Source organism: Balaenoptera ricei, chromosome 16, assembly GCF_028023285.1.
Source record: "Balaenoptera ricei isolate mBalRic1 chromosome 16, mBalRic1.hap2, whole genome shotgun sequence".
Classification (NCBI taxonomy): Eukaryota; Metazoa; Chordata; class Mammalia; order Artiodactyla; family Balaenopteridae; genus Balaenoptera; species Balaenoptera ricei.
Genome location: NC_082654.1, coordinates 9,385,197 through 9,455,808, shown reverse-complemented (window position 1 = coordinate 9,455,808; position 70,612 = coordinate 9,385,197). Strand labels below are relative to the sequence as shown.

At 48.7% G+C, this 70,612-nt stretch overlaps 1 protein-coding gene across 1 annotated transcript; it reads left to right on the top strand.

The window, feature by feature from the left end:
* The first annotated feature begins 15,248 nt into the window (after positions 1-15,248).
* HTRA1 (HtrA serine peptidase 1) lies at positions 15,249-69,462 on the top strand. Its single transcript, XM_059899227.1, has 9 exons — positions 15,249-15,829; positions 44,638-44,737; positions 45,151-45,355; positions 62,487-62,681; positions 63,715-63,747; positions 65,124-65,238; positions 65,853-65,910; positions 67,331-67,426; positions 68,746-69,462. The coding sequence occupies exons 1-9, from the start codon at positions 15,262-15,264 to the stop codon at positions 68,912-68,914; spliced, it is 1,539 nt and encodes a 512-aa protein (XP_059755210.1). The 5' UTR covers positions 15,249-15,261; the 3' UTR covers positions 68,915-69,462.
* The last annotated feature ends 1,150 nt before the right edge of the window (positions 69,463-70,612 follow it).

The window sequence follows — 70,612 nt, the reverse complement described above, 5'->3', positions numbered from 1 at the left end:
ATTTGACAGCTTCCTCATGTCCTCTATGAAAATTGATGAGCTTAGGTTTTCTATCTTTTCTGGAATCAGTTTTTTTTTTTAATTTTTAAAAATTATTTACTTATTTACGTATGTATATATTTATTTATTCATTTATTTATTTTTGACTGCGTTGGGTCTTCGTTGCTGCGCGCGGGCTTTCTCTCTAGTTGCAGTGAGTGGGGGCTACTCTTCGTTGCGGTGCATGGGCTTCTCATTGCGGTGGCTTCTCTTGTTGCAGAGCACGGGCTCTAGGTGCATGGGCTTCAGTAGTTGTGGCGTGTGGTCTCAGTAGTTGTGGCGCATGGCCTTAGTTACTCCACGGCATGTGGGATCTTCCCGGACCAGGGCTTGAACCTGTGTCCCGTGCATTGGCAGGAGAATTCTTAACCACTGTGCCACTAGGGAAGTCCCTGGAATCAGTTTTAATAAATTATGTTCCTAGAAAAGTATACATTCTAAGTTTTCAAATGTATTTGCATGGAGCTGAGAAAAACACACAGTGTGAGAACTCACTTTGTCTTCAACTCGAACTAACATGAACACTTTGTTTATATGGCAAGTTGTGATATCATCTGATTTTTACTTGGCACCAAGGTGATTACAAATGCAAACATGGGCACCAGAATAAAGTGGTGCTACTCAGGTATAAGGAGGCCATCTAAATCAAATGTATGGGTCGTCTAAAAATTAAAATTCAAGTGTGACATATGTAATTTCTCATAAAGAATCAGTGATCCCAGGAGAACAAGTCTGGGTTTCCCATTTGAGAAACAGTCTCCTTATGGAAAGTGTTTAAACTTCTTAGCTTCAGGCGCTTACATTTCCACCTTCTCACACAGTGCTTCTTGTATATCCTACACGCCAGTTGACGGAACCATTCTTTGTTTCCTGATTTTCCTACCTCCCTGTCATTATTCGCGCTGGTCCTTCTGCCAGAATGCCACTTTCCTGATCCATTGTGCTGTTTAATCCCACTCATCCTTCCATTTCCGCTAAGATGCAACTTCCTCCTTGAGATGTTGGACTTGCTTTCTCAGCTTCCCCACAGCACAAGCCACGATGGCCCCAAAATACCTGATTCCCTCTCCCTTCCTGTGCCAACATTCAACTCAGTTAATTGGAACTGGAATGCATTTTAAGATTTTGTGCTTGAACTCTGGGCTGACTGTATAGCTTTTTCTCTCACCGCTGCAGTCTTTTCAAAAAGCCAATGACTTCAAAATTTGGAAGAGATTAGAAAGTGGAAACAGCCTCCGTCTAGCGGTTTGTGGATTAGATTGGCCCAAAAGAGAAGAACATAAGACAGAAAACAAAATTTAAACAGATCCTGGTAGTGTTGGCGGCTCTGTGAAAGTGCTGCGAGAATGCGTGGTTTCAGCAGTCACTCACAGCTGTCGGAGGTCCAGGGTCCCTTTCATGCTCATCACATTCGATTTTACATTGAAGTTTGGAGCACCCATAACCGCCCCATTGCTCTTCTGAGCCTGCAGTGGGAGAAAGTGAATTCTAATTCCCGAAAGCAGTGGCTCTCAAAGTGTGGTCCGCAGACCAACAGTGTCACTGTCATCCGAGAACTTGTTAGACGTGCAAGTTATCGGCCCCTCCCCAGTGCTAGTGAATCAGAGCCTCTGGGGATGGGACCAGCAATCTGTTTTAACGCCTCGCCTCGTAAGTGATTCCGGTGCCCATGAAGTCTGAGACCCGCTGCCCTAAAGCATCCATTGCGTGTCGTGAATTCTCTCCTAGGCATCTCCTTAGGAGAGCTGAGAAAATGGTCACCCATATCACCATCTGTGTTCTGGGGTTCAGTAGAGGAACCCCACTGAGAAAGGCTGCCTGCGTCCACCTGCTTTGAGAGATTACACTCAGATGAGAATTAAAAGTTTTCTTTATTTGGTATCTTTTATAGAGACAGAATTTTATCAGGAATCTAGGAAAGGTGCTTATACCATTTAACTCTGAGCCTCCTGGCAATGGAAGAAGCAGATGTTGAGTTCTGTAAGTCTGTTGTTTGATGCACAGAAACATGTCACCTTTACTCAGCCAGAGAACCCTTTTTTTTTAAAATTAATTAATTAATTTATATTTTATTTTTGGCTGTGTTGGGTCTTTGTTTCTGTGCGAGGGCTTCCTCCAGTTGCGGCGAGCGGGGGCCACTCTTCATCGCAATGCGCGGGCCTCTCACTATCACGGCCTCTCTTGTTGCAGAGCACAGGCTCCAGACGCGCAGGCTCAGCAGTTGTGGCTCACGGGCCCATTTGCTCCGTGGCATGTGGGATCTTCCCAGACCAGGGCTCGAACCCGTGTCCCCTGCATTGGCAGGCAGACTCCCAACCACTGCGCCACCAGGGAAACCCCCAGAGAACCTTTTTGGCATTGAATATTCAGAAGCTTCTGTTGTATGGATGTGTTACAAGGGACAGTGAGTAAGATGGGATCAATGTCCTGAACACTATCACAGGAGTCTGTCCAGTTTTCTCTAAGCTGTTAGTATTAAAAATCTATTTCTTCCCACTGACTTGAAATAAGACTTTTATCAGTGTCTTAGTCAGCTTGGGCTGCTACAACAGAATACCTTAGGCTGAGTGGCTTATAAACAACAGAAATTTCTTTCTCACCATTCTGGAGGCTGAGAAGTCCAAGATCAAGCTGTTTTGGTGTCTAGTGAGAACCCTTTTCCTGGTTCATAGGCAGCTGTCTTCTCGTTCTGTCCTCATGTGGCGGAGGGGCAAGGGGGCTCTCGGGAGTCTCTGATGGGGTGAGAGTGGAGCCCTCATGGTCTTATCACCTTGCAAAGCCCCCACCTCCCAGTACAATCACCTTGAGGGTTAGGTTTCAAGATATGAACCTGGGGGGGACGCAGACATTCAGGTTATAGCACTCAGGCAGTAATCACTCAGAGTGGAGTCCATTTCTGAACTTCCTATAACATGAATATGGATATTTCTCTGCCAGAATCATACAATATGAGTAATTGTAGTTAACAATATATTTTAATAGCATAGAAATGTTTTTCTATTCAATTTTTGAAACTCTGAATCTTTATCTTGGAGTTCCAAAATAGCTTACTTTTTAAAAATTGGAATTACGTCAAGTTTGTAGTTTTGTGAGGTGCCCCTGTTACAACTGAGATGTGATAGTAGCTGTGTTGGGTGACTCTGTGGGCAGGGGGTCTCCCCACCGGGGATCTTCCTGGTAGCTGTTTGCATTTGGGGGAAGGAGGTTTGCGGAGAGGAGGCCATGTGCGTGCAGGGAGAGGAAGGCTGGGTGGAGGCTCTGGACACAGAGAAGCCTGTGAGTAACACGTGCCTTTGGAGACAGGATGATAAGAAGTGGCCCTGCTTCAGGACCAGGTGGCAGAGTGGGCACAGAGAAGGGTGTTCCCCCCGGTTCTGTGGAACCCGGTGTGGACACGAGCCGCAAAACTGACATCTGCCAGGCCATTGGTCACTTCAGTCGGTGAGGTGCTGGGGGCTGGCTCAGGAGAGCCAACTGTTGAATTTTGGGGAATTATGCAAGCTGGTTGTCAAACAGCCATTATTGAAAATTAGACATAAACTTACAATTACAGAAATTACATTAGGAACAAAGGTAATAAAAAAAACTAAAAACTCATCACTTCCTGGTTGTTTTACTGCATCTAACTATTACCCATGCTCTAGGGGTTATTTACATCTACTGGACCTGGGTGGCTGATGGACTGTGTGATGCTTTGCACCCTGCCTCTCCTTCCAATTCCGTGTTCAGTGATGTTACATTGGCAGTGTGACGTGCCCACAGGGGGAGCATTTACACCACAGAAGCTGGCAAATTGCAAGTTACAAATTAAGGCTTGATTTATTCTTTTACTGATTGTCTAAATGAGGGGTTGGCAACTTTTTCTGTAAAGGGCCAGATAGGAAACGTTCTAGGCTCTGCAGGCCATAGGGTCCCTGGACTCTTTATTTTTACTTTTCAAATTTAGGTCTATGATCCACTTTGAATTAATTACATTTGATGTCTGTATGGGACCTATGTTCATTTTTTCCCCCCATATGAATAGCCAATTCATCCAGCACCATTTATTGAAAAGACCCTATTTAATTGCAGTTATGCCTTTGTGAAATCAGGTGACTATTTGTCTGTATGAGTCTGATTTGGGCTCCTTCCTGTTCCATTGATCTATACTTTCATCCATATGCCAATACCCAGCTGTCCTGATTATTGTTAAATTATGTTCTGATTCCCAAACACCATCTCCAAGGGTATCCTGGGAGTTGCCACCTCTGTAGAGTTTGCAAGGCCATTTCCTTGTGCCAGGACACAGAGAACTGGCCCCTAGGGATGGGGACAGTGAAACAGGGAAAACAGAAAGGGAGTGGATAAGCCACGTCCAGATACCAAAAGAGCTTATCTAAAGACTTCAAGGTTCTTTGTTTTTTAAAGATGTATAGATATCTTGGTGGACTAAAAAACATAGAAAAGCATCCTCATTTTAAAATGTCAGAAAATATAGATTTGGAACAATCTGTAATCTTTTTGTACTCATTCAGTGCTAAGCACTTGGTACACACTCTACCATGTGCCCAATGAGTAGAAGGCAGTCATGGATGGAGCAGACGCTGAGCTCAGAGGAGGGAAAAGGTGGGTTTGAAGTGCCTAAGGGACTAGGAGTGACCCCGGGAAGGAGCACAGCCCAGGGTTGAGGGGCCCTAGGAGAGGGGGCCTCGGCTTTAAGGAGAGCACGACTGGGGAGGTTGCCCCCTAACAGGGCTTTGGCTTTCTTGACCTTTCCTTCCTTCATTTTAATACTCTCTCCCCTAGTATTAATGGTTAGTGCGAAAAATAAAAAGAAGCAGAAACTATCATCCATCACCCCTCTACACAGAATGAACCACTGTTAACACTCAGGTTTTGTTCCTTCCAGGTTTAAGTCTGATGGTTATTTTTTTAAACAATCAGGAGCAAACAGCATGCACAGTTTTATATCCTGCATTTCTTGTTCAGTGTATAAGTAACCCCCTGGGTCTTTCTTCTGTTTCCTCCCGAATCTCAAGCCAGGGAAATTGGGCCATTAGTGGAGGATTTCCTGAAATCTCTTTGAATGATCACAAGGGTTGGGCTCGGTCTTCCTGAAATTGAGGGTTCTGGTTTTTTTCTCCCTCCACTCCTATCAAGCTGCAGGTCTTCACGTCAGGAAGCCTAGTGTAAACGCAAGAGACTGAGTTTTCAGTCTGATTTCTAAAAGTGGTGGTTCTTCTTTTTTTCTTTTTTTAAAGGAATAGAGAGTCAATTTAATAACTGGGTGCTAGGCACTGGGATAGGCTTGAGCGCCCAGAAACTGTCCCTAAGAAGTGGAGTCCAGCAGGAGAGAGAGAGGCAAGTGTCCATGGTGTGAGGTGATTCTATGGAAGGATGGAGAAGGGCTGTGGCTGTGAGCCCAGTGGAAAAGTACCTCGGCCATGACTCATCACGGATAACGTGCTGCTGGTGCCCCGCCGCCACCATCTGGGAGTACCGACAGTGACAGCGGAGGTCCTATCAAAAACGGACCCAAGCTGAAGGGAAGAGTGTAAATGAAAATCAAGATGAAAATGTACTACTTCAATGCAATACCTGGCTTCTGCTGCAAGCGAGCACCTCTAACTCAGCCAGTGTGCGACTTGTGTCTGCTCTGTGGCTGGCGCCGTCTCGCCCAATGGGCAGGCCAGGTGGCTGGTCCAGGCAGCTCCCAGCCTGCTGAAGTTGTAGGGGGGTGGCATGGGGTGACCCATCCAAGCACAGTTTGGTTGACTAAATAAGGGCTGTGGATTAGACAAATGGAATTCCCAGTGCCACCGAAATTTGGATCTCTAAGGACATTACCCTGGTTATAGAATAACTGGACGGTTTAAACATGTGTTCACATAGCATCACTACATAGGAACAGCCTGTGGTTCTCAGCCCGGCTGCTCATTGGAGTCCCTGGAGGGCCCTGAAAACTAGACACCAGGGATGCTCAATCACACCCCCTAGAGGGGTTTTTAAAAACAGTTTTATTGAGTAATCAAATAGCATACAATTCACCATAGAAAAGTGTAGAGTTCAGTGGGTTTTAGTATGTTCACAGACATGTGCCACCATCACCACAGTCAATTTTTAAATATCTTCAAAATGAAGCCCTGCATGCTTTAGCCATTACCTGTCTATCCCCTCATCCTCCCCACAGCCCTAAGCAACAACGAATCTACTGTCTGTCTCTGTATATTTCCCTGTTCTAGACCTTTCATATGAACGGAAGCCTATAATACGTAGTCTTTTGTGACCGGCTTCCTTCACTCTGGGCAATCCATCATCAGGTAATCCCAAGAAAGATCTTGTGAATCTTTCACAAGGATAATCGATGTTGTAGCATGTATCAGTACTTCATTCTTTTAATGGCTGGATAATATTCTATTATATGGACATGGCACATCAATTGGACATTTGGGTTATTTCCATCTTTTGGCTATTATGAATAAAGCTGCTTTGAACATTCATGTACAAGTTTCTGTGTGGATATATGCTTTTGTTTCTCTTGGGTGTATACCTAGGAGTGGAACTGCTGGTCACTCTGTTTAATTATTTGAGCGACAGCCACTCTTTTTCAAAGCGGCTGCACCAACTTCCATTCCCACCAGCAGTGTATGAGGGTTCCCATCTCTCCACATCCTTGCCTTCTCTTGGTCTCACCTGGCTTTTTGATTCTAGCCACCCTAGTGAATGTGAAGTGGCATCTCATTATGGTGTTGATTTGTTGATGACTAACAATGTTGAGAATTTTTCATGGGCTTGCTGGTGTTTATTGTTTTTCCTTAAAAAAAATTTTTTTTTGGAAATAATTTTAGGTTTAGAGAAAAATTGCAAAAATAGGACAAAGCTCTTATTTACCCTTAGCCCAGATTCCCCAGGTGTTAACCACATGTGCTTAATCATTCTCTATCTCTGAAACATTTAAGACTAAGTTGCAGACATGAAGGCTCTTTACTTCTAAATATTTCAGTGTGTATTTTCTTAAAACAAAACAAAACAAAAACAAAAAACAACTTTCCCTTTTGCAACCACAGTAAAATGATCAAAACCAAAAAATCAACACAATACTGTCGGTTACTGAATTTATCCAAGTTTTGCCAAATTCCTGGGTACCAGCATTTTTTTTTTTTAAAGCTCCCCAGGTGATTCTATTGGACACCAGGGATCTCTGTCACCTCCTCTCGCCGAGGAGGACCATTAAAGCCAGGGAGGAGAACGTCCTCCCTCAGGTCATTAACGATTTAGGAAAGAGTTTTCAGGGCACCCATCCTCTGGGGCACCTTCGTGTGACTTGGGAAAAGACGCCTCTCCCAGAGCTGACCCAGGTGGGCAGCCGGCTTGCGAGCAGACAGTACCTTTGTCGTTGCATCATACCCCCTGCACCTAGCGCAGGGCGCGTTCTCCATCCAGGACTGGCTGTAGCCAAGGAGGAGGGGGTCAGGGGAGAGGCCGGCCTCCTGAGGGCCTGGGACAGCCAGTCTGTTCTGCTTAGTTGGTTGTGTGCCCTTCATTTCCGCCCTTGGAGAGTCTGCGTTTGACATCTGAGTGGGGAGGGGAGGGAGCTGGCTGCAGGCAGAGCGGCAGACTCTTTCTTTGTTGCACAATGTGAGCCCAGCTGCTAAAATCCTAGCTGAACTCGATTTACCTACCGTTCGCTCTTCTCTCCTGCCAGAATCCTCCCTCTACTTCCCTATCCCTCAGGCCCGCTTCCACTCTGGTCCTGGTGGTCTTTCTAACACACAGATCTGACCACATCCCATTCCTGATTAAAACCCCATCCCTAGATGAAGCCCGAGTTCCTCCATCCTCAATAAATGGGAGCAGTGGCCGTCTCTGCTCTGCTCTTCCCTACCTTTGTTTAAGGTCTACAAAACAGAATCTCCCGGGGGCTGGAGCTCAGCTATCTGAGTTTTTACCAGCCGTCCAGGAGCTTCTGATGCACGCTCAGGTTTGAGACCCCCTGGCCTAGTAGCTATGGTCACAGGGAGGTCCAGGCAGGACCAGCCCTTCTCTGGTTCAAGTTATTCAAAGCACACGTTCTTTACAGCTGGTGAATCAAGAATATCGACAAATATTTCCAATGAACCTATTCTGTGCCAGACAGAGGAAACAGGAAGATGGCCTGGGTGGGAGAATGTGACTGGGTGACGGGAATCCCAAAGCCCGTGGAAGGCCATCTGGGTGGCCCCTTGAGCTGGTGGCAGGGCTTGGGGTTATACTGATGGGAGCAGAGACCTCAGCTGTCAGTGACTTCTGGCCCAGGTTTTTAGAGTAGACATGGAGAAAGCTGCATAATTCTTTTATATTCTCACAGCTTTACACATCTCATGGTTCCCATTGGTTTAAGGATTTAAAAAAAAAAACTAAAAGAAAAAAACACTTGGCCATATATGTAAGAAAACAATTCAAGTTTGTAGAAGAAGAATCTGGGCCTTCTAGGTCAAGTTGGTTTAAACTTTGATTTCCAAGCACCTTAGAGATCCTATTGATAAATAAACAGTGAATGCTTTTTAACGCTTATACAACTTTGGCACTTTGAGGATAATTTAGTGTCTATATAACTAGATGGTGGGATAACTCAAAGGTTGAAGCCCCCCTCCCTTTTAAAAAGTCTTTTTACGAGTACCTTTAAAATTCTGGCTCGTAATTTCCTTGAGTCAAAGTTGAACAATCTTTCCTAAAAGACAGCATGTTCTATATGTGAACTTTTTCCCATATAGGTGAAGGGGTCACATATGGTTCCTATATGGGTGAAAGGGGTCAAAATGTACAAACTTCCAGCTATAAGAAGATAAATAAGTCCTGGGGATGTAATGTACAGCACGGTGTCTACAGTTAATAGTATTGTATTACATATTTGAAAGTTGCTAAGAGAATAAATCTTAAAAGTTCTTATCACAGAAAAACATTTTTGTAACTCTCCATGAGGATGGACAGATGTTAACTGGACTTACTGTGGCCATCAGTTCACAACATATACAAATACCGAATCATGATGTTATACACCTGAAACTAATATAATGTTATATGTCAATAGCACCTCAGTAAAAATGCATGCATCCAAACCAATACCTGTTTGCACTAATACGTGCAAATAAACAGATACACAATGAACCATCAGAATGATTGAGAGTGGGATGGATGTGGAGAGATGGATATGTGGATAAAAGAGAATAAATAAATACATAAAACAAGAGAGGGGCCTTGAATAGAAAAATATAAAAAGTATGATTTACTCAATCCTGTGCACCTGAGGTCCAAAATAAATATATCAATAAAAATATGAAATACCCTTAAAAAGACTACACGTTCTAAAAAAACCTCTTAAATGTTAAAAAATATTTTCTTAAAAAAACAAACAAACAAAAAACCCTTTTCTGAAGGCAGGTTTTGTTTTGTTTTGTTTTTTCCAATAAGTGCTTTTTCCAACTGATTTCTGAATGATATTTTCCAGGGTTCATTTTGTGACTAACCCAAGGGGGTAGCAGGATACTCCCTTCTCTACCTAAAGATGACATCATCAAACCACCACCGACGGGGTTTGCATTTCTGTTTGTTTTCTGTGACGTGGTGCTGGTTTGTGTTGACTCATCCAAACTCCTTAGTAAGGCATATGAACTTTCACAGTCTTGCCCCAAGCTCCCTTCCCATGCTTATTTCCTACCTGTCTAGACAAAATGGGCTCCTCGTTGCTCTTTAAACAGCCTTGTCTTAGTTCTGTGCCTTTAGACACACTTCTTGTGCCTACTTTCAAATGTCACTTCCTCCATGAAGCCTTTTCCAATGTGGCTAGGAAGAGTTAATCACACACAACTGGGAGGAGACAGAGTGACCTGGGTACCAAATCTCACCTCTAACACTCATGACCTCGATAATTTACTGGATTTTTCCAAGTCTCAGTTTCCTTGCTTATTTCAAAAGCAAGGTTGTGATAACAATACCTACATTACAGGGTTGTTGTCAAGCTTGCATATTTAAACTGCTGGGAATCTGCCGATGCTCAATAAATGCTTGTTCCCTTCCTCTCCTCAAAAAGAAAAAACGCGAACAATCTTGCCTAAAAGGCGGCATGCTGTACATGTGACCTTGTTCAGCATTTCATGTAGCTCCTGAATAACAGAAAATCGACAAGCTGTCATTCATTACAATTTGGTGCCTGCCTGTGGGTCTATTTGAAATTGTGTCTGTCTGATATTTGGTCATTGAGAGTGGAAAAAATTGGCCACGCACCTTGCACTTTTAGTTTTCTAAAGCAAATATACTGGAAAGAGCTAATTAGTGCAAATGTGGACCGTTGGTCTTCTGCAGTTGATTTAGGCGACAGGTTAGTCTAAATTAATGAAAGGTCTGAATTAGATATCTTGAGGGCTTGAAAGGAAACAGAGCAATAGCCAGGTCTGGGATTGTTTTCTAGGGGGGGGGGGTCCTTCTTTAATTAATAGCCGTGAATGTTTTGTGACTTGATATTAGAAATCCTAATATTCCTAAAGTGCTTCAGAAGTTCTCCAGAATATTTTAGACATCCATACTGTTTGCACTATTTCTGAAGGAGGGGTTTGCACTGAAGAAGTCATGGCTGAAATGAATTAACTATTACACAGCTAATGGAATCTCTTTGCTTCTTATCCTATTGGGTTATGCTAACTGCATCTTCAATATAATTCAGATACTGCAGCAGGGTGATTTTGCCAAAACACAGCTCCTTAAAAGCCTAGTGGAACTTATCAGCATCAGTGTAAGCCCAGCTTCCTTAGGAGGACAGCTGGAGCCCTTCCCAACCTGGCCCCCTACTCCAGCTGCCTCTCCTGCCCACGGGGACCCCTTTCCTGCCTGTAGCCACACTAGAATTTTCCCAACTAGGCGCACTCGTGATATCACGCCCCCTTCCCCACCCCTGTGGACGATGTGCTTCCTGCTCCTCCCCATCCCTCAAGATGGAGCTCTCTTAGCACCTTTCTAACGCCCCAATTTGCCCCTCACGGAAGTCCTTCAACCCCCCTGCATTTGTTTTCTTGTCCCTCTCTCTCCTGAGTAACAGGCACTAGTTTCATGCACCTCACGGAGTGCGTTCACGTGGCTGTTTACACTTAAATGAATTAAAATGAAAGACAAGGGCTTCCCTGGTGGCGCAGTGGTTGAGAGTCTGCCTGCCAATGCAGGGGACACGGGTTCGAGCCCTGGTCTGGGAAGATCCCACATGCCGCGGAGCAGCTGGGCCCGTGAGCCACAGCTACTGAGCCTGCGCGTCTGGAGCCTGTGCTCCGCAACAAGAGTGGCTGCGATAGTGAGAGGCCCGCGCACTGCGATGAAGAGTGGCCCCCGCTTGCCACAACTAAAGAAAGCCCTCGCACAGAAACGAAGACCCAACACAGCCAAAAATAAATAAATAAATAAATAAATTAAAATGAATAATGCTTAAAAAAATAAAAATATAAAAAATAAAAAATTTAGTTGGCGGTGACCATCTGGGACAGCAAAAGTAGAGAGAGCCTTTCCATCACGGCAGGAAATTCTAGACTTTGAGCTCCTGCGGGGCAGGGGCTCCATCATTCAACACCACATCTCTGGTGGGCAGTACAGTGGCCACCACATGGCAGACGCTCAAGAAGTTTCTCCTGAACCAAACCAAACCGATCGGACGTGAGACTGTCTTCAGAGAAGCAGGACCAGGGTGTGCCTGTTGTCAGGAGGTCACCGCCTTCTGACTGTGGGGTGGCGGGAGGTGATGGGAGCGTGCCTGGTACTGGGAAGGGAGCCCAAACCAGCTCAGAGGTCATCTTTTATCTGGGTGGCATGTGCCAGCCAGGGTTCTGTTACTACAGAGAGAGTGAGAATGGGCGCTATGGGGGAACTCAGGATACCTGCCGCCCTGGGACCGGAGGGCAGCCTGATTTGAGGGCATTTTCGGGGAGAGCATGGGGCATGAAGTCTGGACTTCATTTGACTGTGATTGAGAGACCGGGAAATTAGGGGGTAGGGGACTGACAAGACTTTAGGAAGAGCCAAAAGTATTACCACTCCTCCTTAGCTTCTGGTCCTGCGGATGAGGAAAGGCAGCAGGGTCCTTATCACTCTGGGTCCTTCATGCACTTGGGTGGCCCCGTCGGAGATCCTTCTCCTTCTGGGAAGCGCAGCCATGGTTCCACTTCAGAAGCCGCATTTCCAAACCCAGGCTTTGGCAGCCGTGGTGTTTCATTGTTCATTCTCCATGAATAGATTTGACTTTGTTCAAAATGAAAGCTTACATGTTGCAAATCTGGCCTGCAGAGGGGATGGCAGGGAACTCGCCTGTGTGGCTTCAGAACTGTCCCCTTTTCTCTGGAAAAGTCCTCTCTAGGAATCTGTGCCAAGACCTGGCGAGTGAGAAATGACTTTTCATGATGTATTCAAAAAATGCATCTTTTAAGAAACTGTCTTTATAAATGGCAGCTGAGGAGGAAGAAATAAAAGAGAGAAAGAGTAACCCTTTCAGTTCAAAAGCATTATTTCTAGATATGGAGATGCTGGGACAAAGGGAAGGTCAATGCTGGGCCCCTGAGGCCAGGTTTCACCTGATTTATTCTGTGTTCTTCCACACGTGCCCTCTTGTGGACACACATGGCACACACACAACACCCTCCCACGTGGCCGGTTTAGGGCCCCCATAATCCTTTCAGTGGGACTTTAATTTTCTAACTCAGAGTCCATGGACTTGTTGGGGCCCCTGGATCAAGCTGTCTCCTTGGCAATCTGCGTTATCCTCAGAGCAGGGGGGTGATCGTGATGCGATCATGGTCTTTCTGAAACCTTGGGCATTTCCAATTCCGCTTCTCAGCTTCTGCTCGGTCTTCCTTTCCTCCCTCGGTTGACTCCTCCTGATGAAACCACCAGCATGGCTTCCAACAGCAGGGAGGTGCTATCTTCCTTCCCTAGGAGTACAGCCCTGTGGCCTATGTGGCTTGCATTTCTGACCATCACAGTCACAAACACCTCTTCTAGGTTGTGAACCATCACAGGAGTGGTTCCATTGCCAAAAACGCTCTTAGGTTAGTTACTCCAGGGAGACCCGTTGTCACGGCCATTTTCCTGGTGAAGGTCCCTGAGGTCCTTAAGCAACTTACAGAAAGCACAGAATTAAGGGCCAGAAGCGGGATTTTGAATCCAAGCCCATCAGATGACATGGGTCCTGCCTGCTTCACTAGGTCACACTAACTCACACTGGAGGGGAGGAAGGGCGCTTCAGGTAGAGAGGAGAGCGTGAGCAAAGGCAGAGAAACCTTCAACAGGAAGGTATGTTCCAGAAAATGCAAGTTATTCAACTCTGGGGGAGCAAAGTGTGTGTGGTGGGGGGATGGAGTGGAGAACGGGGTGCGAGCGTGATGGGGACTCAGTGGGACCCTCAGGGACTTATTCTCTGACAAGCAGGAAGCTCGGATAAGTTGTGGTCATGTTTTGTTCTGAATCCTCTAGTTCACTCTGCGGTCTGGTCACTTGGCTGGAGGGCAGGAGGACGGGAACTTGCAGGCACAGACCGTTTAGAAGGTGCTCTGGCTCCATCACTCTTAACTTGTGGTGTGACCTGGGGAGTCACTTACCTTTCCTGGCCTTCAGTTTTCTCATCTGTAAAATACAAGTATTGGATGAAAAGGAGTTTTCACCAATTTATCCACCACCGCAGGCCCTGTTTACCTCGTCTGCTCACTGGCCTGCAGTGGGGAGAGTCTTTTTATTTCCTGATGGACTTTGCTAATTATTCCTCTCCTGCACCCCGCCCAGCCCCTTTTTGGGTAACCACAGCCAGTCAGGCCCTCAGGGCCTCTAATCAGCAGAGGTATCACCCTCCTTTGGTATCCAGGGCTGAGTGAATTCTGAGTGAAGGCCTCCCTTCCCACAAGAAGGAGGTTCTGGCTTTAGGAAACACTGCCGTGGGGTCTAGGGACACAGGCTGGGGACCAAGACATCTTTGTCATGACCCGGGTTCCTGGACCTCCTGCTTCCGGGCTCTTGGTCCCAGGGACCCCTCTGGACCCTGGACGCTAACATGCCTCACATTTGGGAGGTGCTTTGAGCGGGGGTTACACATATTTGGATTTTACGTTTAAACTATTTTTGTTGGAAAAGTACCGCGTGCCCAAGGGAACAACCCAAACACAGAAGAATAGTGAAAAGTCGCTAAGCCCCCCTAAGGCCGGTCATCTCAGGCCCGTGCCCACCCGCCCTTGGGAGCCTCTGCCCGGCTGGCCGGGCCCAGGGCTGCGTGAGCCCGCCTCTTACAGGGTCCTCGGGCTCAAGCTCTGCCCACCTGCCGGCCTGGCACCGCCAGGGCACGGGGACCCACCTCAGGGTCGCCCCTGCTCCTCCTGACGACGCCTAGACTGGCGTCTGTCCCAAATGATGCACCGAAGACTCTCAAGTGGGAGATCAAAGGCGAGCTCTTTTATTCAATAACAACGTTTTGAGAGAATCACGCATGTGGTGAAAAATTCAAACAGTACAACGCCCCTCTCCCACCCAAGACTCCCCCCACCCCGCGCGTTAGCAGCTTCTCGCTTCTCCTTCAGGAGCTATTCTGCGCATGTACAAGCACGCATCCTGCCCATAACAACTTTTTAAAAAGAATCTGACTCGAACGATTATATTCTAATTACTTAGGCTCTTTGCTTTTTTCACTTAACGGTGGATCTGGGCGCTGGCTTTCTGCCAGCCCCGCGGGCCCCGCCTTCTTCGCAGAGCTGCACAGGGTCTGCGGTCCCGGTCGCGCGTGCCGAGCACGGGGGTCAGTTCCAGAGAGATGCTCGTCCTCCTCCTCTAGAGCGCGTGACCGGGGCCGGCGGTGCCACCGCCCGGGGTCTGGGCAACGGCCCCTCCCGCGGCCGGGGCGGGTCCCCAACTCGGCAATTTGCGGGAACTTTCCCGGGCGCTCGCGCGCCGGGCCACCGCAGGTTGCTCCGTGCAGAGCCTCTTTTTAGTTTTAAGGTCGCGAATCGCGGCGAGGGAAGCCGCGAGAGGCGGATATGTGGGAAGCGGAGACCGGGAAACGGGGCCCCGCGGGCCGGCGGGCCCACCCGCGAGCCGCCCCGCCCGCGCCCACGAGCCCCGCCGTGCCCCGGCGCGCCCGCCCTGCCCCCGCCGCGGGCGCTCCCCGGTCCAGCCGCCCGCCCGCCATCCGGCCGGCCCCCCTCCCGGGCGCAGTGCCCGTCCCCAAGGCGGCTCGTCACCGCCGCGAGGCCAATGGGCTGGGCCGCGCGGCCGCGCGCGCTCGCGCCCGCTGGCCCCGAGTCCCTCCCGCGCTCTCCCCGGCGCCGCTCTCCTGCCCTCGCCCAACCCGCCGCCGCCGCCGTCGGAGCCGCCATGCAGCCCCTGCGCGCCCCGTTCCTCCCGCCGCCGCCGCCGCTGCTGCTGCTGCTGCTGCTCGCGGCGCCAGGCGCGGCCGGGTGTCCCGAGCGCTGCGAGCCCGCGCGCTGCGCTCCGCCGCCGGGACACTGCGAGGGCGGCCGCGTCCGCGACGCGTGCGGCTGCTGCGAGGTGTGCGGCGCGCCCGAGGGGGCCGAGTGCGGCCTGCAGGAGGGCCCGTGCGGCGAAGGGCTGCAGTGCGTGGTGCCGTTCGGCGTGCCCGCCTCGGCCACGGTGCGGCGGCGCGCGCAGGCCGGCCTCTGCGTGTGCGCCAGCAGCGAGCCGGTGTGCGGCAGCGACGCCACTACCTACGCCAACCTGTGCCGGCTGCGCGCCGCCAGCCGCCGCTCTGAGAGTCTGCACCGGCCGCCGGTCATCGTCCTGCAGCGCGGCGCCTGCGGCCAAGGTACCTGCACTCCGGGGAGCTCCCCGCTCTCCGCCTCCCGGCCCCGACCTGCCCCCGCGGGACGGACGGGCCGGCAGAGGGGCAGCGAAGCTGGGCGGGGTATTCCGGGCGCCCACTGGCCGGGAGAGGCGGGCACCCGCCCCCGCGGTGGCAGCGTTGCGCGGGCTCCGTCGGAACCGAGCTTTGCGCCTAGCCCAGGGTCTGTTCCGCGCGCGGCGGGTCCTGGACGTGCCCTGTCCAGAAGCCCGGAGCCAGGGTGACGGGGCATCCCGCCCGCTGGCCGGCTGCTGGGTGCCCCGCGGGGAACCACACCGCGCCAGGGCCTGGGGGACAAACAAGACGGGAATGCGGGCATAAAGAGAGTTGAGAAGTTCGGGGCTGAAAAAGGTGCCTTGTGCTGCGTGAATCTGAGGCTTTGGGACCACAGGGTCTAATTTCTGTGGCTTTCCCTTCTTTCTCTGCATCTGCCCCCCTTCCCCTTTAAAATTAACCATGCATTCATTTTTATTTCGGATACTGTCGTTAAAAACATTGACTTTTTATTTGAAAGGGACGGTGTTGCCCGTCAGGCTCCCCAGTTTCCCCAGATGACCTCCCCGCCCCCCCCGCCGCCCCCCCCCCGCCGCCCTGGCCATGCACCAGTTTAGGCGGTGCAGCGGCGTTGCTGCCGCCTTGCTTCCCGTGTTTTGAGCCAACCCCACAAAAATGAAACTGGTTCTTTTTGAACAAGCTGAATGTGGTTTTGGATCACAAAAAATGCAGACGCACGGGTGAGGCGAGAGGGTTAGGGATGAGGAAAAAGTGTACCCCTCTCCCTCCTTAAGCATCTTTTCTCTATCAACAAGACCCATCCTGGCAGGGGAGGTGGTGGTGATGGGGCAAAGGGTGGAGCAATCGTCTAACTCTCTCGCGGGACCTTCCAGAGGGATGCTTCTCCTCTCCAGTCAGAGAGACCATGTGGAAAAACAATACCGAGTTCAGCTACGGCCAATCCAGCGGTGTGGGGATGGGCCAGCCCTGCTTGGCAGTACACTTGGTTGCAGCCACACGGTGCCTGTTCACCGCGGGCAGTGCGTGGAAAGGGAAAGAGGGGAGCCCAGCGCAAGGGGCTGCTCTAGGTTTTCTCTGTAGGAAAACGGTCCAGCACTAGGGCCTGGCACAGGTTGGCCGACACAGAGAGGAAGGTGCCAGAGCACTGTAGGTGAAACGGAGACTGTGTATTCCGCCAGCACAGGAGCAGGGAGCCAGCCTCCACGCTCAGGAAACAGCCTAATTAGAGGGTGGAGGAGAGATATTCCAGAGAGAAGTGAACCTGCAGAGTCTGAGATATGGGCATGACAACGCGTGCGTATTGGGTGCCCACTCTGTGCCCCAGTCCGTGTGCCTGGTGTGTTACACGTGTGACTGCACTCGGCCTTCACAGCCTCGAGAGGAGGGAGCCTTTGCTGTCATTCCCATTTTACAGGTGGGGGAACTGAGGTTGAACTACTTGCCCAAGGCCACTCAGCTGGAATTTGAACCCGGACAGCCTTACTCAGAAGCAACCCAGTGTTTAACTCCAAGCCTGGGGAAGGGAGGTCAGGCTGGGTAAAGGAAGTTTGGGGAGGGCCCGAAGTGCATCCCACGTGGAGTGCGGGGGTCAGGCTGAGCCAAGTCTTGTTTGGTGAATAGATTGGTGTGACTGGGGATGCTTGGGGTGGGGGGCATCAGGGGTGACCCAGCTGGTGGTGCAGAGCCCCAGGGCCAAAGTGTTCTCAGATGTTCTTGAGCCAGGGCAGCTCAAAACAAAAAAACCAAACAATAACCAAAAAAACCTGGGTAGGACGAAGCTAGCAGTAGAATGCAGAACACGCCAGGGCACGGAGTTCGGGCTAGTGCAGTAGTTTGGGTGTGAGGTGATGACTATACAAAAAGCACATTGTGTGTTTTTGTCAAAAACAAGCCAGCTGTCACTGTAGTCTCGCTGCGCGGGGTCCTGAGTAACTGGCAGTATTCAAGCACCGAATTTATTGCCAGTGAGGTGGAGTCACTGAGTAAGTTTCAGGTCATTAATAGTCGCTGTGTGTGTGGAGGGAAACAGGTCCTCTCCCAGGACCTGTGGCTGTCAGGCCCACAGCGGGCTCCCAGGAGAACCAGTGAGGGGACAGCCACGGAAGGATGAGCGTGGTGGCCCAGAAAGGAGGGAGAGACAGAGGGTGCAGAACTGTTCTCCTCTGTCCTTCTTTCTTTCTGCAAATATTTACTGAGCTCTACGGTGCATCCGGCACTGTGTGTGTGTGTGTGTGTGTGTGTGTGTGTGTGTGTGTGTGTGTGTGTGTGTCTGCCTGGCACATAGGAGGCACCTGGCAGATGCGTGGGGGGATGTTGAATGAATAAGTGAACGACGGAAGAAACCAGAGGTGCTGGAGATACACGGCCACCCAGTCTTTCCTCAACAGAAGGTTTCACTTTTGCCGCCCTTCTCCCCCCCATCTAGCATTCCGCCCTTGACTTCCTGGAGGTACCTCTGAGGACAGGAGCCTGGGAGCCAAGACTTCATTCAGTCGAAGCCCCGCCCACAAGCAGGTCACCTGACGTCATTGTTAACTGCTGTGCCTTGGCCGCCTGCTGCAGCTGTGAGGCTTGGCAGGAGCACTCTTTTAGCTGGAGTGCCCATGCGAGGCCTTTTGGAGGAGGCGCTGGAGGCCTGGAGTTGGAGCGAGCCGTGCGAGGACGTGGGGAAGGATCGGCTCCCCGGTTCGCGAGATCACGAGGAGGGTTTGTCTGGAGTGGAGAGCGAGGGCAAGGGAGGTAGGACCGACTGCCGAGCAGCATTCGGGAGCCACGGTGGATCCTGGGAAGGCGGAATGTGCCCCCGTTCGAAAGAAAGCACTTTCATCTGTAAGCTGCTTCACAAAGACTTCACAGGGGGTCTCTAATCATGGTTCTGGAAATGAAGGCAAATCCTCTATTTCAGAAATCAATGCTGCTGTCAGGGTTTGGATGGGAAAGTGTCCAGTTATACCAGAGATCAGAAGAGCCGTCGTCTTCCACCAGGGGCAGTTTGGATTAACTTAAAGCAAAAACTCTATACTGGTCAGGGGATTACGGAAAAAGAAAGGAATTGCAGTTACTAATAGTCTGATAATAAGGGCTAACATATACTTCGTGCTTATCCTGTGCCAGGCCTGTGTTAACCCATTTGATCCTCCTAGCAACCCTATAAGGGGCGTGCTGTAATCCTCCCCGGGTTACAGCCGGGAGACAGAGTCACAGAGCAGTACCTTGCCCAGGACTTGAACCCGTGCATCTGGTCCACAGCCCATTCATAAGCACTCTGTGCTGTTGACAGAGAAACCGAGATTATAAGCCAACCCCAGCTAAGCCGAAGCTAATAGCTGGAATAAACAGAGCTCCAGATGGCCATGGCCTTGAGATGAAACAGAAACAAAGGACACGTCACAGTTCTCGCTCCGCAGGCACAGGAGTCTGAGGACATGGTTGCCCCCAGTTGCCATCAAGGCAGCCCTTGCTGAAAAAAAAAGCAAAAAAGCAGAAGCGGCTGTAGCAGAGATGCGTCCAAACCAGAGCCCCAGGCCCCAAACTGCTCTTGGGCAGAGAAAGGCTCCTCCGGATTCCCAGACACTGCAAAAAACTAGCCAGGATGTGTAGCAGATTTCTGCCAAAAAAAGGACAGGAAGCCAGAAAAGAGGCCTGAAAAGGCTCCTCAAGCATCAGAAGCCTAGTTCTTTTCTCCTCCTAATACACTCTCCAGGAAAGCTACCCGCCCCCCCCCCCAAAAAAAACCCAGCAGCCCCAAGCCCAGAGGTCTCCAAGCCCAGGAACTCCTTGTCCTGGTCTCACCCCAGGCCTGACGAGGGAGGGCTTCTGAAGGTGGAGGCCGGCCATGCATTCCTGGTGAAGAACCACCACTGGCTTAGATGTCTTTTGAATAGTTTATAAGGCTTTGCTCACTCTGGTTGGTTATCTTCTTTTGTTCTCGGTTTTGCTAAAGAGTTAAAATATTAAGGTTTCGTAAAATTAGTAAGCCAAGTGTATAGAAGCCAAGTGTCTGAGTAACTTCATTCCATCCAGAGGAGCTGTAAATAGATTGCATTAGCACTTAAAATAACTGCATTCAGTAAGTGATTATGGCGGGGACCATGAGCTAACTGTGGTCTGACGTCCGACAGCCTCGGGACTGCAGGGCTGGATTCTGAGTCCGTTTGGAGTTGTGTGATCCTGGACGCTGTTCCGTGCCTTGGATTGAGAAATCAGACTTTTCCATGAGCTTATATTTCAAGTGAATAAATAGCTGTGGTGAGGCTTAATTTGAAGAAGAAATCAAGCTTGACAGTGGGTGAGGGTTCCTTGGAAGGCCAGCTGGGGTGGAGGGACTGACAGGCCGAGACTGCCTCTGACCCTGCCTAGGCTGTTACCTGACCAGGTGATCGGCCCCCGAACCCTCAGAACCTCAACAGTGAGGGGATTGGACCAGGTGATCTCTGAGGGCTCTTCCAGCTGGAATGGTGTGTGATTCTTGGAAGAAAACTAGTCTCTGAAGAATTGTGGTAACTTCATCCTTGTTTTAAAGCCTGGGCTGGCTTCTTTAAGAGTTATTTCTTTTTCTTAAGTTATTGATGGTTAAAGCCAGGGTTCGAGTTGAATGCCTGTGGCCCACTTGGGTCTGGTTGCCTCGTACTGCAGCTTTGTGCTAGCTGTTGTAAGTCCCCAGATGACCACTGTGGTGACATGCCCAGCCCCAGGAGGTGAGCTCCATTGAACCTAGTGGCCCTTGCTGTTTCCCAGGGGCTCCGAGGCTGGGCTGCATGTATCCTCTGGAGTGAGTTCCCTCCTGAGCCCTTTCTCCTTCCTTCCCCGTCTTCTCTGCCGTTAACAAAAAGAGAGAAAATTAATGTCAGCAGAGAAAATGAGAAGTGTAGCCATCCCAAATGGCTCCCATTGAAGAGGCATGTCTGTTGCTGCTGGAAGGGCAGAGTTCAGCTTTTGGAATTAGTGACATGAGTTCTAAGTTAATTCAGAGCATTTATTGAGCACTTTCTACGTACTTAGAAGGTCCAGATAGAAGGAATCAGAGGTGAGAAAGGCTGGGTAGCCCATGATCTCAAGAAGTTCATAGTAGGTCATATCACACCCGGCTTAAGGAGTCAGTCACATCACCACTTTCTAAAGGGATGACTTCTCGTATGTGACTTAAACTCTCTAAGTTTGTTTCCTCATCAGTAAAATCATTAGAAAAATAATGGTGCGTACATACCTATGTCATAGGATTGTTGAAAGATGGAAACGCCTCATTATATGAACTTAGTGCTTAGAACTGTGCCCAGTGCATTACTAGAACTGGATCAGTGTTAGCTATAATAATAATTATCATCATCATCATAATCATTATCACCATCATCATCATCGTCAAGGAGTCCGCTCAGTAGAGGAAGCGCTGTAATGATGTCTCCCTGGGGATAAGGTGCGTGAGTGGGTTAAAGAAGGCGTCACAGAGAAGGACGGTGATGCAGGACCTGTGTCCTGGAGGCTGACTTGGGGTTTGCCAACAAATATGTTAGAAAAGCTTCTCTGGGCAGAGAGACTCCGACACCACGTTGTCTGTCGTCACCCTCGGAAACCCCCAGTCGTTGTCTGTACCATCTGAGAAGTGTGTGACTTCTCTTGAATGAAGAGCTGCATGCCTGGGATTTTACAAATGTCATCTCATTAACCCTCCTTAGAGTATGTGACGCGCAGGAGAGAGCAGTGTATAGCAGCCCCAAGACCTTCTTGAATGATGCTTAGTTTGTTTTCCGTGCTTTGGGAATTCCTCACAAGGAAAGATTTGTCACATCTTAAGGTAAAAAAAATAAAAGTTTGGGAGCCCACGGATACCCTATTATTTTCGATTCCTAGGACAAACTGTCAAGTCAGTGTGTTCTGTAAAAGCAGTCCTCCACAGCGTCACGTGACAGCAGCTGGTCCCTCACCAGGAGATAATCATGCTTCCTCGGGCACATGGTGGTTTCAGAGGGCATATTGTTGTGGCTGGAATTTTTTGATAATTTTCAAATTTGAATAAGCCCTGTCTTAATGAGTCAGAGCCTTGTGCAATATTTTCAAACCTCAGGAAACATCTTTTTCATTAGTTGTGCAATCAGATCTCAAGGAGAAGACGGTAGGCCTGTCTGCCTGCTAAACTGTTTTATTTTATTTTATTATTATTATTTTTTTTCTGAGAGTTTGGTGAGATTTGTGGTCGACTTCCCTTTCACATAGTCTCGGGCGAGACTTTACTAGATCATCCAACAGCTGAGTCATCTCACACCCCAGGACTAGGAGAGCTCTCTCTTTGGTGCCAGTATTCCAAGTGGCATCCCTGCTCGGTGGGGATGGATGGACACAGAGGGTTCTGCCAGTTGGGGTTGTCCAGGCCGATGGCTGCCAACTGGATACAGAGGAGGGAAGGCTCAACGTTCAGCAGTCACGTGTGCTTTTCTCTGGCAGAGAGTGAGCTAGCCTGGGGGGGCGGTGGGGGGACAGGGACAGTGTTCTCCAGGACAGCCAGGTGGTAGGAAACATCAGTGGGCAGAACAATGACCAGAAGAGCTGCCACCACTGGGTGCTTTCTGGGAGCTCGGCACTGTGCTCTTTGTGTTATGGGCCAAACTTGTGCTTCCCTCACCGCCACCCAGGGAGGGAGGGGCATCATTCCGTTCTCCAGCTGAGAAGAGATGAGGCTCCAAGGAGTGACTGATAATTGTCCAAGGCTACCCAGTAGAGGGAGGTAGAGCCAGGATTTGAACCCAAGTCTGCCTCACTCCCAGATTATTCTTGAGATGTCTTTGACTCAGGTGTTACTTAGAAGCGTGTTATTTAATCTCCAAATACTTGGGGGTTTTCCAGCTCGCCTTCTGTTATTGATTTCTAGTTCAGTTTCACTGTGGTCTAAGAACATGCTTTGTATGATTTCTCTTCTTTTTTTTTTTTTTTTTTTGGTCTTCTTTTAAATTTGTTAGGATGTGTTTTCTGGTCAAGGATGCGGTTTCTCTTGGTGAATGTTCCATGTGAACAGCAGAATCTTCTGCTGTTGTTGGGTGGAGTGTTTCATAAACATCAGTTAGGTCTAGTGGATTGATAAGGTCAACTATATCCTACTGATTTTCTGCCTGCTTGGTTTATCAGTTCCTGGAAGATGGGTACTGATGTCTCTGGAGTCTATTCTGGAGCCCTGAACTGCTGTCTCCTTTATGGCCTCCTAGTTTTTGAAAACCTGGGTTCTGACCACACAACCATCTCTGTGTCTCCACCACAGAGAGCGTGTGCTCTTTACCAGGGAGCCTGTGGTCTGCACGCTGAGTTTTCAGGCTAAGTTTCTATTGAACATTTACTGGTCAAGAAATGGCCTGAGTTGGGATTTCTTAGGTCCTAGTTTGACATTTCTCCACCAATTTGACCTTTTTGGCTCTGGAAAATGTAGCCCAATGTGGTTCAGCCCTCGTTGGAAAAAACCCAGGAGGAGAAGTCTGATAATATCACTGAAGGTATAGGAGGAAGGGCAAGAGTTTGAGACCATCTAGAAAGGCCCCATGCGCCCTGATCCCTGAAAAATACAACTGTGCCCTCACCTTCCACAACCCATCTCTAACCACATCAACTCTCCATTTTCATGTTTTCTGGGTCTTTGTGGACAAGGACATTTCTGGGATTTTGTGGACAAGGACACCTCCGTCCTTGCAGAGACGCTGTTGACTGGCCAAAGACACCAGTTGGCTGTGGACAGAATCCCAGCACACAGTATCTGAGTGTGGAAGGTTCTCGCAGGTCCCATAACCCAAGCCTTCACTTCAGAGAGAGGCACGCAAAGGGAACACGACTCTCACAACATGCTTAGCTCATCGAGGCAGGAGGATGGTGGGCCAGTGTGGGCTCTATCCTGAGGCCCAAGGCAGAGCCCTTGAGCCCTTCCCTCCTCAGCTGTACTTTCCTGCTAAAGCAGGGGGTTATTTGGGAGAGGCTGGGGTCCATGCACACGATTCCCATGAGGCAGAAACAGTGGGTGCTTTCACTTAGTCTCCCATTACAAAATGATGCTAAAGAAAACTCCTCCCCCACTCCCGCCAAAAATAATCTCCTTGGGTTGGAAGATGACCAAAAAGCTATCCATATAATGACTGACTGCTCCTCTCAAGAGTTCTAAGCACCTATTAATGCCCTTGAACCATAATTACAGTGCTCTTGCTAAAAAGAAAAAAATTAGTATAAATATAGTGGTGGACACACCAGATAAATCAGGGCTGAGATGCTTCAATGTCTTTTAAGCTGTGGTCTGATTTTCTTTGGGATGAATATACCAAGATTTTCCTCTCTCAGCATAAAGACTCTTTTTAATCTCTTTTCACCATACTGTTTAGACATCATGGGAAATGCATTTATACATTTGATGGCATACTGCACTATGCCAGTTTTTGAAAGTTATAAATATACTTTAATCACATCAAAAATAAAAGAAGAAAAAAGATTCAGGCTTCCACCTTTATTCCAGCAGCTTTATCACTTCTGTCCCGAGCATTACCACCATTTGGTTAACTAGCCCTTCTTTGTGTCCATTTGGGCCACGTTTGCCCCAAAACAAACATTTTTGTGTTCATGGTTATTTCTGAATCTAGGGTTATTCTTTTGGGATAGATACTAAGAAGTGCAATGACTGGATGGAAGGTTAAGTTTTTTTTATGGCCCTTGGTGTATGTTGCCAAATTATTTTCCAGGGGATTGTACCCATTATCCGTTGTCGTCAGCTCTAGAATTACCCACCTCCTAAGTCACTGACAGCTGGGGCAGAAGAAGCCAAGAAGAAATTCTCCCGAAAGAAATCCTTCAGGATAAATGGAATAGGATGGTAGCAATCCGGTCACTCTGCTCAGTCAGTAAATTACCTGGTCTGTCTTGAAGTGACTTTTATTCCCAGATTGACTGCTTTTAGGAGATAAGCAATGTTTGGGGTAGAATGAGAACTTTTAAAGTTTGATTTTACCTGCGGATGGAGTTGTAATTATAGACTGTCTGACCTAAAAGGGTCAGGTCGTCAGGTCATCTGGTCCAACACTTGGGTTTTCATTGAGGGGCCAGGACCAGTGAGGGGATGTGAAAGCCCGAGGTCACAAGCCAGGTTGTGACAGAGACTCTGAGTTTCTGGACGCCCAGCCCATGGCTCTCTGCACTCAGCCTCCCGGATGCCAGCTCTGTCCAGGATGCAGGAGGAGGCCAGACTGTTTGTGCTTGTGTGGAAAAGTGAGCAATATGTTTATTCGATTGTTTTGTTACACATAGACCGAAATACAACTGGAGTGACATATATAAAATACAGTTCTCCAGTAGCCACATTAAAGAAGTAAAAAGAAACAGTGACTTTTTTCCTTTTTTTTTTAATGCTGTTCTATTGAGATATTATTCACATACCATAAAATTCACCCTTTTAAAGCGGACAGATCAGAGGTTTTATATATTTACAGAGTAGTGCAACTATCATGACTGTGTAATTCTAGAATACTTTCATCACTCCAAAAAGCAACCCGGTACCGGCTACAGTCACCCCATACTTCCTTTCTGCCCTAGGCAACCACTAATCTGCTTTCTGTCTCTATGGATTTCCCTATTCTGGACATTGGACATTTCATATAAATGGAATCATACATTGGTGGTCCTTTGTAACTGGCTTCTTTCACTGACCGTAATGTTTTCAAGGTTCATCCACGTTGCGTGTGTCCGTGCTTCATTCCGTTTTATGACCGAATAATATTCTGTTGTGTGAACGTAGTTAAGGCCAGACTTTTATTTGATCTCCTCTTCCTGTTGCGGAAATCCTAATCCCAGCCCCAGAAGTCACCTTGAAAGTGACTAGACGGCTGAGGTGGCTCCGAAGAGACCGGAGCACAGGATGCAGGAAGCCAGCCTGGAAAATAAGAATATTCTATAAGGATGGGAGTTACATACTGAAAGGAAAAGGTCAGGAAATGCCCTTTTCAGATGTATTAGATCATACAATGTTTTTTTGGAGCTGGAAAGGATGTCGGAAATGGTCTAGTCTGCCCCTCGTCTTACTGATGAGGTAACTGAGGCCCAGAGAGGGGCAGTGGCTTGTCTTGGGTCTTAAGACCCACTATTCACTTCTCACTTGAGCCAAAGATTCCTTCTGACTTTTGTCTCAGTTCCCGGACGGCGGGTACCTCTCAGGAAGAACTGTCCCCTTCCCGGACGGAGGGTCTTGGTTCACCATCACATTGCCCCTTCTACTTTCCCAAGCCCCAGGCCCACCCTCCCCGATCAGGGGCTACAGGAGGGTGGCTGCTGACAGCTCAGGAGTGTGTCCCAGACCCTTAATAAATGGGCCCGTCACCTCCCAGCCCGCTGCTTGTGGCTGGAGGCTTCGGGAGCCTGCGCTGCCTTGGCCACTTCAGACACAACAACCAGGAGGAGATGGAGCAGGAAGGGAACCCAGCTGAGAAATCTGGGAAGGTCAAGACTGGAGCCAGATGCTTATCAGGAGGAAAGTTAATAGTGTTTTTGTGAGCCGAGCAGTCAGCTGTTTCCCCAAAGATAATAATAGACACATCATTCGGGTGTTCAGGAGACTTCTGAAAAAAGAAATTGTGTGGTGGAACTGATTGGAAACTTTTTTTCTAACACCCAACAGGTCAGAAAAAAACTATTAAAGGCAACAAAACCCAGCAAACCCAAGCATTCACCATGAGTATGCAAGCGAGGACTTTTTTTTTTTTTTTTTTTGCCAGTGAGACTGAAAAGCGGTTATCAATGACAGGCACCTTTTAACATAGACGCATTGTTCTGGAAAAGGCATCTTTTACCAGTAAAGCTGAAGCTGCAGAGAACTGGGCCGTGCTTATGAGTGACAGCCAGCTGGCCGGGTGCCCCCTGAAAGCTGTTCCTCCTCCAGAGAGGCTGTCTTAGACTTGTTTGGGTTGTCTTTCCCCTCCTTCACTTCACCTGCCCGAGCCTTTTCCAGCATCATCGGCGGCAGCCTGGTCCCAGCCCCTTGCAAACAGTCACTCGCTCAGGGCCCATGGATATGGGGGACGGGTTTGCAGTCTGAGGCCTGGCGTCAGGCGAGCTTTTCCCACTCTGAGCCGTCTGAGAGACTGCACCGGAAAGCCAGGGGCTGCCAGGCCCTGGAAGTGCCAGTGTGGGCTGGAAATTGAGGCCAGGCTCCCGGGCTCCTCCCCATCTTCCTCCTTTATTCATTAGGAGCAGAGAAATGGGTCACACGTAACTCTCCTGAATTTTACTTCTTTATTTCTCTGCAACAGACAGAGAGTGTAGTGGTCCATCATCCAATTATGCATCTTTAAAAAAAAAGTAACAGTTGCTACCTGCGAATTCAGTTTCTTTTGACAAAAATAAGGCTGAGGGCCTTTGGCCATGGGAAGCTTGATTCCAAAGCTGTGTCTTTTCTGCTTCGATCTGTCTCACTTAGATTTGCAGATGGTGGCCCTGACGACGTACAGGACTTTCAGGTGGATTTTAGACCTCAGTCGGCTGCCTTGGCCACGGCCAAGTGATGCCTCTCTCTCCTGAGGGTTTTCCCTGCAGGGTTCAGAGAAACCGAGCTGCACGGGCCCCTCTGCCCTGGAATCTGCAGCCGCAGCACCGATTAGAATGGGGGTCTGGTTTCCTGGAATGTGCAAGGTCTCACTTCTGTTTCTGCTGTCTCCACGCTCCAGACCAGCGTTGGGCCAGACTCTGGGTTGGAGCCGTGGCTGACAAGTTTCCTTGGAATTTAATGGAGTGGGACAGACAGAATGCAGTCACTCAAACTGAAAGCATGGAGAAAATGAGTCTCGCAGGGCATCTCTGCTGCGGTCACTGAGTTATGCTTTTTTTTTTTTTCTCCCCCAGGCAACCGCTCTTGCAAAAAGGAGGCCCCATCCCCTTTGCACTTCATGCATCCTTAGCCATTAGGGACCTGTTTAAATTGGTTTCTCCTGACCCTCAGGGAGAAAGCAGTCAAAGTTCAGCAGAAGAGGAAGCGTTCTGTGTTTCTCGGCTGTCCCGGCTCCTTTAACTGCAGCCTCCCTGCTGCTCTGTGTCCCCCTCAGCTGGTCTGGCCTTCTCCTCCTGTGCCCCTCAAAGTAATTCTCGAATTCATCATGCAACCTCACAAAGAGAGCCTTTCTTAGTGAAAAGGCATCCCGGTGCCTTCCCTGGATGTGGACCAGCCCCTCTCCCAGCTGTGCAGTGTCGGTTACTTAACCGCCCTCTTCCTGGCCCTGTCTCCGCGCGCCTACACACCTGGCACAGGTGTCTTACTCGGCCTGGGGTGCCTGCGCTTGGCCAGAGTTGTGGAGGCCACCTTCCAATCCTGCCATCAAAAGTCGTGGCAGTAGTGGGATTGCTGGGTCGTATGGTAGTTGTATTTTTAGTTTTTTAAGGAACCTCCATACTGTTCTCCATAGTGGCTGTATCAATTTACATTCCCACCAACAGTGCAAGAGTGTTCCCTTTTCTCCACACTCTCTCACTGGGCATATACCCTGAGAAAACCATAATCCAAAAAGAGTCATGTACCAAAATGTTCATTGCAGCTCTATTTACAATAGCCAGGACATGGAAGTAACCTAAGTGTCCATCAACAGATGAATGGATAAAGAAGATGTGGCACATATATACAATGGAATATTACTCAGCCATAAAAAGAAACGAAATTGAGTTATTTGTAGTGAGGTGGATGGACCTAGAGTCTGTCATACAGAGTGAAGTAAGTCAGAAAGAGAAAAACAAATACTGTATGCTAACACATATATATGGAATCTAAGAAAAAAAAAAGAAAAAAAGGTCATGAAGAACCTGGGGCAAGACAGGAATAAAGACACAGACCTACTAGAGAATGGACTTGAGGATATGGGGAGGGGGAAGGGTAAGCTGGGACAAAGTGAGAGAGTGGCATGGACATATATACACTACCAAACGTAAAATAGATAGCTAGTGGGAAGCAGCTGCATAGCACAGGGAGATCAGCTCGGTGGTTTGTGACCACCTAGAGGGGTGGGATAGGGAGGGTGGGAGGGAGGGAGACGCAAGAGGGAAGAGATATGGGAACATATGTATATGTATAACTGATTCACTTTGTTATAAAGCAGAAACTAACACACCATTGTAAAGCAATTATACTCCAATAAAGATGTTAAAAAAAGTGTCAAGTTTAGAAAAATAAATAAATAAATAAAAGTCGTGGCAGGGCCCACCGTTCAGGGTAAAGCTCAGTCTTGCAGCTTCTCTCTTTCCGCGGTGCCAGTGGCTGGCCTCCCCACCCGCTGGCCTTGGCCTGCAGCCCTCTCATTCTCTCTGCTCTGTTTTATCCCCATCAGAAGGAGGGGGACCTTTGGCTCAGGGCAGTGTGGTGCCCAACGCTCCCATCCCCCTACTCCCACACCCCAGCCTCACCAGGCTCCACCCCAGCCTCACCAGGCTCCTCTTGGCCTCTAGGTAAAGGTGCCAACAGGGAATGGAATGGGACTGGTGAGAACAGACCCCTGGGCCCGTGTGGATGATGTGCCTGGCGTGTAATCATTTCCTCCTGGGGGATCCCCTCTGGATTTGGGCCTGGATTTATTTACCAAGCAAGTAGGCTCTCTGTAGTTACTTTTAATCTCACCATACTAGGGACAGAGAAATATTCAGATGTGACCCTGGGACCCTCTAAAGATGAAGAAGAGGACAGCCTCCAGCGTATACCCCCATGGCAATGCATTCTGAGGTATCGCTGGTTTCTAGGCCTGAATCTAGGCTGGTCCTTGGAGGATGGGGTTCCAGAGACGGGACCTCACACGGGGAGCTCCTACTCGGGGTGCTTTGGCTGTGGGAGGGTGGCCGATGACAGGCGAGGAGTGCATCCCAGACCCCTTACTCAACTGAGCCATTCCCAAAGGCTATTTTAAGTTTTCATGACACCCCACTGGAAGCCTGCTGTGTTTGCTCCTTTATTTACAGTTTCTGAGCCTGTGGGAGACTGGCTGGCTGTGAAAAGAGAAATTTCCCAAGACTTTTGGGCAGGACTTTGAGTTCAGAGCAGTTGTGGGTCCAAGCTGGCACCTCAGGGGTCATTACTTCTTCTGGTGCTTCAAATGAAAATGCGAATATGTTTTCCACTGGCTTTCATTTCCAACCTCTGTACAATGCATATGTCCCCTTGCCTTGAAAAGAACGTTATTTCTTTTGTCACTTATGCCCAGGTCCACACACGGAAGGCAGAGAGGGCTGGACCGGAAGTGTCAGGGGGCCTGGGGCCGTGCAGGAGGGAGGCCGCCCTGACCAGCCTGCCACAGTCCTTTGGCAAGTAGACCCTGGACGAATCCAGCCATCACTTTGGCTGCGCTTCTTTCTTCCCATTTTGTCCTTTCCCCTGCATCTTGTCGACTGTCAGGATCGGGCTGTGCTACCATTAGTAGTCTTTAGAGTATGACTGTCTTTGCTGGCATTTAAAGTTGAAGAAATTAGGTGAAAAATCACAAGTAAGTTCTTCCCTTTCTCTGTGGAGCCGAGAGGGACCTTGGAAGCCACCCGATTGAGCCTCCGTATTTTAAAGAGGAGGAACCTTCGGCACGAGGGGCTTGCTGCGGTCGCACGGGTTGCCTCACGGAGTGTGAGCTGTACCGGGCATCTTAGATCACAGGAGGCGGGTGCCTGCCCCCTAGCATAGGGGACGTTTCCTCGGCTCCTATAGACTGACTGCCTGTGGGCTCCTGGGCTCAGCCAGATTAAGGCAGCATCTCCATCAGGTCCTGAGCAAGTGTGACGCTTCTCAGTACTTCATGTGCACTTTGGGTTTTAAATCAGATGAGTTTGGAAAGCAGGCAGGGCCGGCTTCACGGGTGTGCCACCCCCTCAGGAGGAGCCCACCCCTGGCTTAATGCTCTGCTGTGACCAGCTTGGAATTATTAATAATTTTGGAACAAGGGGCCTCCACGTTTTCCTTTTGCACTGGGCTCTGCAAATTATCTAACTGGTCCTAAATGTGGGACAGTGCCTTAAAATGCCAGTGATTTGATCAATCTGCTCCTGCAACTGATTTGAATTTTGAGAACATGCTGTTCCCGTTGAATAAAGGAGGATTTCTTTCTTTTCCCTCGAATATACTGTGTTTTGTTTTCCCAATTAGCCCTGCTTACCAGCTTTGTTGAGAATTTGGAGAGCGCGATTGTTCTTGCTGGAAGGGAAGGTTGCGTTGTTAATCCTGAATCCTGGCTCTGAGTTCTCAGGCCTGGAAGTGGGCAGTGTGTCCCCACAACTGCAGGAGCTGCGGGGGGCTGGAGGCTGGGCGAGGGGCTGGGACCTGGAAGGGAGGCCACAGAGGCAGAGCAAAGGGTCCACCTGGGGAGCCAGACTGATGGCTCCCGCCTCTGCCGCTCGCCAGCTCCGAAGCGTTGAGCATCGTGCTTGACCTCTCTGATCCTCTGTTTGTTTCCCCATCTCTGTAGACTGGAGGTAAGATCCTCCCTGCAGGTTTGCAGGAGTGGAGAGTGTGCATTAAGGAATCTTGGGCGATAGAGCTGGGGACTCAAAGCCACGTGATGGAGGGAGTTGTAGATGAGACAGGAGATGGGGATGTCCTTGGGGGTCCTGCGGTTAAGTTCATGCACCCCAAGTGGCAATTACTCAGGGGAGACACCGAAAATGGGCCAGGCCTGCCCGAATTAGAATGTAGAAGTGGGATTCTTAGAAGTGTGGGAGGAGCCTTTTGGAGGTGTTGAGATGTACCGGGGAGGCTGAGCGCAGGGCTGAGAACTGGGAGGTGATAACCCAGCTCGTGGCCTCGAGACGGGCATGGGGTTTAGTGCTTTTTGTGCTTTTCTCATTCAGGACTCCCAACTCCCAGAAGTCGTGGTATTACCTCCATGTTGCAGGAGGGGAGACCGAGGCTTGGACAGGGAGAGCCGCTGCCTGAAGCGACACAGCTGTGAGGGGCAGAGAGTCGGGCCTGGAGGCCAAGTCCGCTCTGGAGTCACTCTGGCATTAACGAGGAGCCTTGCGACCTTACGCAGCCTTGCTGACCCCGCTAGGAATGTTCTGAGGTTGGAGTTCAGCTTGCCCTTCCTGTCTCTCCCAGACACGCTGGGTTTGTGAACCTGAGCTGCTCAGCCGGGGTGGGAGAGGGTGGGCAGCTCTGCACGGAGAAGGGACAAGGGACCAAGGGACGGGGCCGAGGGACAGAGCGTCCAGATCCAATTCTAGGACAACTGTAGCCCGATGTGGAGCAGGGGCCACCCTGGAGGACTGCCTTGGTCCTTCTACAGTGGAAACAAACTTATGGTTACCAAAGGGGAAAGGCTGGGGGGAGGGATACATGAGGAGTTTGGGAGTAACGTATACACACTACTATGTATAAAATAGGTAAACAACAAGGACCTACTGTATAGCCCAGGGAACTACACTCAGTATTCAGTAATAACCTATAAGGGAAAAGAATCTGAAAAAGAACAGATATATATAGATTTAGATGTAGATAGATAACGTATAGATATGTATAACTGAATCACTTTGCTGTACACCTGAAACTAACACAACATTGTAAATCAACTATACTCCAATATAAAAACAATTAAAAATAAAAGTGTATCCATGGCACGCTGGCCATGGTGACTTTTCGGTCACTGAGAGTCCTGGCCGGCAGAGGCAGTGTGCCCTGTAGGTGTAGCTCAGGTGTCCTGCTGGCCTGGCTCGGGCATCCCCCTCTTTACACTGTGAGCCAGCCACGTGCTCCAGGGGGTCAGGGAGCCACGAGGGTGGGACCCAGGCCCGGTCCCTGGGCAAGATTTGGTACTCCCACCTACCCCTGGCTGGTCCAGTTTTATGGAATCTGAAACGTGGACAATTAGGGGCACCCTCTTAAGAAAAAGAATTCACAATTATGAATACAGCAGTAGGCATGGAAATGATTCCTTATTTAGATTGAGAAAACAAACTGCCACAAATTAAAATTTTTTAAAGTGGACAAATTCTACAAACTCCACAAAACCCAGAAAAATGTCATGATGTTGTTAGTAACTACCAGATCCACTTTCACCTTTAAAATACTCCTCCCCGCCGCCCCCCTGTACTTTTTGGCTGTAGATTCTTTGATCGCCTTTTCGTGTGACATATTTTGTAATGTTTCCTCTGAAGAGAATAGAATTATTTCTTCTTATTATTGTCATTATTATTATTACTACTATTATTATTAGTTTAGTCTTTCCTCTGGCATATTTCTCCACTACCCACATACTTCCAGGCCAGATCACCATACTCCATACAACCTGTGGCCTGCAGTAGGGGCGCTGGCAGGGTGGCAGTAGCAGTGCCCCTGGAAACCGTTTCTGTCCCAGGATAGATAACTAGAACCAGACGTGACTTCTAAGCACATAAATTAAACGCAAAGCAAAATGGTCCCTCTAGTTTTACTTTCCTCTTAGCCACATCCCCAAATGCCCACAGCACTCCGACAGGACAGGAAATGTGTGACAGAGGGAAGGAGACAATGGTTTCAACCAACTGCAGTTTAAATATTTCACTTCTACAGATTTTCCAAAAGCGTTTGACAGCTGAATGCTTTGCTAGAGCCCTCGCAGGGCAAATGCGGGCGGGCTCTAGGGCAAAGCCTTGTTTACCTTCACTCTAAATCCACTTATGCTTTGGATTATTGTAGCTGTGCTGGGATTCAGGATTATCCACTGGAGAGACCCCAGGAGACCTGGCCAAGGTTCCCAAAGCTTCATGGTTTGTGGGCACCCTTGATGTCTCAGTAATTTTTCATGGCACCCCCTAGGCCAAAAGAAGGATCTGACAGTTCCATTTATCAAGTACTATAATTAGGTCCCAACACCTTAATAAGTTTTTGTGTCCTTGTAACCTATTAGTCATTTGACAAAAAAAAAAAAAAAAAGAAAGAAAAGAAAAATGATATTTTAATCTCATTATTCAGTAACCACAATTACTTACAAAATTAATACAAATGATCTTTGCACACCTGTTGGGAACCACACAGCCTCTCAAATCTTGGAATCAGATTGGACACTGCCACCCCATTTCCAGTTCAACATTGATTTTTGTACAGTACTTTCTTTTAATCACAGCGACCACCAGAAATCCAAATTCACAAAATATGGAATCATCAAAAGAATGTAGTGCAATCTGATTTTGAAACCGTGAATTGCCTAGAGCTCGTTCTCAAGGTGTCCAACAGATATCAAGTATCGCTGTGTTTCCCAGAAGATGTGAAATATCCTGAGAGTTTGCTATGGCACTCAGGGGTGGTTCAGGGCAGAGTGAGAACAAATGCATTAGGACCGGCAAGACTTCTTTCTTCTTGCTTCACCTCTCATCTTTACCTGACATATTTGCCTTAAAGATGAACGAAACACACACTTTGATGTATTTAAAGCACATGTGCGATTGTGTGCTAAATCTTTTGAGAGAAACACAGATAAAAGTCTGTCCTTTGATTCGTAGTCCCCTCGTGATTTTCATTTTCACTGCAACAAATTTTCTTCAGTGTGATAGAAGAGTATTTCCATTACTCTAGGAGGTGGATCAAAAAAGATCTTGCTGTGATTTATGTCAAAGAGTGTTCTTCCTATGTTTTGCTCTAAGAGTTTTATAGTGTCCAGTCTTACATTTAGGTCTCTAATCCATTTTGAGTTTATTTTTGTGTATGGTGCTAGGGAGTGTTCTAATTTCATTCTTTTACATGTAGCTGTCCAGTTTTCCCAGCACCACTTATTGAAGAGACTGTCTTTTCTCCATTGTGTATCCTTGCCTCCTTTCTCATAGATTAGTTGACCATAGGTGTGTGTGTTTATCTCTGGGCTTTCTATCCTGTTCCATTCATCTATATTTCTGTTTTTGTGCCAGTACCATATTGTCTTGATTACTGTAGCTTTGTAGTATAGTCTGAAGTCAGGAAGTCTGATTACTCCAGCTCCGTTTCTTTCCTTCAAGACTGCTTTGGCTATTCAGGGTCTTTTGTGTCTCCATACAAATTGTGCGATTTTTTGTTCTAGTTCTGTGAAAAATGCCATTGGTAGTTTGATAGGGATTGCATTGTATCTGTAGATTGCTTTGGGTAGTATAGTCATTTTCACAATATTGATTCTTCCAAATCAAGAACATGGTATACCTCTCCATCTGTTTGTATCATCTTTAATTTCTTTCATCAGTGTCTTATAGTTTTCTGCATACAGGTCTTTTGTCTCCCTAGATAGGTTTATTCCTAGATATTTTATTCTTTTTGTTGCAATGGTAAATGGGAGTGTTTCCTTAATTTCTCTTTCAGATTTTTCATCATTAGTGTATAACAATGTAAGAGATTTCTGTGCATTAATTATGTATCCTGCAACTTTCCCAAATTCATTGATTAACTCTAGTAGTTTTCTGCTGGCATCTTTAGGATTCTCTATGTATAGTATCATGTCACCTGCAAACAGTGACACTTTTACTTCTTCTTTTCCAATTTGTATTCCTTTTACTTCTTTTTCTTCTCTGATTGCCGTGGCTAGGACTTCCAAAACTATGTTGAATAATAGTGGCGAGAGTGGCCATCCTTGTCTTTTTCCTGATCTTAGAGGAAATGCTTTCAGCTTTTCACCATTGAGAATGATGTTTGCTGTGGGTTTGTCGTATATGGCCTTTATTATGTTGAGGTAGGTTCCCTCTATGCCCACTTCCTGGAGAGTTTTTTATCATAAATTGGTGTTGAATTCCGTCAAAAGCTTTTTCTGCATCTATTGAGATGGTCATATGGTTTTTCTTCTTCAATTTGTTAATATGGTGTATCACATTGATTGATTTGCATATATTGAAGAATCCTTGCATCCCTGGGATAAATCCCACTTGATCGTGGTGTATGATCCTTCTAATGTGTTGTTGGATTCTGTTTGCTAGTATTTTGTTGAGGATTTTTGCATCTATATTCATCAGTGATATTGGTCTGTAATTTTCTTTTTTTGTAGTATATCTGCCTGGTTTTGGTATCAGGGTGATGGTGACCTCATAGAATGAGTTTGGGAGTGTTTCTTCTTCTGCAATTTTTTGGAAGAGTTTGAGAAGGATGGTTGTTAGCTCTTCTCTAAATGTTTGATAGAATTCACCTGTGAAGCCATCTGGTGCTGGCTTCACAGGTGAAGTTTCAATTTCATTACTTGTGATTAGTCTGTTCATATTTTCTATTTCTTCCTGGTTCAGTCTTGGAAGGTTATACTTTTCTAAGAATTTGTCCATTTCTTCTAGGTTGTCCATTTTATTGGCATAGAGTTGCTTGTAGTAGTCTCTTAGGATGCTTTGTATTTCTGAGGTGTGTGTTGTAACTTTTCTCTTTTCATTTCTAATTTTATTGATTTGAGTCCTCTCCCTCTTTTTCTTGATGAGTCTGGCTAATGGTTTATCAGTTTTGTTTATCTTCTCAAAGAACCAGTTTTTAGTTTTATTGATCTTTGCTATTGTTTTCTTTGTTTCTATTTCATTTATTTCTGCTCTGATCTTTATGATTTCTTTCCTTCTACTAACTTTGGGTTTTGTTTGTTCTTCTTTCTCTAGCTCCTTTAGGTGTAAGGTTAGATTGTTTGAGATGTTTGTTGTTTCTTTGTTGTTGTTGTTGTTGTTGTTTCTTGAGGTAGGATTGTATTGCTATAAAGTTCCGTCGTAGAACTGCTTTTGCTGCATCCCATAGGTTTTGGATCATCGTGTTTTCATTGTCATTTGTCTCTAGGTAGTTTTTGATTTCCTCTTTGATTTCTTCAGTGATGTCTTGGTTATTTAGTAACGTATTGTTTAGCCTCCATGTGTTTGTGTTTTTTACATTTTTTCCCTGTAATTGATTTCTAATCTCATAGTGTTGCAGTCAGAAAAGATGCTTGATATGATTTCAATTTTCTTAAATTTACTGAGGCTTCATTTGTGACCGAAGATGTGATCTATCCTGGAGAATGTTCTGTGCACACTTAAGAAGAAAGTGTAATCTGCTGTTTCTGGATGGAATGTCCTATAAATATCAATTAAATCTATCTGGTCTGTTGTGTCATTTAAAGCTTGTGGTTCCTTATTAATTTTCTGTTTGGATGATCTGTCCATTGGTGTAAGTGAGGTGTTAACGTCCCCCACTATTATTGTGTTAACTGTCGATTTCCTCTTGTATAGCTGTTAGCAGTTGCCTTATGTATTGAGGTGCTCCTATGTTGGGTGCATATATATTTATAATTGTCATATCTTCTTCTTGGATTGATCCCTTGATCATTATGTAGTGTCCTTCCTTGTCTCTTGTAACATTCTTTATTTTAAAGTCTATTTTATCTGATATGAGTATTGCTACTCCAGCTTTCTTTTGATTTCCATTTGCATGGAATATCTTTTTCCATCCCCTCACTTTCAGTCTGTATGTGACCCTAGGTCTGAATTGGGTCTCTTGTAGACAGCATATATATGGGTCTTGTTTCTGTATCCATTCAGCGAGCCTGTGTCTTTTGGTTGGAGCATTTAATCCGTTCACTTTTAAGGTAATTATCGATATGTATGTTCCTATGACCATTTTCTCAATTGTTTTGGGTTTGTTTTTGTAGGTCCTTTTCTTCTCTTGTGTTTCCCACTTAGAGAAGTTCCTTTAGTATTTGTTGTAGAGCTGGTTTGGTGGTGCTGAATTCTCTTAGCTTTTGCTTGTCTGTAAAGCTTTTGATTTCTCCATCGAATCTGAATGAGATCCTTGCCAGGTAGAGTAATCTTGGTTGTAGGTTCTTCCCTTTCATCACTTTGAACATGTCATGCCACTCCCTTCTGGCTTGTAGAGTTTCTGCTGAGAAATCAGCTGTTAACCTTATGGGAGTTCCCTTGTATGTTAGTTGTTGTTTTTCCCTTGCCGCTTTCAATAATTTTTCTTTGTCTTTAAGTTTTGCCAATTTGATTACTATGTGTCTCGGCATGTTTCTCCTTGGGTTTATCCTGTATGGGACCCTCTGTGATTCCTGGACTTGGGTGGCTATTTCCTTTCCCATGTTAGGGAAGTTTTCGACTATAATCTCTTCAAATATTTTCTTGGGTCCTTTCTCTCTCTCTTCTCCTTCTGGGACCCCTATAATGCGAATGTTGTTGTTTAATGTTGTCCTAGAGGTCTCTTAGGCTGTCTTCATTTCTTTTCATTCTTTTTTCTTTATTCTGTTCTGCGGCAGTGAATTCCACCATTCTGTCTTCCAGGTCACTTATCCATTCTTCTGCCTCGGTTATTCTGCTATTGATTCCTTCTAGTGTATTTTTCATTTCAGTTATTGTATTGTTCATCTCTGTTTGTTTGTTCTTTAAATATTCTAGGTCTCTGTTAAACATTTCTTTCATCTTCTCAATCTTTGCCTTCATTCTTTTTCCGAGGTCCTGGATCATCTTCACTATCATTTTTCTGAATTCTTTTTCTGGAAGGTTGCCTATCTCCAGTTCATTTAGTTGTTTTTCTGGGCTTTTGTCTTGTTCCTTCATCTGGTACATAGCCCTCTGCGTTTTCATCTTGTCTATCTTTCTGTGAATGTGGTTTTTGTTCCACAGGCTGCAGGGTTGTAGTTCTTCTTGCTTCTGCTGTCTGCCCTCTGGTTGATGAGGCTATCTAAGAGGCTTGTGCAAGTTTCCTGATGGGAGGGACTGGTGGTGGGTAGAGCTGGCTGTTGCTCTGGTGGGCAGGGCTCAGTAAAACTTTAATCTGCTTGTCTGCTGATGGGTGGGGCTGGGTTCCCTCCCTGTTGGTTGTTTGGCCTGAGGCGACCCAGCACTGGAGCCTACCTGGTCTTTGGTGGGGCTAATGGCGGACTCTGGGAGGGCTCACGCCAAGGAGTACTTCCCAGAACTTCTGCTGCCAGTGTCCTTGTCCTCACGGTGAGCCATAGGCACCCCCCACCTCTGCAGGAGACCCTCCAACACTAGCAGGTAGGTCTGGTTCAGTCTTCTATGGGGTCACTGCTCCTTCCCCTGGGTCCTGATGCGCACACTACTTTGTGTGTGCCCTCGAAGAATGGAGTCTCTGTTTCCCCCAGTCCTGTCGAAGTCCTGCAATCAACTCCCGCTGGCCTTCAAAGTCTGATTCTCTGGGAATTCCTCCTCCCGTTGCCAGACCCCCAGGTTGGGAAGCCTGACGTGGGGCTCAGAACCTTCACTCCAGTGGGTGGACTTCTGTGGTATAAGTGTTCTCCAGTTTGTGAGTCACCCACCCAGCAGTTTCTGGATTTGATTTTATTGTGATTGTGCCCCTTCCTACCATCTCATTGTGGCTTCTCCTTTGTCTTTGGATGTGGGGTATCTTTTTTGGTGAGTTCCAGTGTCTTCCTGTCGATGATTGTTCAGCAGTTAGTTGTGATTCCGGTGCTCTCGCAAGAGGGAGTGAGAGTGCGTCCTTCTACTCCGCCATCTTGAACCAAATCCTCTTTTTTTTTAAATTAGAAAAGACATTTCTTTTGGCCACATGGCATGTGGGATCTTAGTTCCCCGACCAGGGACTGAACCTGTGTTCCCTGCGTTGGAAGCACCGAGTCTTAACCACTGGACCACCAGGGAAGTGCAGTCTATAATTTTCTTATAATATTTTTGTCTGGCTTTTATATTAGGGTAATGCTGAGTTCATAAAATAAGTTGCGCAGTGTTTACCTTCTTTTATGAAGAAAGTTTGTGAAGTATTAGTATTGCTTCTTTCTTAAATATTGGGTAGCATTCGCCAGTGAAGCTGTATGGGCCTGACATTTTCTTTCTGGGAAGGTTTTTAACTACAAATACAACTTCTTTAATAGCTATAGGATTATTTGGATTATCAATATCTTCTTCAGTGAGCTTTGACAAATTATGTCTTAAAAGAAATCTGTCCATTTTATCTAAGCTGTAGAGTTTATGTGCATACATTTGTTCATGATACTTCCTTATCATGCTTTTATTGTCTGTAGGATCTGTATTGATGCTCCCTCTTTGATTCCCTATGTTAGCCATTTTTGTCTTTTCTCTTTTTTTCATTAATCAGGAATGTAGAAAATACCTTACTTTCATGTTTCTGAATTCTGAATTGCCATCTTTCTGTAAATGGCAGGCTGTTACTGAATGCCAGCCAATTCCGGCTTTCTGTATGATAATGGAGTAGCTAGAAGGGCCATGTCTCGACCCCGCTTGAGACTCCCCATCCTCATTACCTTCTGCCACATCAGTTCTGGCATAATTAAACAAGGCCCTCACTTCATAGAGGGAGTTATATTCGTCTTCTTCTGGTGAGGTTGGTTACTCCATGGGAATTTGAGAGTGCAGCTGGGCTTCAGTTCAGGCTAGACTATTCTGCTGACGCAGTCCCTGTCTCCCAGTGGCTGCAGGCTGCTCTTGTAAGCTGGGGAACAGAGGTGCATGTCAAAGCCAGAAAAACTGGCTTACCGCACACCTTCCCCTCGATCTCTGCCTCTGCACTGGTGGCCACGATGGCCCTGTTAGGAGGAGCCTCTAAGACATACACAAATTTGCCAAGGTGCGGAGAGTGGTTCTCTGGACACTTTCACCGCTCCCTTTACTCCTCTGCTGCGCCACTGAGGTAAGTGGTGCTCACACCTGTCCAGAGCTGCCTACTGAGCGGCACTTCCACCAGTTCTCTTGTTTTTTTATTTTTAAACTATGCCATAACTTGGCCAAGCACTTCATCATATACGGTAGCTCATAAAATCAGCATCAGAAACACATGGAGGTAGATGTTATTATCATCACATTTTATGGACAAGGGGAGAAGACTTGGAGGAGTAAGGTGACATACTAAGGTCACATAGCCAGTAAGTCCCGTGCCAAGTGTCACACTCTGATCCTTTTGAGACCAGAGCCTGTGCTCTTACCTGTCCTCCCCATGCTGAGTGGCCTGGATGTCCCAGCCTTCCATCTGTCTGCATCACTCGGAGAGTGGGCTGTGGCAGAGCCAGCCTAGGTCCATCTCTGGAATTCTCTACTCGAGTTGACCCCTCTGGAAGGAAGATAGTTGACCCGCAGTTGAAATCACAGCAGATGGGGCCAGCCAGGGTTTCTAAAGACCATGAGGCAGCAGCAGCTTCCTTTAGCTTGATGGACAACCTTTTAAATGGAGCAGGACCCTAGCATTGAGCCAAGCTCTCTTAGCAACACTTTTATTCCTCATTCTGAAATTGCATTTGGAGAAGACAAACACTTCTTTGGTTTGATGTTTTGCCCATCTTTGGACTATTAGTTGATAGTTCCTTCAGTTCAGTTGTTTCTGCTCTATTTATTTCTCCCATTGACACAGACCCACCAATGATAATAGAGGTCACCCGTTGCTTTTTCATCTAAGCTGCACAATTAAGGCTTGTCACTTGGGCTCTTCAGTATGGTCTGTGCTCCCACTGTTCCTCCTTTCTGTTTATTCATCTGCAGAATTAGGGGAGTCCTGTGCCCAATCTCAGATTCCACAATCTCCTTATCTTGCTGTAGCATGTTGGAGTGAGGGGGAGAGACAGGGATTAGATCATAGAATGTTGGAGCTGGAATAGACTTCACAGCTCATTCTAGAGGTAGTTGGCCCCATTTTACAGACGGGGAAATGGAGACCACCCAGCAGACTGCGGATGGAACCTGGGCCTTCTAGTGTCCAGGCCAGCGTCCTTCCTGCTCTCCCACATTGCTGTCCCAGGTGGACAGACCCTGGAGCCACTTTCTCTAGTGTGTGTGAGGAAGCAACTGCTTCTTGTTTTAGCTGGAAAAACCCATGCTCACTTTCATTCCTGTTGTGAGCAGATTCTCCCAGGCTTATGTGGGAAGTAGAAAGAGGAAGCGAGTGAATGATTTTTAGTGGCAAGACTCTAGTAATCGTCTTTCTTTTGAGGGTCTCAGAATCTCCACACTTCCCTGGGGGTTGCTGGCCTTGTTGGAGTTAAGCCTCCTTTTGGCCTTTCCCAGGGAGCTAGTCCGAGGGAGCCCAGATGCATTTGTTTACAGTTGTCTCTGGGTGATGTTCACCAGGTTCTGTGTTGGGAAGGAATGTTCCGATCCCCTTATTTATATCTCCTGTTGGAGAATGCAGGGAGGCACACCAGTTAAATAACCACTACCTGGAATCCTGGAAGGGCAGTAGATGTGTTATGTGGAAAAGTTGTAGGTTTGCTCAGATTTTTCTGTTATTTATACACTCTGTGAAGAAAATTTAGTGTCTCTAGAGAAGTCATTTATAGTCTCTGAGCCTCAGTGTCTCTAAATATAATATGGGAACAATATCTGATTTTCCTCTTCCACAAGAAGGGTACCATAAAGAAGGCTTTTCTTTTTTTTTTTTTTTAATAAATTTATTTACTTATTTTTGGCTGTGTTGGGTCTTTGTTGCCGCATGCTGGCTTTCTCTAGTTGTGGCGAGCAGGGGCTACTCTTTGCTGTGGTGTGCAGGCTTCTCATTGTGGTGGCTCCTCTTGTTGTGGAGTGCAGGCTCTAGGCACACGGGCTTCAGTAGTTGTGGCGCACAGGCTTAGTTGCTCCGCGGCATGTGGGATCTTCCTGGACCAGGGCTCGAATCCATGTTCCCTGCACTGGCAGGCAGATTCTTAACCACTGCACCACCAGAGAAGCCCCAGGAAGGCTTTTCCGATGATACCATATGAAAGGGTTCTGAAAGCAAAAATAATAAAAATGATGCTACCATAAATTTGTTGAATTAGTTAATCTTGCTTAGTAGTTGCAGATTTTTTTCTGCACCTTACAAAAATCAAGCTACGCAAAAAGAGAGCAGATTCCAGCCCTGAAATAAAGCAGCTCAGAGCCCAGTAGCCGTGACAGAGAGGGGCCCTTTGTTCATCGATGGTCTCTCACTTCCAAGAAGGAAAGCTTGGGAGAGGCAGGCTGGTACCCGGGATGTCCCTGTGCCCAGGGGTATTGAGCTGGGGAACTGAGGTCCCTGGTGGGGACACACAGCCCAATCTGTACAGATGCTGCGGTGCCACTGGGGGCGCCTGTGGACATGCAGCTCTGAGAGCCACAGAAGACTTGAGAATGTCACAGCTTTCACAGCCCGGCACCTGGAGAACGGCTATACCCCTGGCACAGAGGGGTGTGTGTGTGTGTATGAGTGTATGTATCTGTGTATACGAGTGTAGCTGTGTGAATGTATGTATGTGTGTGAGTGTAAGAGCGTGTGTGTATACGAACGTGTTTTGGTGAGAGTCAGAGTCTGTATGTAAGAGCGTGTGTGCATGCGTATGTGAGTATGTGCGTATGTGTGTGGATGTGTTTATGTGTGTGTACATGTGAGTATATGTATATGTGTGTACGATCATGAGTGTGAGAGTGTGTGTGTGTGTGAGCATATATTCATGAGTTTGTAAGTGTAGGTGTGGGCGTGTGTGTGTGTGTGTGTGTGTGTGCGTGTGTGTGTTGGGGACACAGGCCCTTTGGTTAGCGAGGGGCAGTTTTGCAGGCCTCCTTGCGAATCCCCCTGTGTGAATGGCGAGGGAGGTGGACCAGTGCTGCTCAGACCATCTGTGGTGAAGGGTCAGGGTTCTTTTCCTTTTATTTCCTACTCATCATGGATCAGTACTTTTGTAAAATATGCTAAAAATGAATTACTACCAAAATATAGTTTAAAAAGACACAAAATATCAGCCCCAATTTAAAATTTTTAGATGCAAGAGGCATAAGATTTCTCCGTCAAATTTCTCTGAAGGTTTCTGGAAGCTCCCTGTGAGTTCCTGCATGGGGCCAGGTGGCAGCGGGGCTGGCAGAGCTGCTGGGTGCGGCCCTGTGCTCGACCCACGGGCCGAGGCGGAGAGGAGGGAAAGGAAGGGGTGCGGGGGTTCTTGGCTGCGGACTGACCTGGAGCCCCTCTGCTGTTCAAGCAGAGAGACTTGTTCAGGGGTGTCAGCAGGTGGTACGGGTTTGGGGTCAGAGCAAGAGACTCAGGCTGCCTCTGCCACCCGTGTGCCCGCAGAATGGGGGCTCCCAGCCCCTGAGTCTCCAGAAGCTCATTTCTGAGTCAGATGCCATGGGTGTGCACATCGGGCTGGTGGTAACTAACTTTTTGCCTTGCTGGGAGACCTACAGACCTACAGTCAGATTTGTGATTGATAGCTTTGTCTGAAAGGAGCTTTGCAAATGCCCACCATACGGGGGTTCCCTAATTACAGTGCATATGTTTATAGAGAGAATTATGGTCATTCGATTTTCTCTTTTTTTTTTCCCCAACAGAATCAAGGCATCTCTTGTGTCTTTAGCCCTGGGATGTCCTGGGGTCGGGGAAATGGAGTGAGTGCTTAAGATGTGGTGGGAAGCTGCTCTGGGGACAGACAGCGGGAAAGACACCATCTGTGCCTTGGCCTTAATGCTTTTTCATAGTAGCCTTTTGAATCTGTAACATTTGATGGGCATCTTGTCAAAAGCAGCCTCAGCCCTCCCCTCGACAGCGGCGGTGTGCTGAGAAGGGCGGCTGTGTGGTGCTGCGGGAATTGGGGAAGGGACACTGGTGGACGGTGCCATGTCAAGGTGACCCTCAGGTGACCAACTCTTTGGAATAATGTAGGAGGCCCGTGTATCTGCTGGTGCCTCTGGTTCAACATTTTCGAGGTGAAACTATTGAGAGCAAGGACGCCAAGCCAAGAGGTCAACTTTGGTGGGTTTTGCCATCTTATCTGAGTGGGTATTTCCTCAAGAGCCAGAAAGATCTTTGCAACTGAGCCCAGTTGCAAAGGGCTCTTGTCCTCACCCTCCTTCAGGTTTTTTGGCTCTTCTAACCTATATCTTTCTCCAGGTGACCACAGCACAGAGCACAGCATCTTTAAGTGTCTTGTCTTTGTTTCTGTTCTCAGGGCAGGAAGATCCCAACAGTTTGCGCCATAAATACAACTTTATTGCCGATGTGGTGGAGAAGATTGCTCCTGCTGTGGTTCACATCGAACTGTTTCGCAAGTAAAGAGAGCCTTCCTTTTGTTCCACGGCCTCTGAAGCTCCCACCGAAACCGCTGCCATTAGCAAAACATCAGAGCTATTTAAAGTGTCACTGAATATAGTCCTACAGGAAGCTAAGCATTTCTCCCTTGGGATGTTTTCCTGTTTGGCTACTTAAATCTACATTCTTGACCCTTCTAGATGTTTTAAGAACCTCTGGTTCTGAAGAGATTCCCTAAGAATATTTTCTAAGTGGAATGTTTGGATGCGTATAGAAGTCAGTCTAACGTTCCATTTTTTAAAGTTAAATAAAGCCAATGTGTCAAGTAACAATTGCTAGATGCGTGCTGCTGTTACAGAATCTGTTCATCAGTGTGTCTCAGAGCTGATCTGAAGATGTTTCAGCCTTAACCAGGTACTTTTTTTGGTTCTAGGCTTCCTTTTTCTAAGAGGGAAGTGCCAGTGGCCAGTGGGTCTGGGTTTATCGTGTCCGAAGATGGACTGATTGTGACAAACGCCCACGTGGTGACCAACAAGCACCGAGTCAAAGTTGAGCTGAAGAATGGCGCCACACATGAGGCCAAAATCAAAGATGTGGATGAGAAGGCCGACATTGCACTTATTAAAATTGACCACGAGGTAAGTGTGTTCCCCACCTGCAGGACCAAATTCTCAGGTGCCTTGACTGACATTTGGCTAAATCTGGAGAGGTCAGAAGGCACCAGAACTCCCTGATTTCATGAGATTCTGAAGCGGGACCAAACCAGTCAAGTCTGGTCCAAAGGAGAACATTCAGGAGATGCTGAGTGTGATCTGGGGTGGGGGAGGGGAGGGAGCTCATGGAAGCTTCTTTAATAAGCAGGCTATCAGGTGAGAGTTTTAACAGTAGTGTTTTCAATTTTTATAAAAGAAAGCAATAGGTTTATAAAGAAATTAGTAGGTAAGCAGTGAAAATTGAGTTTCCCTTCCATTCTTACCCCTGAGGCAACTGTGGCTACAGATTTCTGTTCATGTGTGCACTCATCACGTATAGAGAATTTACTGGGTTTTGAAGTTAGCCATCATTAGCATGTGAACAGCCACTCTGAAAACAAACCAAGTGTCCCAAATTGGGTTTTTGCAGAGTTACTAGGTGTGTTTTAAAACAATACTCCACACAAAAAAGTTTTGGAAACCGTGAATTAAAACAAAGCTAATGGATTTCGTCCTCATAGCACTTCTCAGAGCTTTTAATATGCTAACGTGCATATGACTCTCCTACAAAAGGGTGTGTACTCTAAACTACAATTTTCTGAGTGTAGATTTTTTTTTTTTTAAACTGAGACACGAAGAGCTCAGTTTGGGAAAAGGTTTGCTTTCTTTTGAAATATTCTCCATGTAGGCATTTTTGTTCTGTTGATTTGTGTAGCAGAGTCTTCATACCTGAACTTAAATCCAATTTTTTTAGACCATCAGCAATTCCCACTCTTTGGTACGTTAGTGATGGAGGTTTGTTTTGCTATGTGGCAGGTGCCTAGAGAGATGGTGTTTTCTGGTTTCTCCATGCCCTTGTCATTTTCCAGACTTCATCTGGAAAGAAGAATCAGGCTAGGCTGGAATCTTATTTCTGGCCCAGGAAAAGATCATAGACCAAGAGCCAGGAGGGATCTTCTTCTCCGGCTCTCTGTACATTTTACTTGATCCGAGCTGTGAAGTCAGACCCAGGTGGTACAGCATAGGCTGTTTATGTTTGTGTTGTTGATTGGGACAGAAACAGGCTCTGTGCCTGGTGTAGGTAACTAGGTAACTGGCCTTTAGCGAGGTCTCAATTGCGTATTATTTCTGTTAGGTTACCGTGGAATTTCTGTAACAACTAATCTTTCAAAATGTGTTTATCGGTCACAGTATAATCATAATAACTTCTACTTGATAAGCTCCAAAGCTGGACCAGGCTCTGCTTTCATTTGTAACTTTCACTTAATCTGCACGATAGCTGTATTATTGCCATTTTATAGAGGAAGAAACAGAGGTTCAGAGAGCTTAAGTCACCTGCCTGAGGCCACACATCTAATGCTGTGGTGAAGTTATAGCCTCCGAAGCCGGCCAGGCTCCCCAAGTGCCCAAGCCCGTGACCGTTATGGGAGGGATGCAGCCCGGCCTTTTGGTGTGATGGGCTGACTCAACTTTAAATAGCCCGCTGGGAGCCTGGCGCACCCCGGTTTAGGTTCACACTGCTTGAAAGGTGTCCAGGATGTGGTAGTCTCACCGGAAGGAAGCGACCAGAATAGCATATCCTGTGGCCACACGCAGGACTTCTCAGCTCCACCGAGCCCTAGGGAAGCAGCCAACCTTGCGGGCTGTCTGCAGGCAGGGCGCTGGTCTGGACGCTGCGTGAGCTGCCCCCGCGGGCTAACTTCATGTTTGGCACGCGTGGGTGCATCCCATGCAGCTGCTCTGGCCGGGGGATATTCTTTTCAGCTTTTGAGCCAAGGTGGCGAGTGTATTCTCCTGTCATCCCTGGCATGTCCCGGCAGGCTGTGAACCATCTCGACAGACCAGCTTTGTAAGGTGTTTCTGACCTGGCTCTTGCTGTTCCCAGGAGGCTAGCCTTCCTGCCAGCAGCACGCTATTTGAGATGCGTTTCTAGCCCAAGAAAAAGGAGCTTGAAAATTTAAAGTCGAACTAACGTGGCCTTTCAAAATGGGATCGGAAATGAGAGGATATTAAATTGCAGACGCCCACACAAGAGACTGGTTTCCACTGACTAAACTACTTTTTTTTGTGCTGATAGTAGTTGGAAGTGGGGAGAGTAAAAACATCTCTTCCAGCTCTTTCCATTTTGTTCCCTTAGTTTGATGATTGATTATTTAGGAGAGGGGGCCGGGGACTGGCTTGAAATGAGGCTCAGTTTGGAAGGAGCCTCTCACCTGGGTGAATACAGATGTGCCCGAGCACATGATAAATGTGCCGGCAGCGCTGGGGGTTGAGGTGAGCTTGCCTCGCGCTGTGTCACCTCAGCAGCAAGAAACAGGGCAGGAAATCTCAGAGGAGGCAGAACAGAACCAACAAAAATTGGACTTGAGGATCGAAGTCATTCCGAATGGCGCTTGCTGTGTGAGGTCAAGGCCCAGCCTCCCCAGGGCCATTTGCTAATAACCCAGTGGAACAGGTGTGACCACCCCCCGCATACACGGGCCCAGTGGTTAAGTTGGTCCCTTATAATCTGGGCCCATTTCCTCCCCGCAGCACCAGGATTTCACTTGAAGGGCTCTCCATTACTTAAACAGCCATCCTCCTTCCTGAGTGTGCTATTCTTGCCACTTTTAATGAATGGAAATTACCATGGACATCTGTTGTCACTGCCCACTTCTCACCCACCCCGTTCCCCCTTCTTCTGGGAGCAGAGGCCAGCATCTCCTTCGGGGTCCATTTCTCCCGCACTGGAAAGCCTTGGGGGGGCCACCAGTCATGGCACCCCACCCTCCGGGGCCAGGTGGACACAGGACCCATCAGACCGAGCAGATCTTCAGCTTGGAGCAGCAGCTGGATGCCACCCACAGAAAAACAACATGGGGGAAGCTGGTGTAGCCTCTGCTGCCGGGACCCCGCTGCCCTCTGAGTTCCTGCCCTTTCTGAGCCTGATCTGCCTCCTTTCCCTTCCATTTTGCAAGCCCCACCTCGCATCTTCCGTACACCTGCCTCGGCTTGAAGTTGCCAGAGACGTTTCTGGGCTTGCGACCAAAGGAATTTTTGCTTCTCACTGCTGAGCAGACACATATGCACTCACTTACCCCGCTGAGATTTGAGCCGGGGAGAACCTTTGGAAGAAAGCTCACTGAGCAGAGCGGCTGCCTTACCCTGGTCTGCTGCTCCCACCAAGCTGGAGAAGGAGGCTCTCCCCCTGCAGGCCTATCCCCTCCAGCCACAGCCGGCCCGGGCATCTCTTTCTGGGCTTCTGTCCTAGGATTTGCAGCTCCCCTTTCCTCAGGACCATGGCTGGGACCAGCATTCATCAGGGGAGGGGATGCCAGCTGCAGGAAGGAAGGACAGCGTGCATGCAAACGGTTTAATAGAAAGCAGCTTTGAGGGCAGACTAGTTCAGCCTTACATAAAAACGGTTTCCAAATGTGCTGAACATGACACCGGCCGTGTTTGCAGAACATTTAAAAATTTTCTCCAAAGGCAGCATTTTGTCTCTGCAGTTTTTTTGCTGAGTAGTTCAGGGAGAGAGAGAGAGAGAGAGAGAGAGAGAGAGAGAGAGAAATATTTGGTTTCTTTAGGCCAGAGTGCAGGACAGAAATCCTGGGGATGTACTGAAGAAGGTGAGAGAGGAAAGTTACTTTTGTCCCAGCTGCTTTTCCGCTGTGTTGATTAGGAAACAGGCAGGAGAAGATCATCTGTCCTCCCGCCTTGATGATTGCAACTTTCAGATCGGGTCCTGTCTGCCCTGTGTAAACCCCTTCACATGCTCTCTGTTCTTACAGAGAGATAGTAACTGCTTACAGGGCCTTGGAGGGCCACCCAGCCTGACGGGCGCCCCACTCTACCCCGCACTCCTCCCTCTGCCCCTCCCCCTCTCTGCTACCTGCCCCCCCCGCCCCCCATGCAGGGCTGTTCTCCTGGGGCCTTGGCCTTCCCTCCCTGGGGTGTCCCCATCCAGCTCCTCCATAGGTGACCTTCCTTGTCCTTCAGGCCTTGGGTTAAATTCTGCCTCTGCCCCAGACGGCCCTTCCCTGACCCCCTACCCCGGGGAGCGCCCCACGTCCCAACCTCCCCTCGTCACTCTGGGGCTGCAGAACCCCGGAGGTGGTCACATTTCATCATTCATTTTTCCCTTCTCGCCTCCTCATCGTAACTCACAATTGTCTTATTTCCTTGTGGATTTCAGTTTCTCTCTGCTGCTGGAGTGTGAGCGGCACACCTGTCTTAGTCACTTGTGAGGAGGTAGAGGCTCAATGGCAGTGTCCTGGGTATGAATCGCAAGCCCTCCGCTCAGCAGCAGGCAAGGCCGGCTGCCCTAAGGGCTGGGGGAGCAGGAAGGCACTGGGCCTCCTGCACTGATCCGCTGCCCCCTTTCCGGCGAGGAGGTGACCACGCAGCAGGCTGGTTGCAGAGCGGCAGCCCCCAGAGTCCGAGGCCAGTTCTCATCTGATCCCAACGGCTGCCTGGGGTTTGGACGGCGTGTTGCTTTGCTGGGGCCCCCGTCGCTCTGCGGTCTTTGGTAACTCAGAGCCCTGGTGAGGTGGTGAGTTTTCCTGTGGGCGCTTTTCCCTGACGCCAACACCCAGGGGAATATTTGGAAGCAAGCTGGTCGAGGCTTGTGAGGTGGTTTTCTTCCCTCACTCCCAGACCTGCATCCGTCCTTGGCCACCTTTGGGCCAGATGCCACCTATGGCCCTGTTTGAAGTGGCTGAAGAGTGACACCCCTGGGCACGGGGGCTGCTTTGTGGGCAGAGGGTCCTTTTCCTGCTGAGCTGGCTCTGGTCTCTCCGGGCCTGTCTCCTGGAACGTGGCCTGCTTGCAGTGGATCTGCCCTGACTTCTCTGAGTGAGGAGGGTCCAGGTGGCCTGGGGACGATGGTGGGGGAGGGGAGTGGCGGGTGCCGGGTGTGACTCATGCCCCTCCACTCCCCCACCCTGCGCCCAGCCTTCAGCCAGTTCCCCTCAGACAACCTGATTGTCAGAAGGCGCTGACTCAGCCGCCTGAGCTTGTCCAAAAGTGAATCAGATAACACAGAGCCTGTGCTGGACCGGCTCCCCATCTTCTGGAGTCTGTCACTCATCCTTGTAAAGTAACCAAGAGCTGGAATGCTGCTTGCCCTACCATAGTTACCCTCGTAGTTTGCTTCTGTGTTTTTCCATTTGCATTCTTTTCCCCACTCCCTCCGTCCTGGTCGATTTGTGGTCTCTCCTCTTGTTCTCCCTGAACTGAGAGGCCTGCATTGCATTCGGTAAAGAGGCCCCAGATCCTGTCGCTGTAACGAGGCTTCTGTTACCGTATTGATTTTTACCATTTTTAGGGGGATGCAAATCACTATTGCATTAGGTGATGTCAATCCAGGCGCTGGCGTGGAAGCCGGCGTTTTTGCTCTGGGCCAGCCTTTGTCCAGAGGCTCATGGGGACGAGGCTTCTCCTTGTTCTGACTGCAGCTTCTCGTGGAATGTGAAAATATTTCAGTTCCCCAAACTATCAAAGCTGGAGCCCTTGTGTGTTCTCTGGCCCCATTTCAAGAGCTTAGCTGATTGTTAAGGAAATTCTTTGGCTATGTTTTTCTCTTAATATGGTAATGCTTTTTTTTCACTTTGGCAGACTCTCTTCAGGGTATTCGACCAAGAGTATTATTTATGGTTCTGACAAAGCAGTTTGGTTGTTGGGACTGAATTTGTAGGTGCCTCATCGGGAATGTCCCCTTCACTGAGGAGGGAGGGCATCCATTGCCAGTTTAGTGAGTGTGTAGCAGTGTGTTGGGGCCCAGGGTTGGCCAGCTGTGGCCTGCAGTCCAAATCCGGCCCTCCATCTGCTTTTGTAAATAAAGTTTTATTGAAACACAGCCATGCCCATGTGCTTATGTATCAGTAGAGTCTACAGCTGCTTTTGCTGGACGGCAGCAGAGTAGAGTAGTTGGGATGGAGACCACATGGCCCGTGAAGCCAAAAGTAGTTACTCTTTGGCCTTTCACAGAAAAAGTTTGCCAACCCCAGTGTGAGATGATTAACACCTCGTTCTAAAGGAGTGAAATGTGCTTGGACCAAAATATGCTCTTAAGACCCAAGTGAGGTGAAGCATGAGGTCACTACAGGGGAAAGGGCAGAGAAGCTGATCTCATTTGCTCTTGTGGGGACTGTGCTTCTTTGCTGAAGAAGATGCTTCGGTCTTGCCGGATTAAGCAGAGAGAGGCCTTAGTGTTGACCATTTCTCTGTAATATCGGTAGAGAGGAATTTTGTGAATTTGAAGATGTTTTCCAAATTATTATTCAATTTAAAATCCTAATGATCTTTTAAGGTCTCGTTGGTTCATTCTTTCAGTTATTCCTTATTCATTCACGGAGTCTATAAATATTTATTGAGCATCTGTTTGCCAAAACACTGTGTTAGGTGCTGAGGATGTAACGGCAATGGGCAAAAGCCATGGAGCTTACGGTCTAGTGTGGGAAACAGGTAAACTGGAATAAATATGGTGGCTGGTACAATGAAGTAACAGATAGAAGAAGCAGGAGAAGGCACTGGGGCTGGGGAGACCCTGAAGGTAGTATAGGCAGAGAAGCTTATCTGAGGCGGTAACATCCAAGCTGAGACGTGGAGGACAGACAGAGCCAGCCAAGGGGAAGAGTGGGGTACCTAGAGTTGCTTAGATTTCCTTTTCTGCCCATCCTGAGGACCTGGACCTGGGGCCCAGTGCAAACTTATTTCCCGGTGAGTTTTTTAGAGCCTCCAGAACACAAGCCAGTGCTTCTGGTTAGCTGGTTCCTCTGCATATTGTCCATGTATCTTATTGGCCTTGGTTCTTCGGGGTTCCTGATTGTACTCTGGAAAGCTCCAATTTCTTATGTAGTCAATCTCCTGAGGGTCTAGAAGTGCAAAGGGTTCATAATGAGCTGGTCACCTCTTATTCATGGCAGGATGGAGGCAGTTTCCCAAAACTGGTTTCCTAAAACCAACTACTTTCTATGGCAAGGCAGAAATAAGACATTCTGGTGAACTGAGGACTGATTATTCTAACAAATGTGCTAAGCAACAAGTCACTTTTGTTAAATAAGGCACCAGAATCTGATAACGAGAACATATGACTCAGGGTATTTCCCTTTTTGCTTTGGCTGCCAGGCAGCTCATAGAAACCATTGGCCCTCTGGCTAGAATATTTCCTATGCCATCATTTTATGTCATAAAGAGATATGAATTAACTTATTGTAGTAAGCCCTGTGTCATTGACCATCTCAAATTATTTTTATCTAGAGGAGGTTATACGTCTTTAAGAATTTTTTAGAATAAATTTTACAAGAATGATATATCCTGCATATGGAGCCACATGAGCTCTGAGTGGTCATGGGTAATGGTCACTGTGCCTTCAGTTCAGCAGTTACCGAGTGGCTGCTGTGTGTTGAGCACTGAACCTACCAAACAGAGTGAGACCACAGCCCTTCCCTTTGCGGAGCTGGTGGGTATAAGTTGTCCCTTTACCCACCTGAGCCCTGAGCCTGCCACCGTATAGACGGCTGAAAACCAGGCTGCATCCGGAGTCCTTACCCAAACTGAAATGCCAGGCCCTGGCTAACCCCAAGGTTAGTCCAAACATTGGACTAATCCCAATTTTAAGATCCTGATGGATCTTTTAAGATCTGATTTGTTTATTTGTTCATATATTCACTTTCACATCCAATGATTTTCATAAATATTTTTTTTTTAAATTTTTTATTTATTATTTATTTATTATGTTTATTTTTGGCTGTGTTGGGTCTTCGTTTCTGTGTGAGGGCTTTCTCCAGTTGCGGCGAGTGGGGGCCACTCTTCATCGCGGTGCGCGGGCCTGTCACTATCGCGGCCTCTCTTGTTGCGGAGCAGAGGCTCCAGACGCTCAGGCTCAGTAGTTGTGGCTCACGGGCCCAGTTGCTCCGCGGCATGTGGGATCTTCCCAGACCAGGGCTCGAACCCGTGTCCCCTGCATTGGCCGGCAGATTCTCAACCACTGCGCCACCAGGGAAGCCCCATTTCATAAATATTTATTGGCCAAACAACGTTGTAGCAGCAGTGGCTAACTTGAAGTCGCCAGATAAAAGTGGAGGGGCTGATAGATGAGAAGACAAGAGTTACACTTGATGAGATGGTGTTCCTCCTACCCTCCATGCCACAGACTATATACAGTCACTGGCTGTCGGGCTCCCGTATAGAAATGTTGACATTTCTATATGGGAATATTTGAAATTGCCAGTGTTTCTTGATGTAGCTTAAAGGAGTCTAAATATCATGGTGGTGTGCATAAACAGTGAGGGGGAAGTTTGCTTCATTAGCCCTTTCTCTGTTTTGTTTTTTCGTAACTATCCTCTGTTCCTTTTCTCTCTTTCCCTGCATCTCCCCCACTTCTCTTGTCTGTCCCACCTGAACATCCCCCCGCCCTGGCCACCCTCCCACTCATCCCACCTCTTCCCCTCCTCCCCTCCTTGTATAGCAACTGTAATATGTCAATCTGGGGAAGCGGATGGGGGTAACTTGATTACACCGTCCTTCCGAGTTCTGCGCGTGTTGTGATCTCGGTGCTGTGTAGCAGATCCTTCCTGGCCCGGCCTCTCGGCTCACCTGCTCACTGCAGCCACCCTCCCTGGGTGGTACCCTTGACCTTGTCATCACTGATAACCTCTACGCGCTCTAATCTGAATCCCAAGCATCTCAGTCTTGGTCCACCTCCTCCCCCCTCCCCCCCCCCCCCCCCCCCCCGGCGCAGCTGCTTTATGGGCATGTGACCTGTGCCCTTACAGACCCTATGCTCAGAATGGAACCCCGCTTGAGGGTTTAATGCTCTTAGGTCTTTGTTTTAATTTTATCTTTGAATCTGTGCTTTGTAAGTGAAGTCTGATGAGACAGCGGAGTATGTGCTGGGGCTTAGAGCCTTGGCCTCCGCACTGTTCCTTTTCCTGTTGCCTTCCTACCTCCCCAGGATGGGTTCTTGGCTTCCCTGCTCCTCTGGCCCCTGGGACCTCTGACCCTGCACAGCAATCACTGCCACCCTCCTTCCCCCAGGGAGTACAGGCATGGGGTACATACACCCCACAGCATCTTGGGCAGCGGGCGTATGATGCCACAGGTCATTCTGCCGGCAGCGAGGCAGGGCTAACTAAGCCTTTTCCACCCCATCCAGGTACCTAGTGCATCCTGGTGCCGAAGGAAGTTGCGGTGCCCTTGGGGGTGGTCCATCCTCTGTGGGTTGGGGCAGTGAGCTCTTGGGATGGGGAGAGGCCTGGCTCTACTACCCTGTCCCTGCTCGGGCACAGTGCATGCGTCTGTCCAGTAGCTGGTGAGCAGAGCACTGAGTCTGAGTCTCCTGGGTCTGCACTCACCCCATGAAAATCTTTGTGCCCCAGGGAGCGTGACACTAAACGGCAAATAAAAACATCGGGACAGATGAAGAGAGAGAGAGAATATAGAAGGAAAAAAAAAGGCTTTATATTTTAGTACCTTTAATGGCACTTTCTATGCACTTTATGAACAAGGGGTCTCCATGTTTATTTTGTCCTGGGCCCTGCAAATTATGTAGCAGATCTGTGGTTCATCTGGGTCCACCCAGCTGCTCACATTTCCCTGTCCCTCAGCCCCTCGTGGGCTCACTTCCCTCCTTCCCCAGGCGGGATCCCTGTGTCTCAGGCAAGTCTTAGCTGCTAACATCCCCCTGAACTCTGTGTTCTAGTTTGCTGTTCCTTAGGAAGCACGCAAGTTCAATGGCACTGCTTCTTGCTGTGTATGGGGGACGCGCATGGGAGACGTGCTCTTTTCCCCCATGGCATATTTTTTAAAGAAAATGAAAGGTTAGCATAACTGTTTCCAGAAGACACATTGAATCACTTAGTTGAGTCTCAGCCAGTTGCTACAACATTAACCTTTGAAGCAAACTTCATCCAACACACAACACCAGCCTGCAAGCCCCAGCCTCTTGAAAGCGGTGTGCTGGGCAGCTGGCGGATACAGTGGCTTCTGCAGATTCAGCAACAAAAATATTTTTGTAACAGGAGCAGTTTATACTTTGCAAGGAAGAGAAAGAAGTAGTTGACTTGCCTCATGAGGTTAAAAGAAAGTTGCCAATTTTTCTTTTAGTTTTATTTGTTCGTTTTATTGCTCTTCTCTCCAAGCTTTAGTGAATGAGGTTGCAATGAGAGGAGCGCTCAATGGCTTTTAGGCCAAACCCAGGGTGGCCAGAAGCTGAAATGTTGATGGATCATTTTTTTTAAGTTCGCTCTAGATGATTTCTGGCTGAGCCAGCGTCTGGAGAATTCCAGGAATCCCCTTTCCTCTTGCGGCTGTAAGAGTTTGCAGGGATCATCTGACCTCTTTGCGAAGTTGTATGAAAAGAGATTTATTAAGGACTCTGGTGCTTGTTTTTTTTCTTTTTTTAAAAATAAATTTATTTATTTATTTATTTATTTGTATTTATTTGGGGCTGTGTTGGGTCTTCGTTGCTGCGCACGGGCTTTCTCTAGTTGTGGTGAGCAGGGGCTACTCTTTGATGCGGTGTGCGGGCTTCTCACTGTGGCAGCTTCTCTTTGTTGCGGAGCACCGGCTCTAGGCGCGCGGGCTTCAGTAGTTGTGGCTCGTGGGCTCTAGAGCGCAGGCTTCAGTAGTTGTGGCGCATGGGCTTAGTTGCTTTGCGGCATGTGAGATCTTCCCGGACCAGGGCTCGAACCCGTGTCTCCTGCATTGGCAGGCGGATTCTTAACCACTGCGCCACCAGGGAAGTACGTCTGGTGCTTGTTTTGATCTCACCAATTTAACCATTGTCTGCTAATAGGTTTTTTTGTTTGTTTGTTTTGAAATCTACCAGGTCTTCTGGAAAGATCCCTAATTGTCAGAGCTGGGATGACTTTGGACATCACCAGGCTCGACTCCCTTATTTTAGAAGTGATAAAACTGAGACCCAGAGAAGTCTGTCAAGTGGCCCAAGGTCAGAGTGAGTTAATACAGATGTCCTGCTCCCTGGGGCTGTGTGCTCCCAGTCTACACAGAGGCTGAGGTGGTGCTGTGTGTGTGTTTTGTCTGTGTCTTCACTCTGCACCACCCTTTGGGATGCTGGAGGATAAGCCCATAGCAAGTCGTCAGCCAGGGCCCTTATTCAGCACAGGCCTTTTCTTCCCTGTGGGAATCAGCAGTTGTGATGCCCCTTCAGGGGGAGCCCAGGCCACACAGCGAGCCCGTGAAGCAGGCAGCGCCACACAGCCGGGGCTTGTCTGAGGGTAACACCGTGGCCTGGGCCCTCACCCTGAGCACGTGTGGCCTTGGCTTCCTCTGGCTGGCCTCTGCTCTGATTTCCTTCAGCTCCCTGGCCCTGTTGTGTGTCATCTCTGCTCCCGTCTCCTGCCCCTGCCCCGTGGCGAGGTGTGGCACAGAGAGGCTCTTTTTTGGTGGCTGGCTGTGCACCCTGAGCATCTGGGCAGTGAGCACTGGTGAGAACACCCGGGCTCTCGGTACCGCCACCACCAGCTGCAGGACCGTCGGTCCCCTGGTGAGTGGAATGGGCACTATGCCCGTCCCATCTGCCCATGGGACAGCGCACAAGGCATGTAGGGCATGAGAATAAGAGGGAGGTTTGTCTACACCAATGAGGCTCTGCTCGGACCACTTGTGTTTCACGCTGACTGCCCTGGAAATGTGTGACCATTGCTTTCCTTTGAAGCGGACTTCTCCTCTTGCTCCCCACCGCCAAAAAAAAAAAACCCTGCATGAAGGAATATACACTTACAGCTGTTTCCAGACACGTATTAGGATTACCACTGTAAAAGGAACCATTTTTTCCTAAGCTTCGGTGGACTCTGATGGTGGCCCAGCACGCAGCCCTTCTCCTCCCTGCTGGCACAGCCCCGAGTTTGTTTTAGGTCCACTCCTGACCCCCCCCCCCATTCCTAACTCAGGCAAATCCTGAGGGGCTAAGGCAGTCACCAGGGCTACGATCCCCCCCGCCTAAGGGTGGTTGAGGATAACGTTATGACCAGACAGTGGCTGATGACCCACGAGGAAGAATGTGCTGGGCCCTTCTGGATCCTTAGCTCTTCTGAAGAGACACACAAGGGAGAAAAGAGTCTATCACTTCCAGTGGGCATTGCTGCATCTTTATGTCGTGCCTGGAATGATGGTGGCCCTCCTGTGACCATGAGCCCAGGCTGCCGTTGATCAGATGGAAAGAAGGCAGGAGCTTCTTCTTGACGTTGTCCTTGAGCCTTTGAAGTGATCAGCCCTGCCATCACGCCCTTGGGCAGGTGGATGTTTACTCCATTTTGCATTGGGTTTTTTGTTACTTGCAGCTGAAAAAAACAAAAAACAAAAAACAAACCTAATTGATGCACCCAAATCATTTTTAGTGTTGATCTATATTTAGCCTTTATGGAAGATTCTAGGCTGAGCTGCCCTTGGGGAGGGAGATGGATTTTATCTCTTTTTACTGCTGTGTGTTCTGCTGGCTTGTGTGTTTCCCCCCCACCATCAGACAGTAAGCCTGGAGGGCACGGGTGGGTTTCGTTGATCTTTCATGTTCCCTGTGCCAGGCCCGTCCTCAGTGAATGCTTGTTGAGAAAGTTCTCTTTCGTGTAGGCAGCGTTTTGTGGGAGCGGTGATGCCAGGCCTGCTGGTTGTTGTTTGTTTGTTTGTTGGCATCTAAACGAACGGTAAGAGCCTTCTTTAATCATGCTACTCACCAGCCTCTTCCAGGTTTTAGCAGTAAATCTGTCACACAATTAGTATCCTGCCTATGGCTCGTAGTTAGTGGTTTAACTTGGACATGGAATCCACACGCAGGACTCTGACACCCTCGTCTGGGCTGTCTCCATCGACCAGGCTGGCATGGCCGACGACCCGGTTGTTCTCGGGATCCGCGTTCCCTTCCAGCCCCTCTTGTTGACTCTGCTGTGAGGCCGGCATGTAGCACAAGTGAGTCACTTGCGAACTGAGGATGATGTGCCTTTCAACCTGGACGTCCCTTCTTTCCCACTGGCCTCCCAGGCTCCTCCCTCTCGTGAACAAGAGCATGACCTTGAGAACGGGCAGTGTGATGGACTCACTTTGGGACGCCCCTCGTCCTGGAGGGATCGGGACAACGTGAGCTACACGCTCTCCTGGTGGGGCCTGAGAGCTCCTGCTCAGCTCTGATCCGGGGCCTCGGGGTTGAGCTTTTGCCAAGTTCAAGCTCCCCATCCCGGCTTTGCTGTGTACCCGACTTGCATGTCACCTTCCCTCCCCGCCAGTGGTTGGAGAATCTGGAGACAAGGAACAGGAGCCGAACGCCCCATTCTTCCTCCTTCCCACTCTTGCTCCTCCCGGCGGCCAAGTGGAGGATGGATGTCTGCGCCTTTACTTCGTAGGCGTGTTGCGAGGCTCCTGCGAGATGCTGAGATGTGGGCTGTTAGGAGAGGGTCGGGCGTCTCCAAGACGGCCTGTGGCTGGGCTGCTTCACAGGGAGGCTCAGACGGAGTGTCTGCCGCAGGGAGCCTGGAGCCGGCTTTGATGTGGGCGGCCTGGGAACCAGCCTGCGGACAGCAGCGCGGGGTTAAACCAGGAACGGGTGGCCCCAGGGTTTCCCACCCGCAGGTCAAGTCCGAGGCGTGCCTTGGCGCTTCCAGCCGTATCTGCTTTTCATCTCCCCCCGAGTCCCCCGAGCGTGTGTCTAGACAGCTGTGGAATAAAACGCTCAATTGCCGAATAGGAATTTGGCCAGCAGAGGTATAGCTGCGCCGAGCAGACAGGCCCAAGGTGAGGAGGGAGGCTGAGAATGAGCCCCACTTGGATCTGGAGCAGGCCGGAGAGCCTGATGCTTGTGCGGCCCGCTGGCACCTGCGGGAAACAGGAGCCAAATGGCCCCCAAAAGGCATTTTGACCTCATGAAGGGCTGTAAATCTGGCCTGGCCCACATCTCCGCCCCACGTCACTCTCTTGCAAAGATTTCTGCCTACAATTAGAATTCACGTTAACACCTACAAGGAGTGAAGGTCTGGGAGGTGGGAGACCTGTTCTCTCGTTTAGCCAGGCTGCTCGTGAGCTGTGAGGAGTCACTCCCTCTCTGAGCCTCAGTTTCCACATCTGTAAGATGGGAGGAAACATGCTCTAACTGCCAAAGGTGTCATGAAAGTGCTTTGTCACCTGGGAGGTAAAATGTCACCTGTGTCATTCCTTTCACATCAGTCCAAGCTTCATAGTCTAAGAATCCCCCTTGATATGTGTCCACTTGCTTATTTCTGCCTTATGATTGTCCTTTAGAATCTAGGAGATGTTTGAGTGAATAAAAACTTAAACAAGGTGATACTTGGTGTTGCCACTGGTGCAGGTGTGGGTAAATGACCACTCGTGATCTGAATTTCTTCCCCTTGTGTTGAAGTGAGGATTGGTCCTCGGGGAGGCTCCGGGCTCCTATCACTGGTGTCCACTTGTCCAAGCCTTCATGGTCACTACAGTGTGGTGACTTCACGGCGCTGGAGCCAAGCTCATCCGCAGGCTTCTCTGGGCCCCGTTACTGGCCACAGGCCTGTTCCTCCCCAGTGAGTGCAGCCAGCCGAGCGACAGGCCCTGGGTGTTCTCCTTCCCTCCTGGGGGTCTCTCCCCTCCGTCCTCACAGCTTCTGCCCCCCCAAGAGCGTGTGCCTCCTTTTCCCATCCCCTGGGCCTGAGCTCAGACTTGGAAGAGGGGAGTTCCAGGGAGCGCTGTCTTTGGGCCCCTGTGCCTTCTAAACCCCCTGAGACGCAGGGGCCTGGGTCTGGCCCCCTTCCTAGGGGGTGGAGGTGGAGGAGCAGGGGTGGGGGATGAGCAAATGCTAATTAAGACCTCCGCAGTGAGTCCTGCCCTGTAACTTTCTGATGTGGTTCTCGGATTGTGGCTGAGCTGATGTGGGCTGGGCCCGCCTTTCTGTGTTTGAACTTGAACTCTTGCCTTGAAGCTGGTGAAAAGCAACTGTAATCTGGGGCAGCCTGGCAAACCCAGCCCAGGAGCCTTCGCCACTGTGTCCCCTTGCCCACCCCCCAAGCCCAGCCCTGAAAGCAGTCCCTGGGCCCTGAAGCAGTGGTAGTGTCCCTGGTGGGCCTCCCCCAGAGTGGCCATCACGGGCCCTGACTCCTGCCCACCCACCCGCTGTGGCTACTGGATGAAGTCATTCCTGGCAGGGGCGGCTGGCACGGGTCCAGGGTAAACAGGCCATGCTGAGCTCGTTGGCGTGCTTCTGGATGAGCTCGGGGAGTGGGGACTGCAGGCTGCCCCCTCCAGAGCAGTACCACACACGCCAGCCTCAGGCGACCACAAGGGCAAAGTGTCACTGTCAGGGCAGGCCTGTGCCACCAGCCTCCTCCTAGGTGGAGGGCTAGGTGACACAGGCTACTTTGCGGGAGTTTCGTTGGTGGGGTTTCCCGCACTGAGTCTGCACAGACCCTGATATTAATAACAATAACCAACACATCTGATGCTTACGTGTCCCAATTATATGATGCTTAACTGAGCCAGGTGCTCTTCAAAGAGCCGTTCAGGTCTCAAGTCGCTTAATTCTCACAACACACCAATGAGATAAGTGTGCTGCGTTATTCCCATTTTCCAGATGAGAACACTGAGGACCAGAGTGGCTGTAAGCTCGGACCAGGATCTAATCAGGCCGCCTGGTCCCAGGTCTGTGCTCTTCACTGTGGTGCTCTTCTAGGCTTCTCAGTACCTGTGATCTGAGGGGCATCCTTTCTCATGCAGCCCCTTAAAGTTTTAGGTCTTGGATCCCTTCTTCAATATCCCTTCTTCCTCCTTGAGTTTTCTGACCCAGCTTGTTCCTGACCAGCATCTTCCTTATTTGGGGTCAGAGGGGGTTCTTTGTGACTCAGTACCTTGTGGTGGATGAGAGTCTGGGTTCGGGGTTGCACTTTTAAATCCCTGGCCGGTCTCAAGTCACCCAGTTGCTTGGAGTCTCAGTTTCTTCATCTGTTAAATGGGCCCAGTGATCTCCCCATCTCATCAGCTGGTGTCTGCTTCATCCCTGGCGAAGGAAGTGCTAAGTAACCGCTGGTTTCCACCCCCTGCGCCCTCCCAGCCTCCTCTCCTCTTTCCTTCTTTTTCGAGGTGGACGAACATGAGGGCTCTTACCTCGCAATTAGCACTGGGCCTGGGCCAGCTCTTTGCCTTCTGGGCTGGTCCACACTGTTCAGAGCAGCTGCTCATTTTGTCTCAGGAAACAAAGGAGAAAGGAACTCGGCGGTTTGCCTGGCTCCAGGGAGAAACGGAGGGAAGAGAGCTTAGAGCCTTCTCAGACGGAAGCCCAGCTCCCAGCCCTAGTGACGAGAGCTGGCTTTATTTTGTCCAGTTTGGGTTTGAAGAGTAGTCTGGGGCTTCTGACTCTGCCTGGCCTTCACAGGGCATTGGGGATCAACCAGGCTTTGTTGGGTTTATCAGCCCGCCAGGGACGGGAGCAGAGGGGTTGATGGAAGGCCTTTCCGGGCAAGGAGAGAGCCCAGCTTTTGGGTCTTGGCGTCTCGGGGCCCTGGATGCCTTGTTGCCCCCAGCCCCACCCCTGCCCCTCCCCAGGATTGCATGTGCTTAGCACAGAGATGCACCGGACGGAGTCAGGGCAGCTGCAAGCCCACAGAGCTCCTGATTCTTCAGAACCCAGGAGGGATGTGCCTGTGATAAGTGGGGGCAGATCCACCCTTTCCCCTCCCCCCAGGGGTGTGGGCTCTGGATCCTTCCCTGTGGCTCTCTAAGAGTGCTGCAGTCAGGCTTGCCCCCAGTCCTAAACTTGTCCCCCTCTGTCTCCTGGCCTCCGGCTTTCAGAGCAAGTCTGTGCTGATAGCTTCAAGATGTGCTGAGACCCTGAGTTGGCCTCCAGTATCCGTCCCACGTCTTCCTTGGCGTGTGGCAGCGGCAGTGCGCACTTGACTTGCAGCAGCTTACGAGGAGGCACTGATTCTCTTGGGTGGGAGGGAAGATGGTCCTCAGCCGGGAAGGGATGCTAGGTCTGACCTCGGTTTCCTGCAAGGCCTGGTGAGTATGAGCGGTGTCTCTTGCTTGGCATTCCACGACATCTGTGCATTTATCCATTCTGTTCACTTAACCACATGCAGCAGCGCCAACCTTGTGTTTCCAGGGGAAACTGCCCGTGCTACTGCTCGGCCGCTCCTCAGAGCTGCGGCCCGGGGAGTTCGTGGTGGCCATCGGAAGCCCGTTTTCCCTTCAAAACACTGTCACCACGGGGATCGTCAGCACCACCCAGCGAGGCGGCAAGGAGCTGGGGCTCCGGAACTCGGACATGGACTACATCCAGACAGACGCCATCATCAACGTGAGCCCTCTCCGCTGCAGGGTCGGGTGGGGTTTTGGAGAGCTGGGCTGGGCTTAGGAACCAGGGCTGGAGTCAGGATCCTCAAGGTGCTTTCAAGGAGCCCCTAAAGCAGGTGAGGCAGAGGGCTGGTCCTCAGCCTGTTGGCAATCTCCGGGGACTCCTGTGACGGGAACTTGAGATTTGCCAAAGTTTGCAGCCCGGAGGAGCTCTCCATGCCCCCTGCCGCCCTGCCCCAGGGTCAGCCATCCCTGGCTGGAGCTGCTTGTTCAGCTTTGTGGCAGGAGGGGTGCTCACCTCAGCACAGGCTCTGTAGCCCCCAGAGGAGTTTGCGTTGCCTTGTGGGGGGGGGGGGGACGCAGTCTGTGCATCAGGCCGATCCATTCGATGTCTAATGAGGTCAAGGATTATCACACACAATCTCATCAATGGAATCTTTTTTAAGTCACATTTTTCCACTTCAGCTGTTTCCCTATAGGATTAACGTTTCTAAAAAGCATTTTCCCCTACATCTATCTAATAAATAAGAAACACAGCGTGTTTTGTGCACTTGCTGCCTCTGGTAGGCTTTATTCCCAAACTTTCTTGTGATCTTCATGAAGTAATGGAAATAGAGCAAACCATGTGGATTTCCAGACCAAGCAGCAAAGTAGGGGTCACATAGATGTAGGGGGGGGGCGGCTTTGAAGATTTGAAATACTGTGATACTGGAGCAAGTGGGCAGCCAGCCTATTGCCAAGACAAGGAAGATGTGTTGGGTGTTTTGGGAATTTGTAGTTGGCCTCTGGGATTCAGAGCAAAAAAAAAAAAATCTATCCATCTACCTATCTATCTATATCTATATATATATCCCATTTATGGCACATCTAAAACTTTCTGAAAATTGTTTAAGGTCCTTTTTTTCCCAGAAAAATATTAGGTAGACAGGAAAAAAACTCTGGCAAGAACTTGCACTCAGGGACCTGCCAGGCAGGGAAGTAGATTGGACCATGTAATGACATAAACTCATAACCTTTTAATTTTTGCTTAATTTCAGTATGGAAACTCCGGAGGCCCATTAGTAAACCTGGTAAGGCCTTTTAAAAATCTGTGTACATGTCTTTTTTTTCCTTTTGGTTTCTTTTCAGACATGAACTTGCCAAAGCACATTATCTAATTCTTTTAAAGTGAAATCTGTGACTGTACTGTACCTTGCAAATTACTCTTCTTATCTTTTCTGGAAAGAGTAAAGCATGATGGGAGTTTGGATTGGAACTGCAATGCCAGCAGACATGCTTATGTTTCAAAGTTACAAGTAAAGGGCATTGGAATTCAGGTCCAATCCAGGAGTGGTTAAAGGAGTGGGTCTTTATTTTGAAGGTGTCAACAGTTCTGGCCTGTCCCTACGCTGCCTAAGGAGCTGGCGTGGCTCATCCACAAGGTTTGTCTTGGCCAGGGGCCCTCCTCTAAGACCAGACTGGAATGAGGAGTTACCCCACTCACAAAGATGTCACCTAAGTTTATATTTTATTTAAGCAACAAAGGGAAGCCTTAGAATCAGACAGTCAGAGCCAAGGTGCAGCTCAGGGTCACCCATCCCAACTCTCATTTACAGGTGATGAAATCGAGGCCTTGTTTAGCAAAGCACAGGATGGCAGTGCCTTCTTGATGGTCCCTCTGAGTCGGGGACTGAATTCTCAGCGCTACGGGAAATGTACAAGAAGTGACTTAAACTCTCCTGGCAGTTTTCCCTTCTAAGTCCGAGTTGAACGACCCTTTAACGATAGTGTTCAGAATAATGGTTGGATGGTGTGAGGCAAGACCGTTATACCAGGATTGTTTCCTATGGTGTGGCGTTCACTGAACTGTGAATTTATCTTGAATTGAAGCACACCCTGTAGACTGGCTTTCTCCATGACTTAAAGCTAGTCTGTGACAAGCAGAGGCAGTGAGATGCAATTGTGAGCCCTCTGCCTCCCCCGAGTGCCCCTGAGTCTGCTCGGAGGTGAGGCTTTGTTTTCCTGATGATGAAGTCTGTCCGCCCTAAGCGCTAAGGTTGTTTCTCCCTGACGTCAGCAGAGGAATCTTAAGATCACTGGAAATGGGGGAAGCAGGAAGGTGTGGACAGCCATCTAAAGGACTCCAGGGCTTTTGGAAACGTATTCCATGCCAAAGGAGCAAATGTGCATTTTGAAACTGTCTGTTGCTGTGCTTTCGGCGTGGTGATCACTCAGCTCTGAGTCGAGTGGGTGTTGATTCTTCCGTTGCTGAGATTGGCTTACGCTGCCCAAGTCAGGCCTCTCCCTCTATGACCCAGGAGCCCCCTTCCTCCAGCTCCCCCCACCTCACACATTTCTCTGAAGAAGCTCCAAGGCTCCTTTCTTGCAAATTCTCCACTCTCTATCGGTGCATATCTTCAGGTGAACCTTCATGGATTCAGTAAGCTGTTTCCATCTTGCTTTTCAGGATGGTGAAGTGATTGGAATTAACACACTGAAAGTGACAGCTGGTATCTCCTTTGCAATTCCATCTGATAAGATTAAAAAGTTCCTAACGGAATCCCACGACCGACAAGCCAAAGGTAGAGCAAGGCCCAGGCAGCCCTCGGGAGATTTAGGCCTGGGGTGCCCCGGGGGGACTTGGGTCAGGGAAAACGACACCCTGAAGGTCAGAGGGGAATGGAATGCATGCTATTAAGCCCGTGGTATTAGGTCATAGGTGTTGGACTATTTTCGACCTATGATCATGAATGTGTCATATGGTTCAATCTGTTATGTACCAGGCATGATCCTGGGTGATTTCTGTACATCATTTCACTTCATTATTCATTATGTCATTTAATTCCTTTGCTTGATCAGGTGGGAATTATTAGTCCCATCTTACTGATGAGAAAACTGAGATTCCTGGAGCTCATTCATTCCACAAATGTTTATTGATCCTTCTGCTCGAGTCAGGCTGGGGGTTTGAGGCTCAACAAGGTCCCTTGCAGGGGTGATAAGAAGGTGATACCTTCTACCTGGGGAAGAGAGGAGGCAGGTAGGGTCCCAATCAGGATTTGAACCACAAGCCGAGCGCATCCCCCTATGGTCCTGACTCTACACGGCAAACTGGGGGATTGAACCCCATGGCTCGTGGTGTACCCGGCACAGCCGCCAACTGGGCTGACCTTCTGTTGTCCTTTTGTTGTCACACCAGGCAAAGCCATCACCAAGAAGAAGTATATTGGCATCCGAATGATGTCACTGACATCCAGGTGGGTAACAGAATGTCTGTGTCTGTCTGTGTCTTAAATTTAAAACAAACCTGAACTTCAGAAGACTCTCACTGGCACCCCTAAAAGGGAAACCTTACTCTGCTTCAAGACAGCTCAGTTTCTGGTTAAAGTTAAGTAACATTAGGAAAGAGAGGAGGGCCATTAGCCTTGGCCTCTTGTTTTATCCTTCATGTTTGTTTCTGGGTTCTGAGCAGGTCCTTCCTTCTGGAAGATACCACTCTTCTTTGAAAGCAGGCCTGAAGAGCCAGGGTGTTCGTCACTCCCCCATGCCTTCCTTTCACCACTTGCTCTGCTGAAACTCACATTCCAGGAATGCCCCAAACACCTCCCTCAGCCCCAGAGCGCCCTGCCTTTCCTTAGCTCTGCCGCCTGTGGCCTGAGGCTCCTGGAATGCCAGTCAGGCCCAGCATGACTGATGGGCTTGTTTTTCCCGAGCTGGTGGACGTTGTGGTATGTGGCTGCCAGACTCATAACATACTGGTATTTTAACCTTGATGAAAAAATATGGTGTAATCGTAGGAGTCCTGGTACCTAATGGCTTGGTTGAAACTCTTGTAGGTAAAGTTGGCAAAGAGCAGAACATATTGATATAAATATTAATATATTAATTATTGTAGTTAATTAGCTATTAATTGTGAACACACGACTATAGTTTAGACACATGTAATAAATGGTGGTACCTTTCTCAGCTGGCTTGCCAAGACTAAAATGTGCATCAGGTCTTGTTTGGGAACTCTGAGAGATGAAGGTGTAAGGAAGGAATATGGGCCCTGGGGTCCAGCTTCCTGGGTTCTTGTCCCAGCTCTACTGTTTTCCTGGTTTGTGACCTTGGGATGACTTGACCCCTGAGTGCCTCAATTTCCTCCTGTCCGGAATGAGGATAGCTGTGCAGGCATGTTGGTATGTGGTGAGGACTGAGTGAATTCATGCGTATCAAAGCTTGGATGAATGGGTGGTGGCAGTGGTCACTAGCCACGGCGACCCCGCCCACTCTTTATCACGTGCTTGGCACTGGGCCAGGTGCTGGACCTAGATGGTCTCATCGGGTCCTCACGACAACCCCATGTCGTTATCCCTGTTTTACAGGTGAGAAAACTAAGGCGCAGAGAGGTTAAGCAACTGCCCAAGATCACACAGTCAGGAAGCTGCAGAGCTGGGGCTCGAAGGCAGGCCAACCACTATATTGTACTGACTCCTTAAGTGATAGCTACTATCAGTTAATAATAATAATGATAAAACACTTCCCTTGCTGTTATCCAGTAACTCTAGGAAAGAGGCAATTTGAAGCAGAATCAAAACCCCTGGAGGAATTTTACGTTAGAATCAGGGAAGGCGGGGAAGCCGGGCAGGAGCCCCGTTGTTACTTAACATTAATACAGGTGCTGTTTGTCCTGAGCAGCAAGGCCAAAGAGCTGAAGGATCGCCACCGAGACTTCCCAGATGTGCTTTCAGGAGCGTATATTATCGAAGTAATTCCTGATACCCCCGCAGAAGCGTGAGTTAGAATGATTTTCCCTTTTCCTAATATCCTTGTGTTTCCTGAAGGTAGGGGGCAGGGGGCAGGGGGCTGTTCTTTTCATATCAGCTCAGGTGATTGTGAGAATCCTTGACAAAATGGTCGGACATCCTTGGTCCATCCTGCCAGTCAGGACTTCCAACCCGGTTCATCTCAGGACTCATCAGCAAAAGGTTGCTTCCGATCTTCAGAAGTCCTCTTGAGGAGGGGTATCAGATGGAAAGAGTGATATCGGACTTGTTATGAGTCTCCAGAACAGGCCTGGCTGGGGAAAGGGGCTTGAAGGAGCAATGTCCCGGAGACCTCAAGCAGTGGTCCTGTCCTAGGCTGCTGGATGCATCTCCTCCTGAAGCCTTTGCTAATTATGTCTGTTATCAATCAGGCCGTACTTATCCACACCTCTAGAAAAATAACCCAGGGAACGTCAAAATAACATGAAAAGAAGTAGGTCAACTAACAATCAGGGTCTGTTACCTGTATCGACGAAATATCCAGAGAGAGGTGCTAGACCAGGGAGGGGCCAGCAAACTGTTTCCTGGGGACCAGATCTGGAAGAATAGATTTTTGCATTTTTAAGTGGTTGAAAAAATTTAAATGAGAACAGTATTTTAGGACACATGAAAGTGATGTGAAATTCAAATTTCAGTGTTATGTAAATGAAGTTTTACTGGGTCCCGGCCATGCCCAATAGATTATACATTGTCTATGGTGGCTTTTGGACTACCACGGCAGAGTTGAGTTGTTGTGATGGAGACCATCTGGCCTGCAAAGCCTAAAATATTTCCTATCTGGCCACGTACAGAAAAAGTGTGCTGACTCCTGTGCTAGACCGATAAGAACCATAACCGCTTGTTGGACACTGTCATACCGAAGAGCTACAGCTCCAGCAAGAGCACAAAGCACGTGTCTCACAGTAGAGCCATCAACTCATCCCCGTAGGAGCTGCTCTCTGAGTTGTAACACCCATTACAAGCAAGTTGGCCATGGTCCTGGTACATGGTAGATGGTACATCCTCATCTCCTTTGGGGTCCATCTATGATAAGATCATACAAGTGCTGGTAGGCATTTCTACAATGGACATGATTGATGATGTGGCCTAAAAACCTCAAAAGGAAATAATGCAACCCATTGGTTGTTTAAGCCAGTCTCACATAAGTTAACTATTACCCCACCCTGTTTTGCTCTGGGCTTTTAGGTCCTAAACTGTGCCTCTGTCGATGTAAAGTCGATCACCTTTCGTGGCAGTTAGACCAGGAGGAATGGAAACATTACAATAGCATTTCCCTTTGTGTTGCAGTGGTGGGCTCAAGGAAAATGATGTCATCATTAGCATCAATGGACAGTCGGTGGTCTCCGCCAATGACGTCAGCGACGTCATTAAGAAGGAAAGCACCCTGAACATGGTTGTCCGCAGGGGCAATGAAGACATTATGATCACCGTGATTCCCGAAGAAATCGACCCGTAGGCAGAGGCATGAGCTGGACTTCATGTTTCCCTCAAAGACTCTCCAGTGGACGATGCATGATGACTCTGGGCTGGTGGCACTGGATGCCCAAGACTCTTGACCGCCATGTTGCTTGTTCAGCAGAAACACTGGCCAGCAGAATCCCTCTTGATAGGTCGTAGGCAAAGCCAGTGTAACGTTGCAAACCCGCAGGCAGAAGCTCGCCCTTCTGTATCGTATGTACGCTGAGCGCTTTTTCTTGCCAGCTTGGACTGCCCCTGCTCGGACAGTCAACGTTTGTCTCCTTCTTTAACCGAGTCATCATCTTAGTCCCGCTAAGGCTGTTGCTATAACGTGTAGGTAAGAGGAAGGTCCCATGGGAGCCAGGATGGTACCAGGCGTGTTTATGCTTTCCTCCGAGTCAGCATCCAGAGGAGGGAGATGCCGAGACCACGGGAGGGTGAACACTGGCTTCCAAAATGGCCAAAGTTGCCTCTTTTAGGAATCTCTTCAGAACTTGGAGCACAGTGTCTTGGAGTGTGAGCTATTAAAATACTTCTCATACTTTGCTTTCTGGCGTCCTTCTTTGCGGGGAACGGCTGGCTGGAGTCTCTTTGAATTGATTATAATGTCAACGGCCTGCTCATTACACGGTGTTGTCCGTGCGGGTTGAGCTTGAGGTCGCACCAGTTATTTCAAAATCATCCCGGGGGTTTACCAGTGCTGAGAACACCGTGCCTTGCCACCCTGGCTTCATGAAAGAGGCCTGAGGTCAGTTGCCCTCGAACCTGGAGCTTTTCAAACTAAAGAGAGGCTGTTAACTCCACACATCGTGCAATAAGTCAGCAAAGATTTTCTGGACCTCTGCTGTGTGCCAGGCAAGGCACAGGGCCGCGGGTAGAGGGGTGAATGCAGAGTGGGACCCCAGAGCTTCCGTTGAGAAACTAGGTCTCTTTCTGAAAGGGAGATGGTTCAGGAGACCAAGATGCGACCCAAGAGCAGTCCTGAGTCTTTAGAAAGCACAGGTTGAAGCTGATTCCAGCTGTCTGGGGTTCTGAAATAGATCTTAAACCTTGTGGGGTTTGGAGCAGGGCTCCCCTCGATGTGTCCTTGAACAGATGCGGCCTTAAGCAGCTGTGGGCACTTTTAGCTCCATGAAAGCTTCCAGGAGTTTGGGAAGCTGGACCCATGAATATGGCAGCCAAACTTTAGCTTGGAAGTTTGCACAGGCCTGAGTGTCTGCGGGGAAGCGCCCACCACAGAGGACCCTGCTTACACCCAGAGCAGAGCCTGAAGGCTTTCTAAGTGTCAGCAGTCAAGAGGGGGGCCTCGGACAGGAGGGAGGTTCAGTTCTGTAGACTGAGAGCTTAATCCTTCCTCGACCACGAGATCTCTATGAGCAGTTCGTAACTGGAGAGGCTGTGGAAGGTGAAAGGCCGCAGCAAAATGGAGGCACAGCAAAGCCAAGCCCTCATCAGTATTGACGCTCGGCGGCCGAGCAGCTTGGGCTCTGTCGAGCGCAGTGCATTCCTCTGCTCTCTGCTTGGACGACCTTGTAGAGTCAGGAAGGAGCCAGTAAACGCTTTCCCTCCTGGAATGTGTTTTGCGTTCCCTTCCTCCTCATTAAAGGTGGTGACTCAGAGAATGGCCTGTGGCTTCAGGGGTTCATCCTCAGATGTTTTGCCCGTGGGCCTGCTCCTCTGGTGGTCCCCGGGGCCG

Coding starts and splice junctions, on each gene's coding strand:
- HTRA1 (XM_059899227.1), top strand. CDS start 15,262: ATGGGCTGGGCCGCGCGGCCGCGCGCGCTCGCGCCCGCTGGCCCCGAG. Junction 15,830..44,637: donor GCGCGGCGCCTGCGGCCAAG/GTACCTGCACTC, acceptor TTCTGTTCTCAG/GGCAGGAAGATCCCAACAGT. Junction 67,427..68,745: donor CCTGATACCCCCGCAGAAGC/GTGAGTTAGAAT, acceptor TTTGTGTTGCAG/TGGTGGGCTCAAGGAAAATG.